At 38.8% G+C, this 72,089-nt stretch overlaps 4 protein-coding genes across 5 annotated transcripts; 3 read left to right on the forward strand and 1 right to left on the reverse strand.

Annotated features, from left to right (window-relative positions):
• Positions 1-34,101: 34,101 nt before the first annotated feature.
• On the reverse strand, positions 34,102-35,379 carry LOC127122029 (subtilisin-like protease SBT3). The gene has a single exon (XM_051052442.1). The coding sequence runs from the start codon at positions 35,377-35,379 to the stop codon at positions 34,102-34,104; it is 1,278 nt and encodes a 425-aa protein (XP_050908399.1).
• Positions 35,380-36,416: 1,037 nt separating this feature from the next.
• Positions 36,417-37,979, forward strand: LOC127122030 (uncharacterized). The gene has a single exon (XM_051052444.1). It carries the CDS (start codon positions 36,417-36,419, stop codon positions 37,977-37,979), a length of 1,563 nt encoding a protein of 520 aa, XP_050908401.1.
• Positions 37,980-39,728: 1,749 nt separating this feature from the next.
• LOC127122031 (uncharacterized) lies at positions 39,729-40,402 on the forward strand. Its single transcript, XM_051052445.1, has 3 exons — positions 39,729-39,990; positions 40,068-40,283; positions 40,370-40,402. The coding sequence occupies exons 1-3, from the start codon at positions 39,730-39,732 to the stop codon at positions 40,400-40,402; spliced, it is 510 nt and encodes a 169-aa protein (XP_050908402.1). The 5' UTR covers position 39,729.
• Positions 40,403-40,409: 7 nt separating this feature from the next.
• On the forward strand, positions 40,410-42,812 carry LOC127121140 (uncharacterized). 2 transcript variants are annotated; one of them, XM_051051726.1, is made up of 4 exons: positions 40,410-40,624; positions 40,717-41,118; positions 42,423-42,518; positions 42,609-42,812. In XM_051051726.1, exons 1-4 carry the CDS (start codon positions 40,463-40,465, stop codon positions 42,762-42,764), a joined length of 816 nt encoding a protein of 271 aa, XP_050907683.1. In that variant the 5' UTR covers positions 40,410-40,462; the 3' UTR covers positions 42,765-42,812. The 2 variants fall into 2 exon arrangements, 1 of the variants encoding a protein (XP_050907683.1); XR_007803328.1 differs by lacking the exons at positions 40,410-40,624; positions 40,717-41,118 and adding exons at positions 41,536-41,655; positions 41,756-42,023.
• The last annotated feature ends 29,277 nt before the right edge of the window (positions 42,813-72,089 follow it).

Here is a 72,089-nt window from a genome sequence, read left to right on the forward strand (position 1 = left end):
AGTATACCTTGAAGATGCTTGTTGAAGAAGTTACACAAGATACCCAGATGAATTAGGGTTTCCAAGGCAAACAATCTCCAAACTCTTGATGATTACTTTGATCAAACTAACATGTGAAGCTCATGGGGATTCATACATGATGTCTAGAGCCATAGTAGACCACTTCTTGGTTTAGCCCCTTGCATTGAGGGTCTTAAACCCTAGATATGAGCTTGATGAATCAAAGGTGAGCATGTGCACTACCTACAAAAGAGTTAGACAAATACAAAGACATATTTTTGGTATTTTGGTTAGTAAATGATAAAGATACAAAGTATGATAAAATCAAATAGTGCTTGGTGATCTCTCCTAATACAAACCCAATGAATGAGAGGTAAGGAGGATGTCAAGTTGTGATCCCAATGCCAATGCATATGATGAGAGACCATGAGGGATCTTAGGGTCAACATTGGGGTCTTACAGAAGTGTTTGAAAATCAATTGCCAAGGATATAAATAGAAGTGCATTGTGATCAGAACTCCATCAATACCTTGCCCAAGCTTTTCTAGACCAATCCAAACCCTCCATTCCATAGAATTTTTGAAGATTAATTTTGAAATCGAGCTCTAACTTCATCTTCTGTTTGGAAGTTCAAACTCCAAAAATTCATTCCCCTTTTCATCTCAATTGGTTTCTACAAGCAAGAGGAAGAGGAATCAAGCAAATCCAGATCAAGATAAAGTGAATTTGAAGCAACTCGAAGGTGATTTTTCTGAAACTTCATCTCTTCGATTCTCTCTTAATTCTTCACCATTCTTTGTGATTTTTGGTTGGCTGAAGTCCTACCAATGTAGGCACCAAGATTGAGTTGCTTTGAGGTCAAATCGAAGTAACTCACATCATGAACCTCAACTTTCAAATTCATGTATCTTTCAATATACTTGGAATTGGAAGAAATGGAGGTCAGATTCGTGCTCCTAAGCACCTTTTCTTCAAATTAGTGTATTCATTTTCCTTTTTTCATGAAGTTTTGATTGGACCATTCCGGTGGTCCTCACCAGAGAAGATGAACGAAGCTAGGGCTTCGGTGGTATGTTGGCAAGGTTCCAACCATCTGATCTTGGTCCAACGTTCTAATCTTGGCCATTGGTTTTGATTACCACGCGTGTGATGCTTTGACTCAAGTCCACCAAGGATAGCACATGTGTGGCCATCAGATCTGCCACCTCAATTAACAAGGGAGATCTGATGGCCCATGTTTTTTTTGTATTTTCTGATTTTTTATTTAATCCATTTATTTTTATTAATTCATATTAATTTCATTTTTAATCCAACAAATATGGGACTTTCACCAGAAACCTTTAAATATTTTTCTCTTTCATTTTCTAAATTAAAATGATTTTTTGGATTAATTTTGGTGTTTGTCATGAATTAATTGTTTTGTGCATATTTTTAATTGTTTAAAAATACTTCTGACTTTTCAAAAATCATGAAATTTTTTGTCTAAGGTCCTTTGACCTTCATTGACCTAGGTTTTGGCCAATTTAAATTGAAATTTACTTCATTTTTAATTTGATTTTTAACTGATTAATTGTGTAAAAAATATGTTTAGCTATTGCCTTGGTCTTGTGATGTTTGATTATTTGTTTGGGATTTGGTCAAGGTTGATTGGACTTTTGTTGGATTCAAATCATTGGATTTAGGAGATTGATGAAATGTATATTTCATCTCCCAAAATGAATGGATGATTTTGTTTTGATAAAATTCCTCCCATGACCAATTTGTGTTTCTCTTATCTCCCCTCCACTTTCATATTCATCCCCTTTCTTGCCCATTCCTTTCATTGACCAATAAAGTCTCAATATCCTAAGGTTAATTGGTTCATCAATGACTTTGTGTTAGATGAACCAATACAAGTATGGATGAGATAAGTCCACCCCTTTTGATCTTTTCTTTTAGTGTGTGGTATGTTTTAGGAGTTTGGTTCATTATAATGAAGCTCTAACATGAATTAACACCTAATTTTTTATTGCCCGGCCCCAGATAGTTGTGACTTCTACATAAGTCCAATTATGATTGCTTAACATAGAGCTAAATTTTGACCCTAAAGGCATAGCATTCTAGTAAGTGGGATTGTAAGTCTCCCCTCTTTCATGGTATTGTATGGAAACTTGGCCTTTTTTCCTTCCTATGGAAGATGTCTTGGTTCAAGGATCCATGCTTGTGAATAGAGGGTTGAGTGTTCTCCAAAGAATGACTTAATCCATAAAAAAAAAAGCAAAACCAACTAACATCTAATTAACTTTGACTAACACTAAATATTATTAACATTGATTTACTTTCAAGTCATTTACTTTATGCAATTTAATTTCAAATCATTTACCATTCATTGCCATTTTTATTTCATTAAACTTGTTTATGTTTATGCCATTTTCACTTTGCTCATTTGAGCCATATATTGTGATTGTATATATTTGGTTTTGTATTTTGTTTGTGTTTGTGGTATTAGGACCTTAAAATCATTAATAAACAATAAAAACCTTAAAAAATGTTTGTGTGGACTGTTGAGCTTGATTTGAACTTTTGGACTTAGGATTAGCAAACATTCCATATGCAAAAGGACTTGGCCAATACCAACATTTTGAGACCAGGTTATTGTGAATTGAGCCTTCATCTGATGCAAGTATTGGGATCTAGTTGAATTTATCTGCTACATTGTCTTGCTGCCAACTGTTATTTCGAACTTGTGTCCGATGCTTTCCTGTTAGTTGATCAAGGAGTATTTAATCTGATACATGAGAGGACAAAAGAAGATTGCTAGCTATGGATTTGCTTTCTTGGATGTGGCCATCTTTATTTGGTTCCTTGATCTTCATATTGCTAATTGCTTGTGGATAATTTCTTGATTCGAATTCCAAAGAGAAAGTGGATTTTCTATATGACATTCTTGTCTATTGGATTGCATCCCATTGGTAAGATATTTTCAAACCTTAACTTTTAAATTTGTGCTTAGGGTAGCCTCTTCATCTTCTCCCACTTCTTAAATTTTAAAATCTCTCCCCCTTTTCAAAAACTTTCTTTGCTTGTGATTTCAAACTTAGACATTTTTCAAATTAGAAACTTTGGCCTTATGCCAATGAATTTTCAAACTTTTTCTTAAATAAAATTTGTAAATAAATCTAATCATATTGACTTAAAATTTCAAAAGACAAAAAGAACTAACACTCATTCAAACTTTTAGGCCCTTGTGTGCCTCTTCTCACTTAAATTTTGTTAAAATAAATTCACTCATTTTGAAATTGTTACCATGAACTACGAGGTTTTGATCCCTCATTTTTATGTTGGCACGTAGGCACAAGATCGAAGGTCTTGTCAAACACAAAAATATAATTAATAAATTTTTTCCTCATCCCCACACTCTGTTTTTCTCAAACATCATTTTATACCAAATACACATACACACATAAAAAAGGGCTCCCTAGGAGTACCTAGGACACTTTGGGTGCTAACACCTTCCCTCTGTGTAACCAACCCCCTTACCTGTAATCTCTGGCATTTTATTAGTTTTGATTTGAAAACTTCTTATCTTTGGGTTTTGTTCGTACTTTTCCCTTTTCCTTTGGAAATAATAAAAGCGTGGTGGCGACTCTGGTTTTATTGATGTTAAACTTATCCATAGTTTGATGGTCATGAATTTACCGCTACAGAAATTAAGTGGCGACTCTGCTGGGGAGTAGTCCTTAGTGGGTTTAGCCTACTTTTTATGTGTATATATTTGTATATTTGATGTTTGTATATTTGTTTGTGTGATATAATTTGCTTGTTGTGCTTGGTGATCTTTGATTGGTGAGATAAGTTCTAACCCGAACTCGATTGCAATTAAGATATGAAGATGGTATAGTCATGTTCGACTTGTGTGGAGTAGTTCTTAACAAGTTGGTTTGAGATCCATCTACTAATGGAGACCCTTTTGGAGTTACTGATGTCACACAAGTTATTTGTGGATAGGCATTACTTTCTCTGATTTAGGGTCCGAGAAGCTGAGGACCGTAGAACATTTAACCCAACTTGGCCTATTTAGGACGTAGTGTAGAGACTGTTCAGGTGTAGACTTGATAACAGTTGTTACGCGATACTACACTCAAACGAGTTTCTCTGGAGAATATTATGGGTTGATGAGTCAGTCGTCCTAACATGTAATATCTGATAGATAGGATTAAGACTATGGGAACTTTTTATAACATGATCTACAGGTTGATATCCTTAGTACACTCCTTTGGGATGGTTCTTAACCCGACTCCATGCTCGTGACCCACAATAAACCCTTTGATTCTGGGTTGATCCGATCAAGTCTTGTCAATATCAATGGAACTTAGGTGTTGATAAGGTGAAAACCATAATCCAACAAAATGGATGATTAATCTTGACAATGACCTGATCCATCCCTCGACCTTTGTTTGTGCTTGCCTTGTGTGTGATCCCTTATTTGTGATTGTTGAATTCATGCATACATGCGCATCATGACATTCATCAAAGAAAGTAAATTTCAAGGAACTAAGGTCTTATTTGCAAATCTCTTCAGACCATGGATTGTAGACGAAGGAACAATAAGAAGTACAGTTTCAGATGTCCTGATTTGAAGGAGCTAAGGAAGTTATCATCTTTTGTATTAGATCCCTTGGACTTCAAACAACGTCATGGGAAGTTATTATCTATGTTATCTATTGATATAGTTGAAGGACTTCTGAGTGTGCTGGTTTAGTTCTATGATCCTCTCTACCGTTGCTTCACTTTTCCTGATTATCAGATTATGCCTACGTTAGAAGAGTATGCTCATCTCTTGGGAATACCCGTTTCTAACAAAGTGTCATTTAGTGGATTAGAAGAGATTCCTAGATCTCACATCATAGCTGAAGCTCTTCACTTGAAGAAGTATGAGATTGAGACTCATTGGGTGAAGAAAGGAGGAATGTTTGGGTTAACTTCTGAGTTCCTCATTGGAAAAGCTATTGTCTTTGCTCAAGCTGGTAGTATGGATGCTTTTGAAGCAATCTTTGGTTTGCTCGTCTATGGTTTGACTTTGTTCGCTAACATTGACGGTTTTGTTGATGTTAACGCCATTACAATCTTCTTGATTGGGAATCTTGTTCCTACTTTGTTGGGTGATGTGTATTTCTCTGTGCATCTAAGGAATTCTAAAGGTGATGGAACTATTGTGTGTTGCGTTCCTCTTTTGTACAAGTGGTTTATTTTGTACTTGCCTCATACGCATGCTTTTCAGGAGAACAAGCAATGTCTACGGTGGTCTTAGAGACTTATGTCCTTCATTAATGATGATATTGTTTAGTATGATTCTGCATCGAGTGTATGGATGTTATTGATAGTTGTGGTGAGTTCTCTAATGTGCCTCTCATTGGTACACAAGGAGGAATCAACTACAACCCTGCTTTGGCTCGTCGCCAACTTAGGTTCCTGTTGAGAGATAAACCTAATAACACTCAGTTAGCAGGTCCTTTTTATTAAGAGGGTGAAGATCCCCAACATCTGAAGCAAAAGATGGTTCACGCTTGCCATAATATGCATAGGAAAGGAAGATCCGAGCTTGGTCCGCGCAACTGTGTAGCTTTGGAACCTTACATTATTTGGGTGAAGAAGAGAGCTTTGGAGTTGAAGATTCCATATGCTTGTGAAAGACCTATGTCTTTGGTTGTGGCTGAGCCATCAACTCTCCTTAACCAAGATGTAGAGGAGTTGGAAGACGTACTCGCCAAGATGAAGCAAGAGAGAGATACGTGAGAAGAACGGTTCCATCCTTTGAGCCGAAAGCATGAGGAGTTGCAGCTTGAATTGAAAGACAAGGATGCATTTATTGAACTTCTCGAAGACCGAGCAGTGATGAGACAGAGAGAGCCAGAGGATTCATCTTCCCCTAGTATGCCTCAGCCTTCCAGTGCTTGGAAGAAGATTATTGATCAGCTTGTCCTTGAGAAAGCTCAGATGAAAACATCTTTTGAGTCCGAGATTCGATGCATCCGAAGGAATTACGTGCCCGCGGCTAGATCATCTGATACCGTTGCTAGGGGATCCTTAGGATGATTAGTTCCTTTTCTCTTGTATTTGTATTTTGATGTCTGAAATTGTACTCAGTGTAATCCTTCGAAACTTTATGAGTAAAAAGAGTTTTTTATGGTGAATCAAATTGTTACTATTGTAATTATTTAATGTTTTCAAATAGAATTTCACATGTTCCTTGAAATTAAAAACAAATAAAACATTGCATCTCATGCATCATTTGCACAATAGGTTTTTTTCTGCCAAATGTCTTATCGGTTATTCTTCTGTGCTTCGGCCAAGCTGACTCACCAATACAACACTCGTGCCAATCAACCCAAGATCATGGAACATTAGGAGCAAGAGAATAGAGAGATGGAGGATGAGATTGCACGGTTGACTGCCATGGTGGAGTTTGTTCTTGCCGTGCAGAGCCAGTCTTCACCAACTCCTGCAACCCTTCCCTAGAGGACTGATATTTATGAGGTTTCTACCTTAAATTTTCACATTGTTACCAGCCAATCCGGTCCTTTCGCCAGCTGGATTCCCTTGGGGAATGCCACCGAACTTCATGCCTAAAGGGTATGCACTCACCTTTGCTTCTATGCCGGCATCTAGCCCGGTCATGTCTGTGCCATCTCCAGTTGTTCATACTTTTCCTTGTGTTGAGGAAACTATCAACCATTCTGAATCATCTGAGGGCCCAGATGTATATGAAAAGATGGTCGAGATGAAGGATCAGTTCCTTGAGCTGCGAAAGGAGTTGAAAACGCTGAGAGGAAAAGACTTGTTTGGTAAAAGTGCTGTTGAACTCTGCCTAGTGCCGAATGTGAAGATCCCGTTGAAGTTAAAAGTCCTTGACTTTGAAAAGTATAAGGGAAATACTTATCCACTAAGCCACCTTGTTATGTACGCCAAAAATATGTCAACTCAAACTGATAATGATCAGCTGCTGATTCACTACTTCCAAGACAACTTGACTGGTGCTGCTCTAAGATGGTATATGGGGTTGGACAATGCAAGTGCCCGTAGTTTCAATGATTTGGGTGAAGCTTTTGTTAAGCAGTACAAATACAATGTTGATATGGCGCCTGATAGAGACCAATTGGGGTCTATGTCTCAGAAGGATAAGGAGACATTCAAAGAGTATGCTCAGAGGTGGAAGGAACTTGCTGCTCAAATTAATCCTCCATTAGAAGATAAAGAGATGAAGAAGATTTTCCTGAAGACCTGGAGTTCGTTTTATTACGAACGTATAATTTCCAGTGCCCCCAGTGATTTTACCGAAATGGTAAACATTGGGATGAGGTTAGAAAAGGGAGTCCGTGAAGGACATCTGTCCAAGGAAGAGGTGTCATCTAGTAAGAAGTATGGTTGTGGTTTCTCCAAAAGGAAGGAGGGGGAAACCAATTCAGTATCTATTGGGAGGTAGAGAAGGCCTCATGTCAAAAGAAGTTCTCAACCTCGTCAGCATCAATATCAAGTTTCATCAGTGATTCCTGTATTTTCCAACAATTCCAACAATCAATCTGTTCCGACCCAGGAACAACAACACCAACAGCAACCACAACAAAGAACCAACTACAACAACAACAACAATCAACAACAATGTTTCGAGAGGAAGAACGTCTCTTTTGACCCTATTCCTATGACATATTCAGAATTATATCCATCTTTGGTTCTCAAGAACCTTGTTCAACCCAAAAATCCTCCACAAATTCCCAAACCACTTCCATGGTGGTACAAGCCTGAACTCTGTTGTGCCTTTCACCATGGAGTCCCTGTCCACGATATTGAGAACTGCTACTCGTTGAAGTATGAAGTACAAAAGCTTGTGAAGAGTGGGATGGTGTCCTTTGAGGACCGTGCAACGAATGTAAAAGTTAATTCGTCGCCTGCTCATGGTAATGCTTCAGTCAACATGGTGGATGGCTATCCAGGGAATTTCTGAGTGTTTGATGTACGAAGTATCCGTAGGTCGTTGGTGGAAATGCATAGGACCTAGTGTACAATCAGTGAATGTGAGCACGACCATGATGGTTGTGCCATTTGTAGCGTGAACCCCCGTGGGTGTATGATTGTCAAGAGAGATATCCAGAGGTTGATGGATGAGAATGTAATCCAGATTCAACAGTCAAGGGATATAGATGATGTTAACATAATTGTTCTAGTGTTTAAGACCCCTGAGCGGGTAGTAATTCAATTTGATAGTAGTAGGAACAACATTGTCAATAGATCGGTATCGCCATTGGTTATATGGTTAGCGGGCCCTGTCACGTATGCATCCGATAAAACTGTGCCTTATCAGTATAATGCCACAATGGTGGAAAATGGTCAAGAGATTTCATTACCTGTAGCTGATTATGTGGTGAATATAGTTGATATTGCAAAGGTGACTCGTAGTGGTTGTGTCTTTGCTCCGGTCTTTCCGAGGGAAATAGAGGATGTTTCAGCTAGTAAGAAAGTGGATGTGCCTATGGTGAATCCAGTTAGTGCTCCAGTATTTCATTATGGTGAATCCAACAAGCTGAAGCCTAATGATGATGATGAGGTATTACGATTAATTAAGAGGAGTGAGTTTAATGTGGTGGAACAGTTGCTCCAAAGCCCGTCAGAGATTTCAGTGTTATCTCTGTTAATGACTTCTGAAGCACATAGAGAAGCATTGCAGAAGGTACTAGATAAAGCCTACATTGAGCACGGTGTTACTGTAGATCAATTTGACCACATTGTTTCTAACATCACTTCTTGCAATAATCTGAGCTTTTGTGATGAAGAGCTTCCCGAGGAAGGCAGAAATCACAATCTAGAACTCCATATTTCGATGAACTACGAAGAGGATGCACTGTCCAATGTGTTGGTTGATACGGGTTCTTCTTTGAACGTACTTTCGAAATCAACTATGTCTAGACTCTCTTATCAAGGCGCCCCCTATGAGGTACAATGGTGTGATCATTAAAGCGTTTGATGGTTCTCGCAAAACCGTCATTGGTGAAGTGGACCTGTCAGTTAAGATAGGTCCGAGTGATTTCCAGATTACTTTTTAAGTAATGGATATCCACCCGTCCTATAGTTGTTTATTTGAAAGGCCATGGGTCCATGAAGCAGGAGATGTGACATCTACTCTACACAAAAAGCTTTAATTTGTGAAGAACGACAAGGTTGTCGTTGTTGGTGGAGAGAAGGCATTATTGGTGAGCCACCTATCATCCCTTTCCTATGTTGAAGCTGATGAGGAGGTTGGAACTTCATTCCAAGCCTTGTCTATTGCTGAAGTGAAGAAAATTAGGGCAGCCATGTCCTCTTTCAAGGATGCTTAGAAAGCTATTGAGACTGACAGAACTGATCAGTGGGGTCACATGGTAGAAATTACTGAAAACAAGAATAGGGCTGGATTGGGGTTTCAACTAGGGTCGTTCAACGTCAAAGCTAAAGATGTGCAACTAAGTTTCCGAAGTGGAGGGTTCATTCATGGTAATGATCAACACTCAGATTCTATGATTGAGGATGATGAAGACGAAGCTTGCGCCAACTTTGTGACGCATGGCCAGACTTGCAACAATTGGGGTGCTGTTGATGTTCCTGTTATTGTTCACCAATCTAAGTAATTTGTTGTTCGTTTTTTTAAAGAAAAATCCTTCTCCTATGCCTAAGGGAGAAATGAACATTGTTAGGCATTTCAATTATCATAAATAAAATGCAATCTTATTCATCCACCTCTATGATGTTTTATTTTGACTTTTTGCTTTTCTGGAAATGGTAATCACAAAAAAACATAAATAAATAAATAATAATTATCCATATGCATAATATTTGGACACAATTCACTTCTCTAAAATAAAATATCAAATCATTATGCAGGTTGGTTCTTAAACCCATTGAATACAATGATCCTACTCCCTCTCCAAACTTTGATTTCCCTGTGTTTGAGGCCGAGGAAGAGACTGATGAAGTATATGATGAATTATGTCATTTACTTGAGCATGAAGAGAAGAGCCATTCAGCCATTTGAAGAGCAGATTGAATTAGTCAACTTGGGTTCTGAAGATGATGTGAAGGAAGTCAAGATTGGGTCTCAACTGTGTCCAGAGGCTAAGAAGGGGTTGATTGATCTTCTTCGAGGGTATTCAAATGTGTTTGCTTGGTCCTATCAAGACATGCCTGATTTAGATTCTGAGATTGGGGAGCATAGATTATCGTTGAATCCAGAATGCCCGTCGATCAAACAAAAGTTGAGAAGAACTCATCCTGATATGGCAGTGAAGATCAAAGAAGAAGTACAGAAGCAGATTGATGATGGTTTTCTTGTTACCGCTGAGTATCCGCAGTGGGTGGCGAATATTGTGCTTGTTCCTAAGAAGGATAGAAAAGTCCGCATGTGTGTTGATTACAGAGATTTGAATAAAGCTAGTCCAAAAGATGATTTTCCTCTGCCACATATTGATATGTTGGTAGACAATACAACTAAATTCAAAGTATTTTCGTTTATGGACGGATTTTCCGGTTATAATCAAATCAAGATGGCACCCGAAGATATGGAGAAGATCACATTCATTACACCCTAGGGAACATTTTGTTATAAAGTGATGCCTTCCGGTTTAAAGAATGTTGCTGAAACATACCAGAAATCTATGACCACTCTTTTTCATGATATGATGAATAAAGAGATTGAATTCTATGTTGATGACATGATTGCTAAATCGAGTGATGAAGAAGAACACGTTGAGCATTTGTTGAAGTTATTCCAGTGTTAGAGGAAGTACAAACTCCCACTACGCCAAATAAGGGAAAAGAGGGCGCTTTTTTTGGCCTATAACAGCGCTTCAAAGCGCCCTCTAATCTGGCGCTGGCATAGGTAAAGACAGCGCTTTTTTTCCTAGTGAAAGCGCTGTCTAAAGTGGCTCTTTAAGCCCTTTAAGGGCCACTTTAGAGGGCGCTTTTTCAAAAAAGCGCCCTCTAAAGTGGAAACATTTAAGGGTTTAGAGGGCGCTTTTACTGGAAAGCGCCCTCTAAACCCTTAAAAGTTTCCACTTTAGAGGGCGCTTTCCAGTAAAAGCGCCCTCTAAACCCTTAAATGTTTCCACTTTAGAGGGCGCTTTTTAAAAAAAGCGCCCTCTAAAGTGGGTGGTTATTTAAATTTTTTTTTTTAAAAAGCGCTATATTTATTTATTTATTTTAGACAACCTGTATATTGAAGCAGTACACCCAAAACTATATAATTTGAAGCCCTTTTTCACACATTGCATTCAACAAGCCTTATATACAACAATCCATACATATACAACAATCCACTGATATATAATCGTTTAACTTCTAAAGATTCTATATACAACCAATTCATAACTTAAAAAGAAATAAAACTAAGTAGCAAAAGCATCTCTGAGATGTATGTTTTTTTTGCTAGCAGCAGTCTTCTTAGCAACAACCTCTTTTTGTTCAATATCAATAGCATGAACCTAAAATATCATAAAATTAGTTAGGTGATGTATAAGATCAAGAATTAACATTTTCTATGCATAAATATCATATAATTGTGTTTATACCTTTTTTTTTATGCAACTGACTCGATTTGCTGCGTAATCCCCTTATATTTTTGGTCTCTTATCTTTTGAAGATAGAATTGATATTTGTTTAGATGGACATGTTCCATTGTCGTAGAGGGATACTTTCAAATATCCAGCATCATCATCTACGCGAATGAGGCTTGACGACAATGGAACATCTCCATCTAAACAAATATCAATTGATACTTTTGAGTATCCCTTGCCCCTTGCACGAATGATTGACTTGATAATAGCCATTTTACCTGTAATAAAGAAAACAATTAAAATCAGATGACAAATGTAAAAACAATTAAAATCATAAAAGTCATTTTATCTGTAATAAAGAGCACAATTAAAATCATTTGACCTGTACCTTTTTCACTAAGTTCTCTTTCTTTTCTTGGTTGGAATATGTTCTACATGTCTCTTAACAACACGGACGGTTGGATTGATCCAAATACCCTCATTATGATCATTTCTAATATATGAATCATTTGATATAATATTCTCATCTTGATCATTTCTGGTAAACGATTCAATCTCAACATCAATATCACCTTGATCTCCAGTGTTTTCATCAATTACTTTGTTGGAAAAAAGAACTATAGACCATTTCTTACTTTTCGGATCATTGACATAGAACACTTGTCTAGCTTGAGAGGCTAGAATAAAAGACTCATCTTTGTATCCCACCCTATTAAGATCCACTTGCAAAAATCCTGACTCATCCATTCGAATGCCGTTATTATTTTCAACCCACTTGCAACCAAATATAGGAATCTGAAACTTATCATAATCAAACACCCAAATGCGCTCGATAACACCAAAATACGACAGATTTGCAAATTTGGGGTTTAAGTCCTTCACACTTGATATGTGCATTGCTTCAGCTACCACGGTGACACCACTATTCTACATAGTACTTTTATCATCTTGTTCTTTGGTATAAAATGTGTATCCATTAATCGCGTATGCGCTATAAGAAAAAACATGGAAACTTGGACCATATGCTAAGCATCTCAACCTTTCTGTTATTGAAGCGGGATCTGAATAATACTTTGAATAAATATGATCCTTAAACCAAGGTATAAAACATCGATTGTGCTCTCGTACTATCCAATTTTCATTTCTATTGGGATTTAAACCTCGGAGAACATCCTTGTGAATTTAAACATACGGCTCAACCTCGTTCTCATTGTGCAGAACATACAAATGCACTTGATCCCGTTCGACCCTTGATACTGCCACGATTTTATTTCCAATTAGATTTTTTCCTTCTTTCTTTTCGACAAGCTGAGACTTGGGGAGTCCGATTGACTGAACATTAGACAAATATTCAGTACAAAACTCAATCGCTTATTCAACAATGTATCTTTCAACCATACAACCTTCTGGTCGACTTCGGTTCTTCACGTACCCTTTTAATATTTTCATATAACGTTCAACAGGGTACATCCATCTCATATAAGCTGGTCCACACAATTGTGTCTCTTTCATAAGATGAACAACTAGATGTACCATTATGTCAAAAAATGATGGAGGAAAAAACATTTCAAGCTCACACAAAGTAATTACGATTTCTTTTTGCAACATTGGTAAGATCGCAGGATTGATCACCTTACTGCAAATTGACTTGAAGAAAGAACACAACTTAGTTATAGAGCTTCTTACTTTTTCTGGAAGAATAGAACGTATACCTATTGGGAGAAAATGTTCCATTATAACATGGCAATCATGGGTCTTTAAACTCTTTAACTTGAGGTCTTTCATAGACACAAGTCTTCTAATATCTGAAGAGTACCCTTCTGGAACTTTAACTTCACTTAGAAACTTACACAATGTTTTTTCTCCTTTCTAGATAGAGTACAAGCAGCAGGCGGTAGATATGTTCGTTTTCCTTTCTTCAAGGGTCCTAATTCAGTTCTTATTCCCATCGCTATCAAGTCCTTTCTTGACTTAAGGCCATCCTTAGACTTTCTTTGTATATTGAGTAACGTGCCAATAACACTTTCAAATACATTTTTTTCAATATGCATAACATCAAGAAAATGTCTCACATACAAGGACTTCCAATACGGCAACTCATAAAAAACTGACCTCTTCTTCCACCCACTTTTGACAAGTGTGTGGGCAAAAGGCTTGCCAAACTGAGTATCCAAATCTTTCACCTTTTCAAAAATTTGATCACCCGTCAATATAGGTGGAGCTCTTCCTTGTCCTGTCTCTCCATTGAACGCCTTTCTCCATCCATGGTAGTGATGATTTGAATTTAAGAATCTCCGATGACCGAGAAAGACATTCTTCTGACCAAACTCCAAGCGCTTCCAATCTGTTTTATCTTCACAAATAGGACACGCACATTGACCTTTTATGCTATACCCTGATAGATTTCCGTATGCTGGAAAATCATTAATTGTGCCAAACAACATCGCCCTCAAGTTGAAACTTTCTTTCCTATATCCATCATAAACCTCCACACCGGTCTCCCACAAAATCTCTAAATCTTCGATTAAGGGCTTCAAGTACACGTCTATGTCATTCCTTGGTTGTTTAGGTCCAGAAATCAACATAGACAACATCATGTACTTACGCTTCATACATAGCCATGGAGGTAGGTTATAAATCATAATAATCACAGGCCATGTACTGTGTGAGATACTCTGGATACCGTGTGGGTTCATTCCATCAGTAGATAATGCCAAGCGAAGGTTTCTTGATTCTTTTCCAAATTCAGGATAATCATTATCAATTTTCAACCACTGTGGTGAATCTGCCGGATGTCGATACTTTCCATCTATAATTCTTTCATCTGCATGCCAGGTCAAGTGTCTTGAATCGGTTTCACTATGAAACATGCGTCTAAATCTCGGAATAACAGGAAAATACCACAAGACTTTTGCTGGAGACAACTTGTTCTTAAATCGCGAGACACCGCATTTAGGACACTCATTTAACGATGCATACTCATTTCGAAACAAAACGCAATCGTTTGGACATGCATGTATCTTATCATAGCTCATGCCAATAGAGCACAACATCTTTTTGGTCTCATATGTTTGATTGGGAAGAACATTATCCTCAGGAAGCATATCTTTCAAAAGGGCTAATAACTCTATGAAACTTTTATCCGACCATCCATTGCCCGCCTTTAAGTTGTACAACTTTAATACCGCAGACAATCTTGTGAATTTAGTGCAACCATCATACAAAGGTTTCTCTGCATCACTTACCAACCTCTCAAACATTTCGGGACAATCCTTAAGATCTCCTTCAAGTGCTTCTGCAATCTCTTCAACTCGATCACAATCGTATGTATCTGCGCCACTATAGTTTGAGGCATAGGTTGTACTATCACCCGGTTCAACATTCTCGTTACTTTTCTCACCATGCAAATTCCAACATGTATAACTTCGATCAATTCCATGCCTCATTAGATGCGATGTCAACTGAACTGCGTCAACCCATTTCCCATAACAACAACCCAAGCAAGGACATATCATTCTACTGGGGTCTTCGGCGTGCGCAACGGCAAACTTAACGAATTCTGATACCCCATTCTCGTACTCTCTCGATAATCGATTGGAAGACATCCATGTATTATCCATTACTAATTAGAATAAATAAAAAACAATTTCAGAAGAGTTCAAACACATTCGGACCTAGGTTTCTAATGATACTGGTGTTGACACAAAATCAAATGTTCATAGGTCGTATAACCCTAACTACTGGGTAATGTAGTCCCATTGCATGCGCTAAAACAAAGCTAAAACAAAGCAATAGTAAACGCGCAGCTAAAACAAAGCAATAGTAAAACAATAACATAAAACTGAAATTGCGCAAAGCTAAAACAAAGCAATAGTAAAAGTAATAATGTATGCATCGTGTACCTTTGATTGGTAGAAGGAGGAAACACGCAGTAATAATGTAGATCTAACAGAGGTGGAAGGAAAACGCCTTAGAACCCTAACGTGAAAAAGAACGAAAATAACAGAGAGTGAAATAACAAAACGCGCAGTATGTTATAATTTTAATGTTTACTAAAGGGGACCTTAGAGGGCGCTTGTGGAAAAAAAGCGCCCTCTAAAGGGGGCCTAAGAGGGCGCTTATGGAAGCGCTCTCTAAGGCTTTCCAGAAGCGCTTTATAAGCTGGAAATGCACATGGACTTATAACAGCGCTTTATTAAAAGCGCCCTCTAAGGTATCTGCTCCTTATTTTTTCGCTTCACCTTAGAGGGCGCTTTATTAAAAAAGCGCCCTCTAAAGGGGGCCTAAGAGGGCGCTTATGGAAGCGCTCTCTAAGGCTTTCCAGAAGCGCTTTATAAGCTGGAAATGCACATGGACTTATAACAGCGCTTTATTAAAACGCCCTCTAAGGGTAACCTTAGAGGGCGCTTTCTAAAAAGCGCCATGTATTGTTGTCCCTCTATCTCCTCCTTATTTTTTTGCTTCACCTTAGAGGACGCTTTATTACAAAAGCGCCCTCTAAAGTGCGCTGTCTTTTGCTCCTTATTTTTTCGCTTCACTTTAGAGAGCGCTTTTGTAATAAAGCGCCCTCTAAGATGCGCTGTCTATTCCAGTTTTTGGCGTAGTGTCCGCTTGAATCCTAATAAATGCACTTTTGATGTTTGTTCTGGAAAGTTGTTGGGCTTTATTATCAGTGAGAAGGGTATTGAAGTTGATCCTGCCAAGGTCAAAGCAATATAAGAAATGCATGCGCCCAAAACAGAGAAGCAAGTCAGAGGTTTTCTCGGCCGCTTGAATTATATCTCGAGATTCATATCGCATATGACTGCTACATGTGCGCCTATATTCAAGCTTCTTTGGAAATATCAGTCTTGTGATTGGACTGAAGATTGCCAGAAAGCTTTTGACAGTATTAAAGAGTATCTGCTTGAGCCTCTGATTCTGTCTCCACCTGTTGATGGAAGACCGATGGTCATGTATTTGACTATGCTTGATAAGAGTATAGGTTGTGTTCTTGGTCAGCAAGATGAATCTGGAAATAAAGAATATGCAATCTACTACCTTAGTAAGAAGTTCACCGACTGTGAGACTCAGTATTCTATGCTTGAAAAGACTTGATGCGCATTGGCTTGGGCTGCTAAACGTCTGCGCCAGTATATGTTGAATCATACCACTTAGTTGAAATCTAAAATGGATCTAATCAATTACACTTTTTAGAAGCCTGCTTTAATTAGGAGGATTGCCCGTTGGCAGATGTTGTTATCAGAGTATGATATTGAATACCGATCTCAAAAAGCTATCAAAGATAGTGTCTTGGCTGACCATTTGGCTTACCAGCCAATTGAAGATTATCAGCCAGTGCAATACGATTTCCCCGATGAAGAAATCTTGTACCTGAAAATGAAAGATTATGATGAACCATTGCTTGAAGAAGGGCCCGAACCTGGTTCCCGTTGGGGCATGGTATTTGATAGAGCCGTTAATCAGTAATGTAATAGCATTGGGGAGGTGATTACTACTCCTCAAGGCACTCATTTTCCATTTACAGCTAGATTGACTTTCAAGTGTACAAACAACATGGCTGAGTATGAAGCTTGCATTATGGGGCTTGAAGAAGCCATTGATCTCAGAATCAAACATTTGGACATTTATGGAGATTCAGCTTTGGTCGTGAATCAGATCAAAGGAAAATGGGAGACAAATCAACCTGGTTTGAAACCATATAGAGACTATGCGAGGAGAATTTCAACTTTCTTTACAAAGGTTGAGTTTCATCATATCCCTCGAGATGAAAACCGGATGGAAGATGCTCTTGCAACATTGGCTTTAATGATTGTAGTGAACATTTGGAACGAAGTTCCCAATTTGACGGTGATGCGTATTAATAGACCGACTCATGTGTTTGCTGTTGAAGAGGTCAAAGATGATAAGCTGTGGTATTTTGATATCAAGAGTTTCCTACAGAGTCAGATTTACCCGTCAGGGGCATCTTTGAAAGATAAGAAGACTTTGAGGAGATTAGCTGGCAACTTCTACCTGAATGATGATGTACTTTACAAGAGAAACTTCGATATGATTCTTCTTAGATGTGTGGATAGACACGAAGCCGTGGAGATGAAGGTTCCTTTGGTACTCATTCCAATGGACATGCTATGGCTAAGAAGAGGTTGAGAGAAGGTTATTATTGGCTGACAATGGAACCTGACTGTTGCAAGTTTGTAAAGAAATGTCACAAGTGTCAAATCTATGTAGATAAAAATTCATGTTCCTCTGACATTGTTGAATGTCATTTACTCTCTGTGACCTTTCTCCATGTGGGGAATTGATATGATTGGCATGATTGAGCCTAAAGCTTCAAACAGACATCATTTCATTCTGGTGGCTATTGACTACTTTACAAAGTGGGTTGAAGCGACATTGTATGTAAATATAACTAAGCAAGTTATTGTGAGGTTTATCAAGAATCATATTATATGCCGTTATGGTGTGCCAAGTAAGATCATTATTGATAATGGATCGAACTTGAATAATAATATGGTGGAAGCTCTTTGCAAAGACTTCAAGATTGCACACCATAATTCTTCTCCCTACAGACCTAAGATGAATGGGGTTCTTGAAGCTGCAAATAAGAACATCAAGAAGATCATTCAGAAGATGGTTGTGACCTATAAATATTGGCATGAGATGCTCCCATTTGCTTTACATGGGTATCGTACATCCTGTAACACCCCAAAATTTGCCCTCCTCATTCATGCATTCATTTAGCATTTCATATTGCTTTTCATCATGTCAATCAGAATTAGATCCAAAAAAAAAAAAAAAAAAACGAAAATAAAATAAAATTATTAATTAATTAATTATTTAATTAATTAAATAAATAATTAAATAAATAAAATATAATAAAAAATTTTGGACTTGGGTCTCTCTCATTTGAGCCCACAAAACCATGAAATTCAGTCTATAAATACCAAGGCTTCACTTGAGAGAACACATAGAGAAGAGGAGAAGAAAGAAGAGAAGCAAAATACTCTGAGGTTTCCCTGGAACAAAACCCTGAGAAAAAAGATAGTGAGAGAAGACCTAACGGAGTTCAGAGCAGCCTCCAAACCCCGAAGGGAACTCAGCTACGCAGAATCGCCTCTGCCTCACATAAACCCTGAATATTATTTTGTAAACCTCACGGGTGCAACTCAATTTCAATCAAGCTCTCCAATCAGGTTTGCCTTTATTCCCATTACCTTTTTCTTTGAAGTTGAATACTCTGAATGTATGAGGTATGATGGATGAATTTCATTAGGTTTTTCGCCCATGGGTTTAATATGTATATGAATGTATAAACAATGCCTTGAATGTTTAACCGTTTAATTTTTGAGTGTATGCCACAGGGTTTGAGGTTTCTGAAACCATACTGTTATTCATGAAAAAAATGCTTATGGTGTTTCACTAACCCTTTTCTTGAATTTTTGTGAGGGCTCACATGACTTTTGCAGGGATAACTTGCGTGGTTTCCCACTTTATTTGTGGGATAACCCCTGGAGGTTCATTCCGATTACCTGTACTGACTCACTTTTCTTTGATGGCATTAGCTTGGAAGGATCTCAGGGTTTCCCATTCCTCTAATTGCTGTTACTTCGGATCCTTATCCGCGTGGTACTTTTACATTTTTCCCGCATTTTACTGCTTTCCTAGCTGGAAGACCTCGATAGGAGGCAACGTTTGAGCCCCTTGGTGGCATTTTACTTTGAGATACATGTTTTGTGTTTTGTATTCATATCCCTGCAGGTAGCGTGGTTCCTTCGTCAAGGACTGCCTTTTTGCCCTCGAGCATCCCAAACCCTAAAACCCAAAGCAACACGTTAACTCCTTCTACTACAGGTGAGTAAGTCTCCAAAGGTCGAGCATCCGGTAGATTGCGTAGTGACGTCGTTCGTCCAAAACCCAATCCATAACCCCGTAGTTAGCCGAACTACGTTTTGCTCTGATTCTCAGGCCAGATGAGATACGTAGGCATAAGACGCGATGTCTTAGCGAGCACACATCCCCCCAACCCATAAGTCAGCCGGGCTACGAAGACTCTAATTCTCATATTCAGATGAGATACGTATGCAGTGGATGCGACATCCGCGCGAGTCATTTTCATTTAACCCTTCTTTTTTTTTGGCAAACAGCACAAGATAAACCCACACCCTTTAGACAAGAACTACAAAAGTGGATCCCGTAGAGTACTACGGATGCATAGGGGTGTTAATACCTTCCCTTCGCATAACCGACTCCCGAACCCAAGATTTGGTTGCGAGACCCCGTCTTGTCCTTTCCTTTTTTCAGGTTTACTTCGAGCGTTTCCTTTCCCTCCTTTGGGATGAATAACGCACGGTGGCGACTCTTTTGTCTTTTTCTTTCGCCGGTTGTTTTTTCGCGCACTGTATTTTTCAGGTTGCGACAGCTGGCGACTCTGCTGGGGACTGAAAGAAGTTGACCTCTTGCTGGTCCATCTTCCCTAAGCGAGTCCCTCCTAGATTTTGTAGTTTGTTTGTTTATTGGGTGTTCATGCTTTTGTGCAGTTATTTATTTACCTGCTTTACCTTATTGCATTGTGTACATATCATTGTTGTATCTGTTGGCTGGCTATGGCTGCTTGGTGATCTTTGTGAGATGAGTTCTATACCCGAACTCGAGTGCACTTAAGATAGGAGAATGGCATAGTCCTGTCAACTTGTGTGGAGTATTCCTTAGCGAGTTGACTTGCAAGCCCATTCACTTGGTGGAGGTCATGTTGAGATCAATAATGTCACACAAGTAAGTTGTGGTTAGACATTACTTGTTCCAATATAGACCTAAGAAGCCAAGGACCTTAGTTTACCAAACCCATCTTGGCCTATTCGTAGGACGTAGTGCGAAAGTCGTTCAAGTGTGAGATTTGATACGATTGTTACGCGATACTACACTCATAAGAGTCTCTCTTGAGAATATTGTTGGAATACGAGTAGTCGTTCCTCTGATAATATCCGAAAGATGGGATTATGACTATGGGAACCTTTTGTAGAACATGTTTGGCAGGTTTAAACCTTAGTACACTCCTTTTGGGTGGTTCTTAACCTAAACTCCATGCTCGTGACTTGCAACAAACCCTTGATTCATGGTTAATCCGATCAGGTATCCTTAATATCAATGAAACTCGGGTGTTGATAAGGTGTAAACCATAATCCACCAAAATGGGTGGTTGATATTAAGGATAACATTATCCATCCCATGACCTTTGTTTGGTGTGCTCTTAATTTCTCTCCAGACAGTGCTACCTGACAAATGTTCAAGCGGATCCATCAATTCTGATTGACATGCCTTTGCATTGCATAACATCATCTGCATATTTGCATCCAACATCTCATGCTTATTCATTTGCAGGGTATTCCCTTTCAAAACGGGGGTGCCTTAAAACTGAACAAGCAGTGCATCACATACCATGCATATTAACCCTTGTCTGTTTTGCAGGTGTCACCGCAGTGTCTAATGTTTGTTCCCTGTATCAGGCAGTTATTGGTCCCAAGCAAGTTCACAGATACCCGACAAAGGAAAACCGTCCACGACTAGCGATGTACCAAGTACAGAAAGAGCTGGCTGATATGCGTGAAAGGATGGACCAGTTCATGACATTGATGACTGGTATGGCAGAAGGCCAGGCGAAGCTGAAGGAATTGGTTGAGCAACCGAGGCCCGATCCAGAGGTGGAAATACCAAGTGCTGAGGGGAACCCTGGTAACCCTGGGAACGCTGATAACCCTGTGAACACTGGAAACACAGGTAACGCAAATGTTGATGGAAACCTGGGTAATGTTGGCAACACGGGGAATGTTGGAAATGGTATTGGCGGAAGGTACAATGTGAATCAAGGAATTCAGATTAACGGGCACCCCGTTACTGGAGATTATCAGTGTGATCAATTTTCTTTGCACGACGAGGCCCTCGAGACCACTCGCCGTATGGATGAGCTTGCTGAGAAGCTCAAATCTTTGGAGTCTCAAAATTCCCTAGGCTTTGATGTCACAAATCTTGGTCTGGTTCAGGGACTAAGGATTCCTCACAAGTTCAAACCCCCTACTTTTGAGAAATACAACGGGGCTTCTTGCCCACGCACTCATCTCCAATCTTATCTGGGAAGGTTGGGAGCTCACACGGAAGATGAAAAGCTGTGGATGTACTATTTTGAAGACAGTCTAACTGGAGCTTCTCGTGAATGGTATTCTCATTTGTCTCGTGCTACCATCAAGAGCTAGAAAGACTTGGCAGAGGCTTTTGTCAAGCAATATCAATACAACTTGGACATGGCTCCAAATCGGACCTTGTTGCAAGGTATGTCTCAGACTGCCAAGGAGACCTTTAGAGAGTATGCTCAGCGTTGGAGACAGATTGCTGCGTCTGTCCAACCCCCTATGTCTGAAAGGGAGATGGCGGACATGTTCATGAACACTCTTCAAGGCAATTATATTGAGAGATTGGCTGCTTGCCCGTCAATCAGCTTTGTAGAGATAGTAATTGCTGGAGAAAGAATCGAGAGTCTGTTGAAGATGGGCCGAATTCAAGACCATAGTGCTTCCAAGAAACCGTTTGCTGGTAACGGTCAGCGAAGAAAAGAAGGCGAGACAAGCGTTGTGTATGCCGGCAAAGGCAGGGGTAGAGGACGCCCTAATTATTATCAAGATCAAGTGGCCGCAGTCACCATTCCAACACCTGTTCCTCAACCGCAATATCATCCGCAACAACAACCCAGGTACAACAATCAACAACAAGGAGGTAATCCGGGTCAGCAGAGACACTATCAACAACGTCCAAGGCAGACGGAACAGGTCATCGAGCCAATCCCAATGCCTTATTCAGTATTACTTCCCAAGCTGATTGACATGAATCTGGTTACATTGAGAACTCTGGCCCCACCAATCGATCCCAATAATTTGCCTAGAGGTTATGATGTCAACGCCAGATGTGCTTTTCACTCCAACGCACCTGGCCATACTATAGATAATTGCAAGGCTCTCCAATTAAAGGTACAAGATTTGAGAGATGCCCAGGCTATCAATTTTGCTCCGGTGCCTAATGTTATCCAGAACCCGATGTCGGCTCACGGCGGGCAGGGGATTAATGTTGTCGAAGTGGTTGAAGCTGGTAATGCCCAAGGCTGGGGCAAATTTGTGGAGCCAGTCATCAAAGAAGACAAGTTTGGATTGGGGTATGCTCCGGGATCTCAGAAGAATGAAGCCGGTACTTTCTCCAGCGGGGGTTTGGTTTCTCCCCACATCGTCAATGCTGCAGATGAAGACAAGGCTGACAGCGACTGTGACTTAGATAGCTGGATTCGCCCGTGTGTCCCGGGAGAAAAGCTCGATAATTGGTCGTCTGAAAAAACCGTCCGGGTTATTCTGCTGAAAGAGTGATTTTTATTGTTTTCCTTTTATTACATGCATAATAAAGTCTTACACTTTGCCCAAGGTGTAATGACTCATTTGTAGGGCCATCCATTTAGTTACGTTTCGCAATTATTTTTATCATCAATAAAGGACGGATTTTGCAAACAATTTTGTGTTCTCTTTCTTTCAGTTTTTTTACTTTTTACAAAAAAAATGGCAATGTTTCTTTTTTCGTTTTTCCTTTCTTTCAAAAAAAATCTCTCATTCTAAGGTAAAGCATGATCCTCCATCATGCAGAGCCGACCACTCGGATCTCACTGCTAACAACACTGCTATGGCCAAGTATGACTTCGACAATCCTATCTATCAAGCCGAAGAAGGGGCTGAGGAAGATTGTGAATTGCCTGAAGGGTTAGCCAGATTGTTGAAACAGGAGGACCGAGCTATTACACCTTATCAGGAGGTGGTTGAGACCATCAACATCGGTACCGAAGACGACAAGAAAGAGATCAAGATCGGGGCCAGTCTACAGGCTGAGAGGAAAGACCGTTGATCATGTACTTGACTGTGTTAGAAAGGTCAATGGGTTGTGTGCTCGGTCAGCATGACGAGTCAGGTCGAAAAGAGCATGCAATATACTACCTTAGCAAAAGTTTACCGACTGTGAACAAAGATACTCATTGCTCGAGAAAACTTGCTGCGCTTTGGCATGGGCTGCTCGCCGACTAAGACAGTATATGTTGACTCACAAGACTCTATTGATATCAAAAATGGATCCAGTCAAGTATATTTTTGAAAAGCCATCACTTACCGGAAAGGTTACTAGGTGACAAATGATACTGACAGAGTATGACATCCAATACACTTCACAAAAAGCCATCAAGGGAAGTGTCTTGTCAGACTATCTTGCAGAGCAACCGATTGATGATTACCAACCTATGAGGTTTGACTTTCCTGATGAGGACATCATGTTTCTCAAATCGAAAGATTGAGAGGAACCACTCCCGGAGGAGGGGCCTGACCCTGAATCCAAATGGGTTATGATGTTTGATGGGGCGGTCCACGTCAATGGTCGCGGAGTTGGTATAGTGTTGATCACACCGGAAGGGGGTTCATATGCCATTTGGTGCCAGAATAACTTTTCCCTGCACCAACAATGAAGCCGAATACGAAGCTTGTATCCTAAGACTTGAGGAAGCCGTCAATATACAAATTAAAACCCTGGATGTATACGGGGATTCAGCTTTGGTCATCAATCAAACCAACGGGAAATGGTGCTATGCTGGAACTACGTACCCAAAATTGACGTATCTCAGTCAGAGACGAATGAAGAAAGCATTTGGTCAGAAAGTGCGCCCTCGGGGGTATCAAATCGTTGAATTGGTACTCAAAAGATTTCTTCCTCCCAACACAGATCACAGGGGCAAATGGACACCGAACTATGAGGGCCCGTACGTGGTTAAAAGGATTTTCTTTGGCGGAGCTTTGATGCTAACAACCATGGATGGCGAAGGATTCCCGCCCCCTGTCAACTCAGACGCAGTTAAAAAAATACTTCGTATAAAATAGACCCGCTGGACGATAAAAAGAATAGTCCAGACAAAAAAAGGGCATCCCGACGAACCAAAAAAAAAAGAATAAAGAGGTTCGGGCAAAAATTAGGGATATAAAAAAAGAGTACACCCGGTGAGTCGAAAACCCAAAAGGGCGGCTCAGGCAAAAATGGGTATCCCGGTGGATTGAAAACCCGAAAAAGGGGGCGATCCAGACAAAAGTTAGGGAATAAGCGAATGACTATGATCTGAGTTCATCAGTGTTATATCACCGTTTCATTCAATCCGGCAATCTTCGAAGGTTAAAGATCGACTAATCATCCACTTCAGAAAGCAAGATGAGCAGAGCGTCTTGAGGACATACGAGTCATAGCAGAGTCGAAACTCAGTGGGACCCCGTTGCCACATTGCCATTAGGATAGTTCTCTTTTTTTTATAGCGATCACCTCTTTTCAGGGATCAGCTTCCTGATACCCTCGCCTATTCCTGGCACAAATTTTCTCCCCAGTAAGAGTCAAATAATTCAATTAAAGAGCCTCTTTATTTTTCATTTATCAGTTTGTTTGCAAAAATGTCCGAATTTTTGATAAAACATATTGCATATGAACATAATGGTGGCTTTTGCAGATGATTTGCACACGAAAACATTTAAAATTGCTTTGAATGTGCTTAATCCCGGACGGTGAATTCAAACCGAGTAATTCCCCCGAGGCATACGTGTATTTTTGGTTGCAGGTCACAGGAACCGGATGCCAAGTCATGAATCCTCATCCCTAAGCAGTTGACAAAGTCTCTCCTCAGCAGAGCATGTTCCCCAACAGAGTTGACAGTATCCAGACTGTCTAGCCCCAGTAGAGTTGACAGTATCCAGATTGTCTATCCCAGGTAGAGTTGACAGTATCTAGACTATATATCCCCAGCGGAGTTGACAGCGTCAGACTGTATCTTCCTAGCAACAGCGGAGTGGTTGCATAACCAACAGATGAGAGGGTGGCGTTCCCAGTGTTCATCTCATTCCCCAGCAGATTATTTTTAACAGATTTGTTAATCCCCAGCTTGAGGGTGATTAGCAAGTTCATATCCCCAGCAAAGGTCGTTTCCTACGACATTTCCCCAGGAAGTGTTTTCCCCACAGACTCTCCTCACAGAGCCTCGCCGAACAAAGTTTCCATAGTTGATACTCCCCCCGCAAGGTCAACTTTTCAAGCAGCCAATTTATTTTTGGTGGCTCATTGGTCCCGGCAGACGGATCATTCCCCACAGAGCATTCAAGGATTGATACAGCGATCTGTTCCCTACCGGAGTTTGCTTCCCCAAGCAGATTTCTTTTTACACCATGCATAACATTTGCATTTGCATGCATATCATATCAAGCATACACATAAGCTGATAAACAGGTTCTTACAAGCAGACTGAAGAATTACTTTACAACCAAGGTCATGAGATCCAGCCAGAGGATCAAGCGTGAGTGATCCAGCCTGAGGGTCATTTTGAAGATTCAGCCTGAGAATCGTTTTCCAGTGATCCATCCTGAGGGTCATTTTGAAGATTCAGCCTGAGAATCGTTTTCCCGTGATCCAGCATGAGGGTCACTTTTTGAAGATTCAACCTGAGAATCGTTTTCCCGTGATCCAGCATGAGGGTCATTTTTGAAGATTCAGCCTGAGAATCGTTTTCCCAAGGGTCAGCCTGAGGCTCAATTTGAAGATTCCCCAGTGAAGTCACCTACAAGCTTTATTTCCCCAGCAAGCCTAAGTCTAATTGAGCAGTCGTTACAGCATGTTCTAGCCCGAAGAATATGTACGAAGCCCAAAAGTGGAATATTCTCGAAGCTGCATATCTAATATGAAGGTCGGGTTTAGATTTCAAAAGAAGGTCAACCAGCGCATGCCTCAGATGCGGGATCCTAATGACGGGAATTTATCATCAAAACAATCCAGATCTAGCCAGAAGATTGAAGTAGATTCAGCCAGAGAATCGAAACAAAGGAGATCTAGCCAGAAGATCGAAGAAGATCTAGCCAGAAGATCGAAGTCAGGTCGAGCCCGAAGACCGGAAATAGATTCAGCCAGAGAATCGAAACAATTCAGATCTAGCCAGAAGATCGAAATAGATTCAGCCAGAGAATCGAAACGAAGGAGATCTAGCCAGAAGATCAAAATCGTATCCAGCCCGAGGATCAAAATTAATATCCAACCAGAGGACTAAATTGAGTATAGGTTCAGCCAGAGGATCGAAACTCCAGATTAAGCCAGAGGATCGGAAGAAAAATAAATAGCGCAGTGTATTTCCGCGTTTTTGTGGTGTTCTCGGAGCGTAAATTTTCGGTCTGTCTTTGGTATTCAATCACAGCTCACCCCGTTTGTCTGATAAACTGTTCGCTTTCATCCTACTCGGGTTAGCTGATGATTGAATAGGGGCAGCTGTAACACCCCAAAATTTGCCCTCCTCATTCATGCATTCATTTAGCATTTCATATTGCATTTCATCATGTCAATCAGAATTAGATCCAAAAAAAAAAAAAAACGAAAAAAAAAAAAAGAAAAAAATAAATAAATTTATTAATTAATTAATTATTTAATTAATTAAATAAATAATTAAATAAATAAAATATAATAAAAAATTTTGGACTTGGGTCTCTCTCATTTGAGCCCACAAAACCATGAAATTTAGTCTATAAATACCAAGGCTTCACTTGAGAGAACACACAGAGAAGAGGAGAAGAAGGAAGAGAAGCAAAATACTCTGAGGTTTCCTTGGAACAAAACCCTGAGGAAAAAGATAGTGAGAGAAGACCTAACGGAGTTCAGAGCAGCCTCCAAACCCCGAAGGGAACTCAGCTACGCAGAATCGCCTCTGCCTCACATAAACCCTGAAGATTATTTTGTAAACCTCACGGGTGCAACTCAATTTCAATCGAGCTCTCCAATCAGGTTTGCCTTTATTCCCATTACCTTTTGCTTTGAAGTTGAATACTCTGAATGTATGAGGTATGATGGATGAATTTCATTAGGTTTTTCGCCCATGGGTTTAATATGTATATGAATGTATAAACAATGCCTTGAATGTTTAACCGTTTAATTTTTGAGTCTATGCCACAGGGTTTGAGGTTTCTAAAACCATACTGTTATTCATGAAAAAAATGCTTATGGTGTTTCACTAACCCTTTTGTTGAATTTTTGTGAGGGCTCACATGACTTTTGCAGGGATAACTTGCGTGGTTTCCCACTTTATTTGTGGGATAACCCCTGGAGGTTCATTCCGATTACCTGTACTGACTCACATTTCTTTGATGGCATTAGCTTGGAAGGATCTCAGGGTTTCCCATTCCTCTAATTGCTGTTACTTCGGATCTTTATCCGCGTGGTACTTTTACATTTTTCCCGCATTTTACTGCTTTCCTAGCTGGAAGACCTCGATAGGAGGCAACGTTTGAGCCCCTTGGTGGCATTTTACTTTGAGATACATGTTTTGTGTTTTGTATTCATATCCCTGCAGGTAGCGCGGTTCCTTCGTCAAGGACTGCCTTTTTGCCCTCGAGCATCCCAAACCCTAAAACCCAAAGCAACACGTTAACTCCTTCTACTACAGGCGAGTAAGTCTCCAAAGGTCGAGCATCCGGTAGATTGCGTAGTGACGTCGTTCGTCCAAAACCCAATCCATAACCCCGTAGTTAGCCGAACTACGTTTTGCTCTGATTCTCAGGCCAGATGAGATACGTAGGCATAAGACACGATGTCTTAGCGAGCACACATCCCCCTAACCCATAAGTCAGCCGAGCTACGAAGACTCTGATTCTCATATTCAGATGAGATACGTATGCAGTGGATGCGACATCCGCGCGAGTCATTTTCATTTAACCCTTTTTTTTGGCAAACAGCACAAGATAAACCCACACCCTTTAGACAAGAACTACAAAAGTGGATCCCGTAGAGTACTACGGATGCATAGAGGTGCTAATACCTTCCCTTCGCATAACCGACTCCCGAACCCAAGATTTGGTTGCGAGACCCCGTCTTGTCCTTTCCTTTTTTCAGGTTTACTTCGAGCGTTTCCTTTCCCTCCTTTGGGATGAATAACGCACGGTGGCGACTCTTCTGTCTTATTCTTTCGCCGGTTGTTTTTTCGCGCACTGTATTTTTCAGGTTGCGACACATCCGTCCGCACTTCAACAGGGCAACCCCTTTCTCTCTTGTTTATGGCATGGAAGATGTGCTCACCGTGGAGGTTGAGATCCCATCATTGAGTGTCTTGATGGAAGCCAAGTTGACAGAAGTTGAATGGTGTCAGACCAGATATGATCAATTAAACTTAATTGAAGAGATTAACTGCCATGTGTCGTGGTCAGTTGTATCAACAAAGAATAAAGAAGGCATTTGATAAGAAGGTCAGGCCTCGTGTGTTCAGAGAAGGTGACCTCGTGCTCAAGAAGATTCTATCTTTCAAGCCTGATTCCAGGGGCAAGTGAACTCCTAATTATGAAGGCCCATATGTTGTTAAGAGAGCCTTTCCAGGCGGTGCTTTGATTCTTACAACTATGGATGGTGAAGAGTTCACTCGTCCTATGAATGCCGATGCAGTCAAGAAATACTTCGCCTAAAAAGAAAAGAACATCTCGCTAAGTTGAAAACCCAAAAGAGTGGCTTAGGCAAAAATGAGCGTCTCGGTGGATTGAAAACCCGAAAAGGCTATCCAGGAAAAAGTTAGAGACAGAAAACAAAAAATTCATCCCTGGGGAAATCTATGCAAAAAATAGGAATTATGGAAAGTAACTACATTTGGTTGATCCTTCAAGCATGGTGTAAGACCCCAATTTTGACCATAAGATCCCTCATGCTATTCTCATCATATGCATTAACATTGGGATCACACATTGGCATCCACCTTACCCCTCATTAATTGGGTTTGCATTGGGAGAGATCACCAAGCACATTTGATTGTATCGTACTTCATTTTTTCTTTGTTTACTAACCAAAATACCAAAAATATGTCAATGTATAGTTTGTTTCTTTTGTAGGTAGTGCACATGCTCACCCATGCTCCATCAAGCTCATATCTAGGGTTTAAGACCCTCATTCAAAGGAGCTCAATCAAGAAATGGTTTACTATGGCTCTAAGTATCATATATGGATCCTCATGATCTTTACATGTTATTTTGATCAATAAATCATCAAGTGTTTGGAGTTGGTTTGCCTTGGAAACCCTAATTCATCTGGGTATCTTATGTGACTTCTTCAACAAGTTTCTTCACCACTTGGTCAAATATTTCAAGGGATACTTCACATTTCATCATCTTATGCATATATGATCCTCCATAAGTCCCAAAACTCAATATAATGTCAAGCTAGCAAGTTGGTTCATGGTGGTTGGCCAGAGGAATTCAACTGGTCAAAACTGGGGTTCCCTAGACCCTATCTCCTACAATTTTTGTCATATGAAAATGATTACAAGAGAAACGTTACTCTAAATTACATTCCAAACAACTTTCATGTTGAGGTAAAGAGCTATTTTTGCTTGTAAGGTCATTTTTTATGGTGAAAGATTATAGGTCATTTTGTCTAAACCCTAATTTGGAGGTCAACTTCCCAAGACCATAACTTGCTCAATATTTATGAGATGAAATTCATTCAAATTCCATGATCAATTTCAAGATGTCTAATTAAACTTTTATGTTTGTAGAAAGTGCAAATTCAACTTTCAAATACATGTGATAAAGGGAAACATTATAGGTCATTTTGGGCTAATACCATTGACCAAGTGATTTTCCTCAACTTCTAAAATGCATAACTCCTTCATTATAAATCCAAATTAGGTCAAATTTATGACCAAATTGAAGGGATTTGGAATATATACAACTTTTATGGAGGAACGTTTCTCATTTGAAGTCCATAGAAAAAGTTACTCAAGGTAGAAGAAGTGAACATATGACTTGATACTTAGAATTTTTTTTGATATGTTTGATTTTCCAAACTTCCACATCAAAATTCATCATGATCCAAGCTTCAAATGAAAACATTTTCAACATGAAATTTGTTCCTATTGATCTAAACTTTCAAAAAAGTCCAAATTCATCTCATTTGGATAAAGTAGGAATGACTTGCACATGGCTTAAAGTTGAAGGACCATTTGGAAGATTTGAAGTTCCACTTTTCATACACGATTGCATGGACCTTCCAGATGATTTCAGCATTGCTTACACATAATTTTGTACCTAAGTTCATCATTTGATGGGGGCAATCACACTCCCACGCAAGCATGCAAGTAAGATTTCCAACTTTAGCCAAAAATGGAAGGGTGCAATTATCAATCTCCTTGGCTATAAATAGAAGTCCTCTTGCTCAGAATTGAGGACCCTATCGTGCAACCTTTGAATCAGCAACCATAAAGCCTCACATTTAAAGGATAAGCTTGAATATTTTCTTTGAAAGTCGAGTTTGAATCTCTCACTGTTTTTGAGATTGAAACTCCAAGTTCCACTCAATTCTCCATTTCCACTCCATTAATCCATTAATCCCTTCCACTCAATTCTCCATTTCCACTCCATTAATCCATTAATCCCTTCTCTTTAATCCATTTCCACTCCATTAAGCATCTGAAGCAAGGCCAAGCATAATTGAGAGCAAGATCGTGCCAATCTGAAGCTACATTGAAGGTGTTTTTTCAGAATTTTTCATCTCTTTTATTCTCACTCAATTCTCCATTATTCTTGTTGATTTTTGGTTGTCTGAAGTCCTGCCAATGTAGGCAACAAGATTGAGTTGCTTAGAGGTCAAATCGAAGCAACTCAGATCATGATCCTCAAGTTTCAACTCCCTGTATCTTTCTATATACTTGGAGTTAGACACAATTGAGGCCAGATTCGAGCTCTTGAGAATTTTTTCTTTAAATTCATGTCCTCGTTTTTTTATAATTTCTGATTTTTATTTTTATTTCCCTATTTTCAATAATTCATATTAATTTTAATATTGATCCAAAATATATGGGACTTTCACCAAAAAAATTCAAATATTTTTTCTCTTTCATTTTCTAAATTAAAATTATTTTTTGGATCAATATTAATATTTTTTATGATTTAATTGTTTTTGTGCATATCTTTAATTGTTTAAAAATAGTTTTAAGTTTCCAAAAATAATGAAATTTTTCCTCCATTGTCCTTTGACCTTGTTTGACCTATGATAAATCTCTTGGCCACTTATTTGGTGTTTTGAAAAGCACTAGTACAAAAAGAATAATATAATTTGTAAATTTACACCCGTTTTACAAAAAACGGGTGTAAAAAGCAAATGCGGTGGCAGTTTTGTAAATAAAGTCTTATTTTGAATTTTAGTACGTAACAATAGACACCCTATTTTTAAATAACGGGTATAAATTCAAATATTATTTATTATCAACTCTATATTACACCTGATTATCAACTCCATCATTTACTATTTATTATAAATTATTTATTATTTATTTTAAATATTTTTTTATAAACAAATTATTATTATTTTTTATTAAATCAATTATATAAATTAAATATAGAATTAATATTTAAAAAACAATTATATTAATTATTATTAGTATTTAATATTTAAAAAAGAATTATATTAACAATTATTAGTATTTAATAGATTTAATATTCTATTTACACTTCCTATTAATTAATTATTATTAATATTAATTAAATACTATTTAAAATAAAAACAAAAAAAAAGTATGCCTGCACCTACTCGTCACTTGAAGTGACGAGCCATTGAAGTAAAAAAATTTCGTCTTAAACAATAACTTTTATTATTCTTATTTGTTTAATCTTAAATTTTCTTAAAAAAATAATAAATTTTAATATTAATATATAACAATAGACACCCTATATTTAAAAATAGGGTGTATAATTATAACAATATAAATGACTAAATTTATATTAAACCCGTTATATTAAAATAGAGTGTAAATTTTGGAATATTAATATAACAATAGACACCCTATATTTAAAAATAGGGTGTATAATTATAACAATATAAATGACTAAATTTATATTAAACCCGTTATATTAAAATAGGGTGTAAATTTAGGAATCCCTAAGTACAATTTATCATTACCGCCTAAAATATAACCCTGACTTCTCATGTTCCAAATTTTCTTTTCATTTCACATTTTAGAAACTTTTCATCATCGATGAAGTGCAAGAAATAGTGAAAAAGGAACAAAGAACGTGATTGCTCGGAAATCTTCACAACCCACAACGGCTTCATCATTCTTCTTTACCGTTTTCTATACTCTCTTTTACGCTGCTTTGGATATTAAAGTTGATTCATTCGTTGTTGTTCTTACTTTTCTTTGCTGGGTTTCTTCTAGTTTCATCGTTAATTCCATCAGTTTCGAACTCGCTTGGAAGGTACTTTATTCATTTATTCGTTTGTTTTCATTCATCTACTCATCAAAATTATTTTAACCATTGTGCTGGACGATCTTTACTCATCAAAATTATTTTAACCATTGTGCTGGACGATCTTTACGAAAGCTACTAGCAGCTGCTCGACGACTCATCGAAGAAGGTTTTTTCATCTCCATAGAAACATAACGCAACATCAACAACGGGTTATTGATTTGCAAGTTTGAGACAATCAGGTAAATCTTTTTCCCACTGCCTCTATAATATTTGAACACATGGTTGATTTTGAATGTTGTGTTAATTGTTTTGTGTATTGGTTGTGTTGATTGTTTTGTGCATTGGATCTGTTTGGAATTAACATTGAAACAGTTTTTGTATATTTTCGTATGGTTCTATTATTCTGATCTCTTTCACAGATTGTGTAGATTGTGTAATGCTGAAACAGTTTGAGTATGTTTCAGCTTCTTGTTTGATTTTCATTTAAAATTGTAGTATCAATGTTATGATTGAACGTTTAGGGCATTTTCCGCGAGTTCCCAAGCCCAACGACAATTCCAAGATGGGATTTTCATTGGAATTTGCTGGCATGCTTAACAGAGCCTGCCTGTTCTTTTATATTAGGATTGTTGGATTTGTCGCAAGCCTGCTTAACAGAGCATGCCTGTTCTTTATGTTCATGAGTCTGCATATGGTAAGCTATTTGGTAAGCTATTTGGTCTATATTCAATCTTGAAATCGTACCCCAGAAATTTCTGTAACCACGTCTGTTGTTCAGAAGTTTGCAGTGATTGATCCATCAGGATTTTCATACTTCTTTGATCTGTTCTAGTAATAAACTTGTTTCCCAACAAGTTGTGTTTGAACTTGGCTAGTGCTTCTGTAATTGCCAATAGCTCTCTGATGTAGGCTGAATGTTTCTACATTCTAGGTGCTAATATTTTTGAAAAATAGGTTATAGGGTGTCCATTCTGAACCAACACTTCCCCCACTCAAATGCCCGATGCATCAGTCTCCAATATATGGTTATAAGAATTTTGGCAATGCCAACACGGGCTGCAATGGAATGGCATCAGTCTCCATTGCAAAACTTTCTCAATTATGCAGACACTATTATAGGTAACTATATTTTGTGGAGATGGATTTAAATAGCTTAAAGGATTAGCCAACTGAACAATTCTGAACTGTTTCTTGGTAGGTTTTACACTCGCAGCCATAGTATTGCTCAGTTGTAGTTGACATCAACTAAAATGTACACCTCCAACTACTTCTGCAGAAGCTACCTTAGAAAATTGACTAGCAACATGAGATCCATTCTTTTCTTCACAAACTACAATCTTGTTCTTAAATGCGACTAGTTCTTGAAAATTGTCACACGTATCCGTGAAAACAACTGGGATATTGGTAGCAGAGAAATTTCCTCGATAAGAAGAAAGGCCTGTGAGTGAAACTCCATTTCCAAGTGTAAGATTTCCATGGAATTCGCGATCCGAAGTACCGGCAGCAACGTTTATCACCCAAGGTGCTTCACTGTGTACAGTTTTATAGGAAGATCCAGCATTACCTGCTGAAGTAGCCACAAAAACACCTTTTTCCATAGCTGCAAATGTGGTTATTGCAACTGGATCTTCATATAAAGCTAAATTGTCAAAGCCTAGTGACATCGAAAGAACGTCGACACCGTCTGATAATGCGGCATCCACTGCTGCTATTATATCAGATGAAAGTGCAATTGGCTCTTTTTCATCCCCCCATATAGCCTTGTACATGGCTACTCTAGACAATGAGGCTATTCCTCTTGCAGTTCCATTTGCATAACCAAAGAAAGATACACCATCAACTTTGCTTCCAGCTGCCGTTGTTGAAGTATGCGTTCCATGACCGTCCACAACGTCACGCGTGGTGTTTGTATTTGGTGAAGGAATGTCGGGATATTCCGCCAAGAAGCCTTTGTTGAAGTATCTAGCACCAATGAGTTTCTTGTTGCACAAAGATGAATGATCGGAGTTATCAAATTGACATAATTTCCCTTTCCATTTGGAAGGTATTTCTGTCATTCCATCATCTTTGAAACTTTCACTTTCTGGCCAAACACCACTGTCAATTAAACCAACAATGAAATCTTTGCCATACTCAGAAGCTGGCCATGCTCCTTTGTAAGGATTAAGGCCAAGGAATTGAGGTGTATGTGTTGTGTCAGGTTTCGAGTGTAAATCAGGTATAGAAGAAACATAACCAGGAGAGTTTTTAAGAGATTCATGATCTTGAGGTGATAGATTAGCACTAAAACCATTCATAACATTATTATATGTATAGATCATTTTAGAAGAAGCAGAACTAAGATTATTGTTGGTAGTAGTAACTTGAGAAAGAAGGGAATGATACCAACTATGTTGATCTGAGAATACTTTAGGCATAGCTGATAAATCCATGTGAATGATGAAATTATCAGACTGAGCCAATGTGATAAAATGAAGGATTGTTGAGAACAACAAATAGAGACAAATATTGGAAGCCATGATTCAAATGTTTTGTGAATGTGGATGACTAGTTATCAAAACAATACATATATATATATATATATATATATATATATATATATATATATATATATATATATATATTACATGAGCACAGAAAAGTGAAGTCACTTTGTTGTATATGATCCAATATAAAACTTTATTTATCTTTTATTTAAATTTACTTAATTATTCTATCACCTATTATTAATAAAAAGTAATTAAAAAATTAAAATTTATTGTATTGTATAAAAGTGGTCTAATCATTTTTTTAAAAGTTTGTATTACATTAAGAAAAATATCCGAAACATAATGAGTTATAAATACTCCCTATTAATTATATTTAAAATGATAAGTGTGTTTGAGTGACTATTATTTATATCTAAAATAGGAGAAAGTATTTATTTAAATAATTACAGGATTGAGTTGACTTTTATAATTATTCCTTAATAAAGAAAAGTTATGATTATTTTTAATATTAATAATGAAAATTATTTACAATTAAAGCATAGATATTGAACTAAAATTTTAAGGTAAGGAAAAATTTATCTACGGTAAAACCCTTTAAAGCATAGATATTGAACTAAACCGTATACTTGTCACTTTTTCGCCCTCAATCTTTAACTTGAAGCTTAATTTCATGTTCTTCTCCTTGAATACCAACTTATTTTCATGTTCTTCTCCTTAAACCAGATATTTTCTTCTGCTTCATTGCAGCAGCCTAGAAGTCTAACAAGGTCACCATGTTGAAACTTATAAATGACCTCCACTTCATTTAAAAATTCTTTCAGTTTGGAAATTAGAACCAAGTGTTTGTTATAATTCAGCGTTGTTCGCTAGTTTTGCTTCTGAGTTTGTAAAATTAGTTTGCTAACTGTGTTTTTAGTTGTCAATTTAGTTGTCACTAACTTAACACATTTATGATCAAAATTATGGTTTCCTCACAAGACTAGTTGTATTATTTATAAGAAACACTAGTTGTATTATACTTGTAAGTGCATCTTTTAACTACAATTCTTTTTGTTCTTTACATAGTTATGGATCGTAGTTGGATGCAAAAAAATCGCCTATCCGAGGAGTATAAGAAAGGAGTGTTAGAGTTTTTGAAATTTGCTGAAACTAATCTTCCTGAAAGTAATGGAAGATTTCACTGTCCTTGTGCTAAGTGTGTAAATATTGCACCTTTAGAGGCTCACATCGTATGGGAACACTTAGGAGTTAACGGGATTTGTCAAAATTATACAAAGTGGATATGGCATGGTGAATTGTCTGACGCGCCAAAGGCCTCTCCTAAAGAAGAGTTTGATGTAGAGATGGGTGATCGTCTAGAAGATATGATCCGTGATATTGGACAAGACTCTTTTCAACGGGCAAATATACATGATACTCTTTGCAATGACAGTAAAATCCCTTTGTATCCAAATTGTAAAAACTTCACACGACTGTCGGCTGTGCTAAGATTGTTCAATTTGAAGGCGATTAATAGTTGGACAGATAAAAGCTTCACACAATTGTTAGAGTTGTTGAAGGAAATGTTACCGGAAGAAAACATGTTGCCGAACCGGGCCTATGAGGCAAAAAAGATATTATGTCCAATGGGTATAGAATATAAGAAAATACACGCATGCCCTAATGACTGCATATTGTATTGGAGAGATAATGAAGAGAAAGAAAAATGTCCCAAGTGCATGACATCACGCTATAAGAAGAAGAGTGATGATGAAGGTTGTGATGTGACCACAAAGGGTCCTCCAGCAAAGGTGTTATGGTACCTTCCAATTATTCCAAGGTTTAAGCGATTGTTTGGTAATTTAAATGATGCGAAGAATATTAGATGGCATGCAGAAGAAAGGAAGTGTGATGGAAAAATTCGGCATCCAGCCGACTCTTTGCAATGGAAGAAGGTTGATACTTTATTTCCAGACTTTGGCATTGAACCAAGAAACCTTAGGCTTGGACTTTCTACTGATGGAATGAATCCATATGGTAGTTTAAGTAGTAACCATAGTTCATGGTCCGTTCTCTTGATTATCTATAATTTATCTCCTTGGTTGTGCATGAAGAGGAAACATGTTATGTTATCTATGATGATTTCTGGACCAAAACAACCAGGAAATGACATAGATGTTTATCTAAGCCCGTTGATTGATGACTTAAGAAAGTTGTGGGATGAAGGAATTGATGTATTTGATAGTTTTTCAAATGAAACTTTCAAATTGCGGGCTATGTTATTTTGCACCATCAATGACTTTCCAGCTTATGGTAACTTGTCTGGTTATAAAGTTAAGGGGCATAAAGCATGCCCTATATGTGAAAAAGATACATGCTACCATCAATTAGAGAAAGGAAAAAAGACTGTTTACCTTGGACACCGAAGATTTCTTAATCATAATCACCCATATCGAAGATTGAAAAAGGCTTTTAATGGATATCAGGAGTATAAAGTTGCCCCAAAGGTCTTAACTGGAGAAGAAGTCTATCATCGGGTGAGGAACATAAGTGTTAGTTTTGGAAAAAAACAAAAAAGATTACAAGTAATAATATATGGAAGAAGAGTTCAGTGTTCTTTGACCTTCCATATTGGTCCAGTCTTGATGTAAGACATTGTATTGATGTAATGCATGTGGAAAAAAATGTGTGTGATAGTGTAATCGGAACACTTCTTAATATTCAAGGTAAGACCAAAGATGGTTTAAATTCTCGTTTAGATATGGTTAAGATGAAAATAAGAGAGGAGTTAGCTCCTCAACCAAGAGGTAACAAAACCTATTTGCCACCGGCGTGTCATACATTGTCAAAAGAAGAGAAAAGAAAATTTTGCCAGTGTCTACAAGGTGTGAAAGTGCCAAATGGATACTCCTCAAATGTCAAAAGTCTCGTGTCAATACAAGATCTCAAACTAATTGGTTTAAAATCTCACGATTGCCACATTTTGATGCAACAACTACTACCTGTGGCTATTCGTGGCATCTTGCCAAAAAATGTCCGACATGCCATAACTAGATTGTGCTTATTCTTTAATGATATTTGTAACAAAGTGATTGACCCTGATAAATTGGACGAGATGGAAAACGAGTCAATTATTATCTTGTGTCAGTTGGAGATGTTTTTTCCTCCTTCATTTTTTGACATCATGGTTCACTTGATTGTTCATCTAGTTAGAGAGATTAGATTGTGTGGTCCTGTTTATTTAAGGTGGATGTATCCTTTTGAACGATACATGAAGATATTGAAAGGCTATGTGAAGAATTATTATCGTCCTGAAGCATCTATTGTTGAAAGGTACATCACAGAAGAAGCCATTGAATTTTGTACAGACTATTTGTCAGATGCAAAACCTGTAGGACTACCCAAGTCTCGTCATGATGGAAGATGTGACGGTAAGGGTACACGTCTAAAGGTTAAGCATATGGGCGAAGGGGAAGTTTTTCAAGCACATTTGTATATATTGAATAACACTGACGAGGTTCATCCATACTTGAGTACACATCAAACCATTGTCAAAGCTAAAAACCCTCGTATGACTGAAAAATGGGTGTTGAAAGAGCATAACAGAACATTCTCAAAATGGTTTAAAACCAAGATTATGAATGATGATAATGCTTCTGATACATTAAAGTTTCTAGCATACGAGCCTAGCTTTAATGTTTTATGTTGGAGTGGGTACGATATAAATAAGTTTTCTTTTTGTACAAAATCACAGGATGACAAGAGTACCATGCAAAATAGTGGGGTAATGATAACAGCTTCTTCAATGCACTTTTCTAGTTCAAAGGATAAAAACCCTGTCTTGGCATCCACAGCTTACTTTGGCGTTATAGAAGAGATATGGGAGCTCAATTATGTTAAGTTTAAAGTTCCTATTTTTAAATGTAAATGGGTTAATAGTAACAATGGTGTGCAAACTGATGAATTAGGATTTACATTGGTGGACCTTGATAAGGTAGGATATAAGGATGAACCTTTTATCATGGCAGCTCAAGCAGTACAAGTATTTTATGTAAAGGATCCCTCGAACACTAGGTGGTCTGTTGTCCTCCAAAGAAGAAACATGAATTATAGTGATGAAAATGAAGATTCAACTCTAGACATTGATCACAATACTTCTTTTTCAACACAAAGGCCTTATTTTAATGATGAAAATGAAGTTGATGATGTTTATGCCATTCGTTATGATCATCAAGAAGGGATTTTGGAGGATAATAACAAATAACCAAGAAAAATTCTTATAGGTTAACACATGATAAGTTTTTACTAATAACTATATTTTAGTTAATAAATTGTTATTATGTTTATTATTCATTTTAATTTTAGTTTTGACTAATATTGTTTTCTCTCTAAACAGGAATTATGGATAAACCATCTAGCTCTTCACCAAAAAAAAAGAAGACTAGAGGTGTCACAGCATTGCTACGTTTCATTGCCAAACTTCCTGATGGTGAAAAATACCAAATTGATTTTGATCCTGATACCTTCCAACCCATTGGTCAGTATGCTGCAAAGTTTAAAAGTTATTTGTCATTCATTGCACGTAGCAAGGTTAGTATAAATGAAAAGCAATGGAAAAAGATAAGCGATAAGTTGAAGGACGTGATATGGGACGATATCACGGTATGCATTTTTAATTAATTATTTTAAAGTTATTATCTATAATTGCTTCAATTACTAACACTCCTTATGTTTTGAAGTGTAAGTTCACTTGCCCCACTGATAAAGAATTTAGGAAGCATTGGTTTGTTTATATGGGGGAACGATTGAAGCAATTTAAGACATTGCTCTCAAATGTCTATATATTTGGGAAAGGAGATAAGCATGGAAATACAACTCCATTTGAAAAGTATAAATTTATCAAAGAAGAAGATTGGGATTTGTTTGTCCAGAATCGACAAAAAGAAGATTTTCAAGTTAGTTAAATTTGTAGATTTATTTTTATGTTATCTAAATTGATTTGGTTTTTGACGTTTAGTTTAATGTGATTTATTTGTAATAGGAGAAAAGGCTAAAAGGAAAGACACATGCATAAAAGAATATCCACCCTCATATTTTGTCTCGTGGTGGTTATGAAAAACTTAGGGCCACCGTAATGGAAGAGAGGAGGAAAAAAGTGATTGAAGAGGCCAAAGGTGATGAAAGTTTGATGGTTGACCCTCCCGAACTAAAGCGATATGAGGCATGGTTGATGGCTCGACAGAAGCCATCGGGAAATTTTACATCTGAGGCAACAAACTTAGTAGCATCTAAGATTGTAAGTAATAAAAGATTTATTGATAAATTTAAATTTCATTCATAACTTAGTAATCATTTTACATCATTTTTATATGTATCTAAATGTTTTAGGGAGAGTTAGTGGAAAAAAATACACAAGGTACTATTGTCTTTGAAGGGCGTGACGATATCTTGACTGTTGCCCTTGGAATAAATGAACACCCTGGTCGGATCCGCACTGCTCCTAGGGGTGTGGGCTTTAAGAAATTCTATGGAAAAAGTTCACGCTCCACCTTAGGAGGTGTCTCTCAAGATGACCTTCTAGCCCACCTTCAAGCCTTGGAGCAAAAAATGAATATAGATTTCCAACATAAATTACAAAAACATCTCCAACAACAAAGAACAGAGCTCCAACAACAAATGCAAAACGAGATGCAAGAGGAGAGAGCTCAAATCCAACAAGGAATGAAACTCCTACAACAGATGCAATTGGAGCTCCGCTCCGAGAGGCCTAAAGAGATGTTTATAAAAGAGGTATGCGTAACTGGATACAATTAATCTACTAAAAATTAGAAAAAAATTAAGAATCTGTGGGTACGAGCACTAACGGAAGTTGCTCAAAGGTTATGACTACTGAAGATTTAACTAAAAAAATGGATGCTTCTGAAGATTACCTCAAAAAGATTAACAATCTCAAGGAAAATTCATTCTCTCTAGATTTGGATCATGAAACAAGTGAACTCTCAGTTTTTATTGATAGGGTGGATCTTAATGAATTAACTTCCGGTATTAAATGGCTATCCACATCTATCTTGTCTTTATGGTGCACGTAAGTATCATATTCTATTGTTAGTTATTTTTTTTATGTATCAAATATAATTAATATTTGTTTCAAAAATTTAGATATCTACATCGCATGTGTATCTCCAAGAATTTCAACAAACTATTTAGGTTTCTCGATCCAAATAGGATACTAGTTCACACAAAACCGGCCGAAGTTATTCAAACATACATACAAAATAAGTTGGATGGAGAGCCAAAAAAATGTTATTTAGGACCATTGCTAAATAGGTAAGTACATGTTTCCTTCAAGGTTTTATCGTTTTTCATATGTTATTTTGTAATATTTAAATTTTATTGATTCTAACACTTTTTTTTTGTAAATTTACAGCAATCACTGGCAATTGTTTGTCATTTGTCCTGAAGATAATATTATTTTTTGGTTTTGTTCATTAAACAGATCTCCTAAGAAAAATATTAAGGTCATATTGGAGGGGTAAGAAGCCTAAATAGAGAGATATCATTTATACTAAATTTTTGTACACATAGTCTTTATATTTATAACTTACTTCGTTGACAACTCTTTTATCAGAGCTCTAGAAGGTTATCATTTATTAAGAGGTATTAAGAAGAAGAAGCCTAATTGGAAGAATATTATGGTAAGATTTGTTTTACTATATTGTCGTTTCTTGGAATACTGGTGTGTTGGCTTGATTTTTTAGTTCTTGAAAGATACCATTTATAAAGAGGTATTAAATGCCCATATATCTTGATTATTTATATTATTATAAATGAGATAAAGAAAAAGAAAATTCCGATTTTATAATTGCAAGTGATATATTTGTAAGTTATCATTATAAACATGTAGTATATTTATTACTGAATTGCACTTATGGTGATAAAATTATAGTTGTACATGCTCTGAACCAACTAAAATTGTATGTGCTTCTATGTCGAGTGAAGAAAGTTAGTGTTGGTACAAATTTTGTGAAAAAGGAAAAAAGTTTGTGATGTTGTTGTTTTTGGTGGCTTTAATGTAACTAGGAGTTTATATGCAGGGGCATCAACAAGATAACGGATGGGCATGTGGATATTATGTCATGAAAAATATGTTTGACATTATTGATGCTTGTATTGTTGAAAGATTCAATGAGGTATTTTATATTACATATATTTAATAAAAAACATGTAAATTATTGTTTTAACATGTAGTTGTTTAATTTATTATATGTTTGAACTTGCAGATATTCACAGACACCTCATCATATGAAAAAGAGTCAATTGATCACATCCGACAACTTTGGGCTCAATTCTTTTTGCAAAAGGTTGAAGAGCAAGAGAACCAGGAAAAGAAAGATTTAATGACAAAACAGAAGCGATTAAAAAAAACTTATATATAGATATATTTTTGTTCCATGAATGATTTATTGGTACAAGTTACATGAACAAAGTGGTTGAATTTTTTTCTTACATGAATACAATTTTTGTTGATGTATGACTTGGTGCAAGATTCTAAAGATTAGAGAAATGTTTGTTTTGGTTATTTTTGTTTTTTATTGAATATCCAGGAATATATAAAAATATTTGGTTTAATGAAATTTCAAATAAAATATTTTTAAAAAAATTGAGATATTTTACACCCTTCATACACAAAATAGGGTGTAAATGTGTTAAAATTAAATGTAATTATAAGATATTTTACATTTGATATATCAAAAATAGGGTGTAAATATTTGTCATTTTACACCCGTTTGAATTATAATAGGGTGTAAATTCGTTTAACTTCAATGTATGTAGGTGACAATTTACACCCGTTTTATATTAAATAGGGTGTAAATGTCCTAAAATTCAATGTATATATCTACCAATTACACCTTTTTTTATCTAAAACAGGGTGTAATAGGTGACAATTTACACCCGTTTTATATTAAATAGGGTGTAAATGTCTTAAAATTTAATGTATATATCTACCAATTACACCCTTTTTTTAAATCTAAAATAGGGTGTAATATATTCTCTTTTTACACCCGTTTTAAAACGGGTGTAAATTCTTCATACATATCTCACCCTTTGAATTTACACCCTATCATAACGGGTGTAATATGTATAAAAAACGGGTGTAAAATCTTCTTTCTGCACTAGTGAAGGTTTTAGGATTTTGATCAACCATAATTTAATTTAATGCATTTTTAATTGTTTTTTTTATTGTTTGATTGTGAATAAATTGTGTTGAGCTATTTCTATTGACTTGTTGAGTTTGACTATGTTGGTTGGGCCTTGGTCAAGGTTGATTTGACTTTGTTTGATTAAAATCATTGGATTTAGGGGATTGATGAAATATACATTTCATCTCCCAAAACAAATGAATGATTTTAATTTGATAAAAGTCCTCCCATGACAAATTTGTGTTTGTCTTATTTCCCTCCCCTCTTCATCTTCAATCCCCTTATATCCCATCTATTTCATTGACCTATGATATCTCTATGTCCTAAGGCTAGTCAGTTCATAAACCAATACAAGTATGGATGAGATTAGGTTCATCATTTTTCCATTTTCTTTTAAGTGTAGTATGTTTTAGGAGTATGGTTCATTATACCATATCTCTAACATGCATTAACACTAAAAATTCTATTGCCCGACCTCAGATAGTTGTGACTTCTACATAAGTCCAATTACGATTGCTTAACATAGCGGTAAATTTTGACCAAAAAGCATAACATTCTAGTAAGTGAGATTGTAAGTCTCCCCCATTTCATGGTATTGTGTGTAAACTTGGCCGTTTTTCCTTCCTTTGGAAGATGTCTTGGTTCAAGGATCCATGCTTGTGAATAGAGGATTGAGTGTTCTCCAAAGAATGACTTAAACAATTGAAAAGCAAAAACAATACTAACTTCTAATCAACTAACATTTAACTAACTTTTAATTTCAAGCCATTTACTTTTATGCACTTTAAAATTCAAGTCTTTTATCATTTTCCATTATTCATACCATTTTACTTCTTTATCTTAATGCGATTTTCACTTTGCTCATTTGAGCCATATATTGTGATTACATATACTTGTTTGTGTATTTTGTTTGTACTTGTGGTCTTTTGACCTTAATGTACATAATAACAACAAAAAGCTCTAAAAAAGATTTGTGTGGACTGTTGGATTTGATCTGAGACTTGGACTTAGAATTAGGCAACATTCCCTATACAAAAGAACTTGGCCAATGACAACTTTTCTGAAACCAAGTGCTTGTGAATTGAATTTCCATCGGATGTATGTGTTGAGATCCATTTAAGTTCATCTTCTACATGGTCTTGATGAATTTTTTACTTTGAACCTATGTCTAATGCCTTATTTTGAGCCATTCAAGGAGTATGTCATCTGATGCATGGGAGATTATGAAGAAGACTACAAAGTTTCTCGCTTGGATGTGGCTATCTTTATTTGATGCCTTACTCTTAATCTTGCTATGTGTGTATTGTTATTTCTTTATTCTAAAGTCCAAGGGAAAAATGGGTTTCTATATGACAATCTTGTCTATTGGATTGCATCCTATTGGTCAGATCTTTTCAACTCTTAACTTTTAAATTGTTGCTTATGATTAGTCTCTTCATCTCCTCCCATTTCTTAAATTTCAAATCTCTCCCCCCTTTCAAAATCTTATTTGCTTGTGATTTTTAAACTTAGACTCTTTATTGCAAACTAAAAACTTTGGCCTTATGCAATTGCATTTTCAACTCTTTTCTTAAATCAACTTGTAAATGAACCTAACCATATTGACTTAAAATTTCAAAAGACAAAAAGAACTAACACCCACTCAAACTCTTTTAGGCCTTTGGTTCCTCTTTTAAACTTAAAATTTTGTTAAAAGCAACTCACTCACTTTAAAATTGTTACCACGAACTACGAGGTTTTGATCCCTCATTTTTATGTTGGTACGTAGGCACAAGTCCGAAGGTCTTGTCAAACACAAAAATATAATTAATGAATTCTTTTCTCATCCCCACACTCTATTTATTGCAAACATCTTTTCATACCAAAACATATGTACACACAAAAAAGGCTCCCTACGAGTACCTAGGACACTTTGGGTGCTAACACCTTCCCCCTGTGTAACTAACCCCCTTACCTGTAATCTCTAGCATTTTATTAGTTTTAATTTGAAAACTTCTTATCTTTGGGTTTTGTTAAATTTACCCATAGCTAAATGGTCATCAATTTACCGCTACAGAAATTAAGTGGAGACTCTGCTGGGGAGTAGTCCTTAGTAGATTTAGCCTACTTTTTTGTGTGTATATAATTGTGTATTTGATGTTTGTATATTTGTTTGTATGATGTAATCTACTTGTTGTGCTTGGTGATCTCTGAGTGGTGAGATAAGTTCTAGCCCTAACTTGAGTGCACTTAAGATAGGAGGATGGTATAGTCATGCTCGACTTGTGTGGAGTAGTCCTTAACAAGTTGGCTTGAGACCCATCTACTCAGTGGAGACCATTTTGGAGCTATTGATGTCACACAAGTTATTTGTGGTAGGCATTACTTTATCTGATTTGGGGTCCAAGAAGCTGAGGACCGTAGAACATTTAACCCAACTTGGCCTATTTAGGATGTAGTGCGGAGATTGTTCAAGTGTAGACTTGATAACAGTTGTTACGTGATACTACACTCAAACAAGTTTCTCTTGAGGATATTATGGGTTGATGAGTCAGTCATCGTAACCTGTAATATCCGATAGATGGAATTAAGACTCTGGGAACTTTTTAGAACATGATCTACAGGTTTTATTGTTAGTACACTCCTTTGGGATGATTCTTAACACGACTCCATGCTCGTGACTCACAATAAACCCTTGATTCTTGGTTGATCCAATCAAGTCTTATCAATATCAATGGAACTTGGGTGTTGATAAGGTGAAAATCATAATCCATCAAAATGGATGATTGATCTTGACAATGACTTGATTCATCCCTTGACCTTTGTTTGTTTTCCTGTGTGTGATCCTTTACTTGTGATTGTTTCATTCACGCATTCATGTGCATCATGACATTCATCACACGAAAAATGACTTCAAGGAACTGAGGTTTTATTTGAAAATATTTTCAGATCATGGATTGTGGACGAAGGAACACTAAGAAGTACAGTTTTAGATATCCGAATTTGAAAGAGCTAATGAAGTTATCATCTTTTGTATTAGATCCCTTGGACTTCAAGCAACGTCATGGGAAGCTTCTATCTATTTTGCCTGCTGATGTAGTTGAAGGACTCTTGAGTGTGTTGGTTCAGTTTTATGACCCTCTCCGTCGTTGCTTCACTTTTCCCGATTATCAGCTCGTGCCTACGTTGGAGGAATATGCCCATCTCTTGGGAATACCTGTTTCTGACAAGGTGCCTTTTAGTGGATTGGAGGAGATTCCCAGATCTCATATTATAACAGAAGCTCTTCATCTGAAGAAGTATGAGATTGAGGATCATTGGGTATAGAAAGGAGGAATGTTTGGATTGACTTCTGAGTTCCTTATTAGGGAAGCTACTTCCTTTGCTCAAGCCGGTAGTATGGATGCTTTTGAAGCTATCTTTGTGTTGTTCATCTATGGGTTGGCTTTGTTCCCTAACATTGGTGGTTTTGTTGATGTTAACGTCATTAGAATCTTCTTGATTGAAAATCTTATGCCTATTTTGTTGGGTTATATGTATTTCTCTTTGCATCTAAGGAATTCTAAAGGTGGTGGAACTATTGTATGTTGTGTTCCTCTTCTGTACAAGTGGTTTATTTCGCATTTGCCTCAGACGGCTGCTTTTGGGGAGAACAAACAATGTCTAAGGTGGTATCAGAGACTTATGTCTCTCACTAATGATGATATTGTTTAGTATGATTCTTCATTGGGTAGCTTGGAGATTATTGATTTTTGTGGTGAATTCTCTAATGTGCCTCTCATTGGTACACAAGGAGGAATTAATTACAATCCTGCTTTGGCTCGTCGTCAAATTGGGTTCCCCTTGAGAGACAAACCTAATAACACTCAGTTAGAAGGGCTTTTCTATCAAGAGGGTAATGATCCTCAACTTTTGAAGCAGAAGATAGTGCATGCTTGACATAATGTACATAGGAAAGGAAGATCCGAGCTTGGTCCGTGCAACTGTGTAGCTTTGGAAGCTTACACTTCTTGGATGAAGAAAAGAGCTTTAGAATTGAGAATTTTGTATGCTTGTGAAAGACCTATGCCTATGGTTGTGGTTGAGCTATTAGCTCTCCCTAACCAAGATGTAGAGGAGTTGGAAGACGCACTCGCCAAGATGAAGTAAGAGAATGATATGTGGGAAGAGCACTTTCATGCTTTGAGCCGAAAGCATGAGGAGTTGCAGCTTGAGTCTAAGGACAAAGAAATGAAGAGACAGAGAGAACCATAGGGTCCATATTCTTCTAGTATGCCTCAGCCTTCCGTTGCTTGGAAGAAGATTGCAGATCAACTTGTCCTCGAGAAGCATCCGATGAAGACTTCTTTTAAGTCCAAGATTCGACGCATCCGAAGGAAGTACACGCCTGCAGCCAGATCATCTGACACTGTTGTTAGGGGATCCTTAGGATGATTAGTTTCCCTTTCTCTTGTATTTTGTATTTTTGGTTTCTGAAATTGTACTAAGTGTAATCCTTCCAAATTATATAAATAAAAGATCATCTTACAATTGTTATTATTATATATTTGCAAATAAAATAGTATGTTCCTTGAAAATAAAAACAATCAAAGCATCGCATTTCATGCATCATTTGCATAACAGGTTTTTCTTCCGCTAGATGTCTTATTGGTTATTCTTCTGTGCTTCAGCCAAGTTGATTCATCGATACAATACTTATGCCAATCATCCGAGAATCATGGAACACTTGGAACAAGAAAACAAAGAGTTGAAGGATGAGATCACCCACTTTACTGCCATGATGGAGTCTGTTTTAGCTTCTTAGAGTTAGTCGTCTCCAATGCCTGCAACTCCTCTTCCTCAGAGGACTGTCATTTCAGAGATTGCTACTTCAACCTTGCCTGCCACTCAGTTTGCGTATGCTATGCCTTCCGGATTCCTGTGGGGAATACCACCGAACTTTGTGCCCGAAGGATTTGCGCCTACTTTTGCTTCCATGCAGACATCTATCCTGGTCATGTCTATTCCACCTCTAGTTGTTCACACTCTGCCTCGTATTGAGGATACCGTCTACCATTCCGAGCCGTCTGAGGGCCCTGATGTTTATGAAAACATGGACGAGATGAAAGACCAATTCCTTGAGCTGCGAAAGGAGTGGAAGACCTTGAGGGGAAAAGATTTGTTTGGTAAGAGTGCTTTGGAGCTTTGCTTAGTGCCCAACGTCAAGATCCCGATGAAGTTCAAAGTCCATGACTTTGAAAAGTATAATGGAAACACCTGTCCACTTAGCCATCTTTTCATGAATGCTAGGAAAACATCGACACAAACTGATAATGATCAATTACTGATTCATTACTTTCAAGATAGTCTGACTGGTGTAGCGGTAAATTCATGACCGTTAAACTATGGATAAACTTAAAATCAATTAAACCAGAGTCGCCACCGCGCTTTTATTGTTTCTAAGGCAAAAGGGAAGAGTAAGAACAAAACCCAAAGATATAAGTTTTCAAATCAAAACTAATAAAATTCAAAGTAACAACTTCATCAAGACCATGTAGCAGATGAACTCAAAAGGGGTCTCAATACTTGCATCAGATGAAAGTTTTCTTCACAGGCACTTGGTTTCAGAAAAGTTGGCATTGACCAAGTCCTTTTGCATAGGGAATGTTACCTAATTCTAAGTCCAATGTCTCAAATCAAATCCAACAGTCCACACAAATCTTTTTTAGAGTTTTTGTTGTTATTATGCACATTAAGGTCAAAAGACCACAAACACAAACAAGTATATACAATCACAATATACTCACAAGATATGGCTCAAGTGAGCAAAGTGAAAATGACATTAAAGTAAACAAGTTAAATGGTATGAATAATGGTAAATGATAAATACTTGAATTTAAAGTGCCAAAAGGTAAATGACTTGAAATTAAAAGTTAGTCAAATGTTAGTTGATTAGAAGTTAGTATTGCTTTTGCTTTTCAATTGTTTAAGTCATTCTTTAGAGAACACTTAACCCTCTATTCACAAGTGTGGATCCTTGAACCAATACATCTTCCAAAGGAAGGAAAAAAGGCCAAGTTTCCATACAATACCATGAAAGGGGGGAGACTTACAATCTCACCTACTAGAATGCTATGCCTTTTAGGTCAAAATTTAGCGCTATGTTAAGCAATCGTAATTGGACTTATGTAGAAGTCGCAACTATTTGAGGTCGGGAAATAGAAATTTTAGTGTTAATGCATGTTAGAGATATGGTATTATCAACCATACTCCTAAAACATACCACACTTAAAAGAAAAGGGCAAAAGGGTGGACCTAATCTCATCCATACTTATGTTGATTTTGCAATCAACTAGCCTTAGGATATAGAGATATCATATGTCAATAAAATTGATAGGGATAGAATATGATTAAGATGAAGAGGGAGGGGAAATGAAATCAACACAAATTGGTCATGGGAGGACTTTTACCAAATTAAAATAATTCATTCATTTTGGGAGATGAAATATACATTTCATCAATCCCTTAAATCCAATGATTTTAATTAAACAAAGTCAAATCAACCTTGACTAAGGCCCAATACCAAAAGTCAAACTTAGCAAGTCAATAAAAAGAGCTCAACACAATTTATTTGCAATTAAACAATTAAAAAATGCATTAAATTAAATTATAGTTGGTCAAAATCCTAAAACCTCTTCAAAATGCCAAATAAATGGCCAAGAGATTTATCATAGGTCAAATAAGGTCAAAGGACCTTGGAGAATTTTTTTTTATAATTTGTGGAGACTTAAAAGTATTTTTAAATAATTAAAAATATGCATAAAAACAATTAAATCATGAAAAATATTAATATTGATCCAAAAAATAATTTTAATTCAGAAAATGAAAGAGAAAAATATTTGAATTTTTTTGGTGAAAGTCCTATATTTTTTTGATCAATATTAAAATTAATATGAATTAAATAAAATAAGTCAATTAAAATGAAAACCAGAAAATGCAAAAAAAGGTGGACCACTTGATCTCCCTCATTAATTGATGTGGCAGATCATGTGGATCAGAGCGCGCGTTCCATGATGTTCCCTAGTCAATGTGCCATGCGTGTGGTAATTAATTTGGACGCTCGAGATTAAAACAGAATAGAAGGATCCTGTGGTTTGGAAACATGCCAACACATCGCCAAAGCCAGAGCTCCGGTCTTCTACTCTGGTGGACCTCACCGAACTGGTCCACACTCAACTATTACCAAAATGAAAAAGGAGGACATGAATTTAAAATAAAAATGCTCGGGAGCTCAAATTTGGCTTCAATTTCACCTAACTCCAAGTATATTGAAAGATACAAGGAGTTGAAATTTGAGGATCATGATCTGAGTTGCTTTTATTTAACCTCAAAGCAACTCAATCTTGTTGGCTACATCGGTAGGACTTCAGACAAACAAAAATCAACAAGAAGAATAATGGAGAATTGAGTGAGAATCGAAGAAATGAAAAATTCAGAAATTCACCTTCACTGTAGGTTCAGATGGACACAATCTTGCTCTCAATTGGGCTTGGCCTTGCTCTGGATGCTTGATGGAGTGGAAATGGATCAATAAAGAAGCAAGACTCTTGGAGTTTTGAATCTCAAAGCAGTGGGAGATTCAAACTCGATTTTCAATGAAAATCCTCAAGGTTATCCTTTGAATATGGAGGTTTAGGGTTGTAGCTTCGAAGCTACCCACATGGGTACTTAATTCTGAGCATAGACACTTCTATTTATAGCCAAAGCCTTTGATATTTGCACACTTCTTTCAAACTTTCAAAAATAGAAAAATGCCTTGCATGGATATATGGGCGTGTGATAGGCCCGTGTAATGATGCATTCAGGTCTAAAATCATGTGCAAGAAATGTTAAAGTCATGTTAACAAGCCATGCATTCGTGTGTGGGAAGTGGAAGTTCAAATATGCCAAATGGTCATCCAACTTTAAGCCACGTGCAAGTCACACATACTTTGTCCAAATGGGATGAATTTGGACTTTTTGGAAAGGCTAGATCAAGAGGAACAACTTTATTATAGGACACTTTTCCATTTGAAGCTTGGATCATGATGAATTTTGAGCTGAAAATTTGGAAAATCAAAGATATCAAAAACATTTCTAAGTACCAAGCCATATGTTCACTTCTTCCACCTTGAGTAACTTTTCTATGGGCTTCAAATGAGAAATGTTCCTTCATCAAAGTTGTAGCTCTCTCAAAGTAATTCAATTTGGTCACAAATTTGACCTAATTTGGATTTAGAATGAAGGAGTTATGCATTTTAGAAGTTGAGGAAAATCACTTGTTCAATGGTAATGGCCCAAATTGACCTATAATGTTTCCTCATATCACATGCATTTATAAGTTGAACTTTCTCTTCCTCCAAACATAAAAGTTAAAGTAGACATATTGAATTAGATCATGAAACTTTAATAGCTTTCATCTCATAAAAATTGAGCAAGTTATGGTCTTGGGAAGTTGACCTCCAAATTAGGGTTTACACAAAATGACCTATAATCTTTCACCCTAAAAAATGACATTCAAAGCAAAAATAGCTCTTTACATAAACATGAAAATTGTTTGTAATGTCATTTAGAGTAATGTTTCTCTTGGAATCATTTTCATATGACAAAATTTGTAGGAGATGGGGACTATGGAACTCTAGTTTTGATCAGTTGAATTCCTCTGGTCAACCACCATGAACCAACTTGCTAGCTTGATATCCTCTTGACTTTTAGGACTCATGGAGGATCATATATGCATAAGATGATGAAATTTAAAGTGTAACTTGAAATAATTGATAAATTGGTGAAGAAACTTGTTGAAGAAGTCACATAAGATACCCAGATGAATTAGGGTTTCCAAGGCAAACCAACTCCAAAATATCAATGATTTCTTGATCAAAATAACATGTGGAGATCATGGGGATTAATATATGATACTTAGATCCATATCAAACCACTTCTTGATTGAGCTCCTTGTAATGAGGGTCTTAAACCCTAGATGTGAGCTTGATAGAGCATAGGTGAGCATGTGCACTACCTACAAAAGAGTTAAACTATATAATGACATATTTTTGGTATTTGGGTTAGTAAAACAAAGATAAATGAAGCATGATACAATCAAATGTGCTTGGTGATCTCTCCCAATGCAAACCCAATGAATGAGGGGTAAGGAGGATGCTAGGGTGTGATCCAATGCTAATGCATATGATGAGAATATCATGAGGGATCTTAGGGTCAAATTTGGGGTCTTACAGCTACCCCTATTTGAGAAAGTTTTAGATGAGGAGACGAAGGTTAAAATTTTTGTATCGACTCAACAGAACGGGCTTTAATAACAACATATAGAAACAAATTTTGGTCCCTAAGAGACCTCGTGATGTATATGATGTGAATGTAAAATAATCTTTGTGGGGGGGGGGGGGGGAATGTTGCCACAAAGGAAAATAATCCGGAGAGACTAAAAGTCCACAGGAGCATAATGCATTCCATAAGGAAAACTCACTGGGGAGACAGAGACTCTGGGGATAAAAGAGTTATGCGTAGGCCAGGCTACGACTTAAAATTGCTGGGGGACTCGAGGGCTTCCATCAAAATAAATCAGTGGTAGGATTCAGCCGGGGAAAGAAAAAAACATTTGCCGGGGAAACGAGTAAATCAAAACAAAACTAAAATACTCGACCTAAGAAGGAAAAGGTGATTCCCTGGGGGGAAAACATACTCAAACTCAAATGGGGAAGAAATGATCTTCAACACAGGAGGAACAAAAGTATATTATCCATTACCGGTTACCGGGTAAGGGTATAAAAAATTCTGGCAGGGAGGGCATCTGTTACCGGTTAGGGTACACATATCAAGGATGACTCACTGAGGGCAACCAGGAGATGCATTCGTTACCGGTTACTGGGTAAAAAGGAACTGCTGGAGAAAAGCCAAATTGGATTTAAATCTATCGGTTACTGGGCAAAAGACCACAAAGAAAGAGAATATCAGTCACTGATTAAAGTGAATATATTAAGGATAGACTCAAAGGGGAAGAATATTCGTCATCGATTAGGATGAACATATCAAGGATATACTTACCTAGGGACATTAGGAAGGATACCCGTCATCGGTTAAGATGAACGTATCGAGGATAAACTGCATGAAAAAGTAGGAATTACATCTATGGGTACTGGATAAAACACCAAAAAGAGAATATTCGTCATCGGTTAGGATGAACATATCAAGGATATTCTCTAAGGGGTGAAATAGGAATTACATCTATCAATTACTGGATAGAATACCAAAAAGAGAATATCCGTCATCGATTAGGATGAACATATCAAGGATAAACTCTGCAAAAGAGAAAGCATGATTTATAACTACCGGTTAGTGGGCAAAAGACCACAAAGAGAAGGAAACCCGTCATCGGCTAGGATGAGCATATCAAAGATTAACTCTCTGGGGAGCAAAATAGGGATTACCACTACCTTTTACTGGGTAGAATACTTAAACGAGAATATCTGTCATCGGTTAAGATGAACATATCAAGGATAAACTCAAAGCAGGGGAAGAAAATATCTGTCACCGGTTAGGATGAACATATCAAGGATAAACTTCCTTGGGAAACGTGAAAAATGAATTTGCTGGGGAGAAAAGGGTTACTTTTGTCGGGTATCGGGAAAAAGGTAAAAATCTACAACAATTGAGAAGAATATTACCAGTTACTAGGTTATAGACTCTCAAGGGGACCAAAAGCATCTATCTAGGTAAGATCTAGAAAGAAACGGTCAATCAAAGACTCAATCCCATGAGGATATAATTGAAGGGGAGTGGTTCCATCCAGATAATCAACTAGGGAGGAAACTAAAATAACAATCATCAACGAGGAAGTAACTCAGTGGGGAATGAGAAAGGTTAAATTCTTTCAGCTTAGGGGGCTGACAATCTACAATTGAAAGAGGACAGACAAACCAAATTTGCGTGGGGGGGAAAAGTATACCACCATAGCAGAGGATCAGAAAAATAATGAATCACAAAGTGTACTAGTAATGCAATAATGAAATGAATGTATATGTATATGTATATGTATGTATGATGATTATGTTGATAATACGATCACAAGGGATACAAATGTCATTGGTCTGAATCATCGATACAATTCTCCTCCAATCCACAAAGGGAGGAAACAACTGCTGGAGAGAACAAGGTGCACAGGAATGCACAAGAATCAGCCACCTCAAAGGCTCAACCCATGCTGAGGAGAAAGAGGAGAGGATCTGCTGAGGAAACTGCAACATCAACTCTGTGGGGAATTTTAGGTCAACACCATATCAAATGGGAGACAACCCTGCAGGGGACAACTACAACACTGCTCAAAATCAGGGATAACAAAGGTTAGGGACAACTCTGATGGAGACTTACGGGGAAGCAAAACTTTGCCGAACTGTGCGAACTGCCGCTAGGATGCGCCTACAACTCACGGGAGGCAAATACAAACTTAGATGGGGAAACTAACCAAACTCGGCTGGTGAAATGTTGTGGGAATGCTGCTGGGGATGAAATAAGGATCATACCAACTGCTTGGGGAAAAACAACAATGCTTCGCATTTAGGGCTTACCGCTTTTCAAACCGCTGTTGATATTCCTTTAATTGCTTTTTAAAAGTTACTGCTTTTATTATTTAAGGAAACATGTTTTTTATTTTAAAACTTTAACTTCAAAATGATCACAATAAAATTTAATTCTAATTGGCTAAATAAATAAGAGTGGAAACAATTGGATAAAAAGCTCAACTTTATTTAATAGAATGGTAGTCTGTAAATAACAAGACTCCATAGATATTTACAAAAGTTGAAAAATGGTAATTTACATGGAAAAGGGCTACATTGAATACAATGATCACTAATTCTTTTACCGCCTTCAATATCCACTGTACTCTTAGCTTTGGTTGAAAAATGAATCAAAACCAAACATTATGCTCAAGAACGTCTTCAAGACTGAAGCTCAACAGGATGCAGTTACTTGCCATAATCCCTAATTTTTGCATAAATTTCCCCAAGGTGAGGTAATCAATTTATCGGGATAATTTTCTATTTTATGTCTCTAACTTTTGCCTGGATCCCCCTTTCGGGTTTCAATCCACCGAGACGCTCATTTTTTCCTTAGCCGCCCTTTTGGGTTTTCAACTTAGCGAGTTGTTCTTTTCTTTTTTAGGCAAAGTATTTCTTGACTGCATCTGCGTTCACAGAACGTGTGAACTCTTCACCATCCATAGTTGTAAGAATCAAAATACCGCCTGAAAAGGCTCTCTTAACAACATATGGGCCTTCATAATTAGGAGTCCATTTTCCCCTAGCATCTGGTTTGAAAGATAAAATCTTCTTGACCACAAGGTCACCTTCTCTAAACACACAAGGTCTGACCTTCTTATCAAATGCCTTCTTCATTCTCTGCTGATATAACTGACCATGACACATGGCAGTCAACCTTTCCTCTTCAATCAAATTCAGCTGGTCAAACCTGGTCTGACACCATTCAACGTCAGTCAACTTGGCTTCCATCAGCACACGCAATGATGGGATCTCAACCTCTACAGGGAGCACGAATTCCATGCTATAAACGAGTGAGAAAGGGGTTGCCCCTTGTAGCACCTCAAATTTGCACCTATCATTGTACATACATTCTCATAGTAGGTCATAACATAACATGGTCCACTGCATAGCATTGCATTGTCCCTTTGCCTCAAGTGCAAGCCAGTCAGAAGAATTAGGTCAAACTGATCAGGAGATCAGTCAACCAAGCAAGCAAGTGTGTTTCTCATTGAGCAAAGGCCCTAGGGATGGTCCAACATGTTCACATGACTTGGGGATCCATTTGAAGTGTTTTGGTCAAGGATTGGATGTTCAGAAGTCATCAGTCAATGCACAGTTTGCCAGAAACCCTAAAAAGTCAAACTTGGTCAACTGTGTCTGATTTTATGGTTTTGATGGTTGGATTTGGTTTGAGAGAGCTCATTCATGTCCAAATAGGCCTCATATATCATGTCAAAAACCATCATGGAAGAATTTGAAGCCAGATCAGAAATTTCCAAAAATAGAAACTGGACCTGTAATTGAAACCTGCCAAAAATGGAAAGTCTTGATCCTCAAACTTACATCATGATACAAGCTTCAAATGAATTTTTGCCCAACATGAAAGTTGAAGATCTTGTTCTGCCATTTCCAAAAAGTCCAAGAACACTCAATTCCCATGTATGGTTGGCAAGTTATGATCAAATCATTTTCAAACATTCTTGAACTTCAAAAGGCCATATCTCTCAAACCATTTGGCCAATTTGGGTGGGGTTTTTTCCTACAAGTCACATTTGATCCCCTCTTTCCAAATATGCAACCATCATTCACCAAAACATCATAGATCAAAATGGTATTTTTGAAGTTACATGAATTAATTTCAAGTGAGGTTGAAATTTGACTTTTTAAAATAACCATTTTTAATCATTTTGGCCAATTGAGAATGATTAGAAATCATATTTTGGACATGTTCAAGGCCCATTTTCGCAGCTACAGCTCATGCACCATGCCACTTGAGTGAAGTTAGCAAAAGGACACTTTTTACCAACTCCAATTCCACTTTTTCATTAACCTTGATTAGTACCATTAAACAACATATATATTCATCATTTTCTCTCTGAAAGAAACCCTAGCAGCCACCAGTATCATATAGAAAACTCACTTTCTCTCATTTCACCATTTGATTCATTTTGCATTTTTCTACCAAAAAACTCAAAGGAGCAAGGTTCTTGGTCATTCGCCTCATCACTCATCACCATTTTGAGCACATTGCAAGCTTTATTCCATAGCTGTAACAGCATTTTCGAGTTCTGTTTCACCAAGCACACTCCCATGGCAGATTTGGTTTGAGGTCGTTTCAAGGGTTGCTGAGCCAAAACTCTTCATCCATTCACCTCCTGGAGCCTTCTTGCACATCTGTTTCGAGCATCCATGAGCTAAGAACACCTGAATCGCCACTGCCTTGCAGATTTAGTAAGATTTCGACTCTCTCTATTTCCAAAATCATGATGTGCTTTAGATAGACCTTGTTATGCTGGTTACAATGAGCTTTGATTCATTAAAAATGGTTGCATATTGAGAGAAATACATGGATTTAAAGTTTCACACTCAAATATGTTTTTGCTTGGTTCTTGGTTGTTAGCTTGATTTAGTGAATATGAATGTTGGATTATGGATGTGCGTGCTTAGATGAGCATTTTGATATATTGGTTTTTGGTTTTGGTGCAATTTTCGTGTTGTTGGAAATTTTTGTGATGAACAATATGAATACCGAGTGTGTTTGCTGCACATAATTCTGGGAATTTGTTTTAAACATACTGGGCATATTCTTTCTACTGTAGCGGTGCCGTTTAGATCTGTAGGGTTTTGTATCGTACGCTATGCATGATGTTTGTTAGAAAGGTGCATTGTAATTGGCTGGGCAAAGTGGGCCATGCATACGTTTGGCCGTGGGTCCCGCTGGAGTCCTATTGACCAGGACGAAAAAACCACATAGGGGAACGCTGAAGCCTTATGCTCAGCAAATGCATTTCGTTTTCTTTTTCTTTTTTTTAATAATAATTATTAAGTAATTATTTTCCTTTTGTTTCCATTTTTTTGTTCCAATTTATTTACAATTTTCAAAATTCATAAATAATTAAAGGATGATCCAATTAAGATAGGAATTTTTGCATTGTCTTCATCATGATCTCTATTATTTTGTCATATTTTTTCCAGGATTTTTGTGATGAATGGATTTTATTTGGCATATTGGTTTGTAACATGTATCCATATTTTGCACATTCCACCAAATCATTTGTGAAATAGTCATGCTTTATCCTTTGACCTTGAAACTTTTCGTGCAAACACTAGACACATCCATGGTGATTTTGGTATAAGGTTCATGAATTTATCTTATCTGGATTGTGAGTTGTGATTTTCTGAAGTAGGGTGTGACAATTTGTGTCACACCATTGATGTGCAACTTGTTGATTTTTATAGCCATGCCTATTGACCTCAAAATGGATTGATTTTTTGCATGATTGTGCTTGAGTATGTCTAGTTTGTATGTGATTTTTTGTGGATTTGTTTATGGCATTTTCCATTTGATTGAGATTTTTGTCCTCTGTTTGGTCTTATGTTGACTTTTTGTGACATTTGTGCCCATTTGTTTTGTGAAATGCTCATACTTTATTAGATGGACATGAAATTTTACATGAGATTACTAGACATCTTAATCTTTGACATGGTTTTAGTCCCATTCATTTATCATATGCCATCTCTGATTTATGAATATTTCAAGTTGATGCATGATTGGTTGACTTCTTTGGGCATGTTCAAAATTACCTTGCCTTTCTGATTTTCATTGACTATCTTCTACTTGTCCAAATGAGATGAAATTTGACATGCATACCATGCTATGGGTTGTAATTGACCATGATTTATTTGGTGATTTTTGGAAATGTTTGAGATTGGTTTTGATTCAAGTCTTGCTGTTGACTTCTATGGGCTTCTAAATGCCATGCTTTGACCTAATCTGTTCATGAAATGATGATGATGATTGATATGAAGGTGAAACCTATTGGGTTTGTTTCTTGATTGTTTGAACATGATTATGGACACTTACCACTTGCTGTTTTGGCTTTCTCATTCTCTTTTGACCCTAGGCTTGCCCTAGTGGTCCTGTTACTCACCTTTGAGCTCATGTTTTCAGGTTGACCAACAAATGACCAATGAGACCAATTCTTTTTGATTGAGCTTGCTTGAATATAATTGATTAACTTGTTTGTTTTGTAGGTGGCTTGGCTCACATGCCTTGAGCCTTGTGCCTTGCACATCCATTTGCTTATGATTAACTGTTGATGTCTGTTTCCTTTTGCTTTGCTTTGAAGTTGCATACTAATGTCTGCTTGACTATTTCAGGTGCTTTTAGTTGCTCAGTTCCTTGTGAACTTTTTCTTTGCTTTGCTTATTAAGCAATTTGCATTGAGGTATACTTCTAATCTTCATGTAGTCTGGAAGACCTGGCCTGTTACTTGGCCAGGCAACTGTCTGAAGTCCTCCTTAAGAGGCAATGTTTGTGACTGTTTACATTTGTCCTTGTATAGAGTCAAAGACCTCCTAAGTGAAGAGGCAATTGGCAGGACACAAGGGATATGCAATCTATCCCCTGCTATTCTGTGTGTCATCTGCTTTGCTCACACCACTGTGTTGATGCATTGCAGATACAAACCCAAGATCTTGTACAGTTGTACAGTTGAGTCAGTTTCAAATGTGTAGAAGGGTTCCCACCTTCTGAACCCACACATTCTTGTCTTAAGCTCTCCCAGGCCAGGGATAAGAGCTGTGAAGTCCTATCTTCACTCACCCTTCATCTGCTTCACCCTAGCCCCTCAATGGCAAGGTTAAGAGCTAACATTACCCTGTTCCAGAGGTTTGTTTGTTGAGGTTGACATGACCCCTCGACTAAAACCTAACCTTGTTTGAGCCCATTGCTTGCATATAGTGTGTGCTACTTGCGCTTGTGTGTTTGCTTTAGCTTGCTTCCTGTGCAAGTTAGGTGTGGCTTGCTTCCTGTGCAAGTCATGTTTAGGATAGGCTTGCTTCCTGTGCAAGTTAGCTAGAAACCTTAACTTAGGGATGATTTGCATGATAACATCTAGGCTCGAGTCGTAGTCTCCCTAGTTGTGTCTCCCTCTGTTATCTGGTTAGGCTAGTCCTTTGTCCCTCTGTAGGGGAACTACGTCGCCCTGATCCTCATACCAGATGAGGTACGTAGGCAGGAGATGAGCTGATCTCTCCGGGCGCCTGTGTCTTTGTTTTGTCTTGTTGTGTGCTTGGAAGCTGATGTAAGTCCATCGAGTGGCATTCGGGTTCCAGTGTGGGTTTGTTGGTTCGGATGCTGATGTAAATCCAGTGATTGGCGTTCAGGCTCCACGTTTGCCTCTTTGTGTGTGTTTTGGTTCGGATGCTGATGTAAGTCCAATGATTGGCATTCAGGCTCCACGTTTGCCTTTGCCTGTGTTTGTTTGTGTGCGTGTTAGCCGAGCTACGAATGCTCTGATTCTTCTCTCGTCCGAGGAGATACGTATGCATAGGATGCAATATCCTAGCGAGCATGTGTCGTTTCCCCAGTCCGAACTACTTTGACTCTGATGTCTATGCCTGATAGACTAAGTAGGCCCAGGATGCGATATTCTGCCGAGTCAGTCTTGTCTGTTTTCTTGTGTCTCTTTCAGCCAGTGTGTGTGTGTTTGAGCAGTGTTTTAGCAACCATTTTCCTTTCTATTGTGCGTGGATCCCGTCGAGTACGACGGATGCGTAGGGGTGCTAATACCTTCCCTTCGCATAACCGACTCCCGATCCCATTCTCTTTGGTCGCGAGACCATGTCTTTTCCCAGGTTTACTCTGAGCGTTTCCTTTCCCTCTTTTGGGATAAATAACGCACGATGGCGGCTCTGTTGTTCTTGTTTTCCCGCCGGTTTTTCGCGTAATGCGACAGCTGGCGACTCTGCTGGGGATAATAGAGAAGTTGACCTGTGCTGGTCCGTCTTCCCTAAGCGAGTCTCTCCTAGCGCTCTCTAGGTTAGGGTTTTGGTTGCTGTTTGTTGTTGTATTTATTGCACTCATTTGTATATATGTGCATTTATCGTTTGCATTTATTGTTTGCATTAATGTTTGCATTCATTCATTGTTTACCTGGCTGGCTGGTTGTCTGTTTCTCTCTGTTGGGGTGGGAGTTACATGAGGTAAAAGGCCCAATACCCAGGCCATGAGTGAAATCTAGGATACTTAGGAATAGAGTGATTCATGGGAAGCGGGTGGTATTGCGCCACTTAGCGGAACATTGATATCACGAGCAGTTCAGACCCTGGTGGGATATTATCGTTACATACTTCGGGTGTGTATATGATGATATTCTGCGAAAGGTTATTTATGATGCGTTTCTCTCGACCTTACCCTGGCCTAGATGACACCCGTGAATGGGGAGGGAATGATCATTATTACAGGTACAATTGGTGACTTGTTGGTGACTTGTTGGTGACTTGTGATCCTGTTGGTTTAGAATTTTGGGGTCTCAGATGACTTTGGGTTTCAGATGAATTTGTGGTTCCGAGTTCAAGCCGAAGCTTTGATCCTGTGTTCTGAGAGACACAGCCAACCAGTCTTGTCTGCATCATTTGCATCATAACATGTTTATTTTCAAAAAATACGCAATAAAAAAAAAGGAAAAAAAAGGGAAAAAAGAAAAAAAAAACTAATCCCTGCATGCATATCATTTCTCAGGTACATTCCAGAGCTTGTTCACTAATAGAGATGGCAACAGTCCCAGGGTTGAAGCGGAAGACTTGTTCCTACAGCTTTCACCGTGAACCTTTGACGTCTCTGATTGAGTTGAGTAACCTTATGACCAGTGGTAACCAGAAGGGGTTTGTTGACCAGTATGGAGATATTCTGACACTGTTGAAGATGGTAGTCGATCCGGTGCCGTTGCAGACTCTTCTACAGTTCTACGACCCAGAGCTTCATTGTTTCACCTTTCAAGATTATCAGTTGGCGCCTACTCTTGAGGAGTACTCCATTCTGCTGAGTGTCCCGGTCCGGTATCAGGTTCCTTTCTTGGATGTGCCCAAGGAGGTTGATTTCGGAGTTGTTGCCAGAGCTCTCCATTTGGGTATCAAGGAAGTCAGTGATAGTTGGAAGTCCAGTGGGGATGTTGTAGGATTGCCTTTGAAGTTTATGTTGAGGGTAGCTAGAGAAGAAGCAGAGAAGGGAAGTTGGGAAGCCTTTCATGCTCAGTTGGCCGTCATGATCTATGGGATCGTCCTGTTTCCGAGTATGCCCAATTTTGTTGACTATGCTGCAGTCAGTATTTTCATTGGAGGAAATCCAGTTCCTACTCTGTTGGCTGACACTTACTATGCTATTCACAGTAGGCATGGTAAGGGTGGGGCTATCAGGTGTTGTCTCCCGCTTTTGCTCAGATGGTTCTTGTCTCTCCTGCCAGTCAGTGGACCTTTTATGGATGCTCAGAGCACGCATAAGTGGACTCAGAGGGTTATGTCTCTTACTTCCTATGATATCAGATGGCAATCTTACCGGATGGATGTGCGTAACGTCGTTATGAGCTGTGGAGGATTCCGTAATGTGCCACTCATAGGGACTAGGGGTTGCATCAACTACAACCCGGTTCTTTCTCTCCGCCAGTTGGGGTTTGTGATGAAGGGAAGACCACTTGAGGCTGAGGTAGCAGAAAGTGTGTATTTTGAGAAGCGGAGTGACCCGGATAGATTGGAGCAGATAGGAAGAGCTTGGAAGTCTATTGGTATGAAGGATGGATCTGTCTTAGGGAAGAAGTTTGCCGTTGCTATGCCCGATTACACTGATTGGGTCAAGGAGAGAGTAGAAACTTTGTTGTTACCCTACGATAGGATGGAGCCGTTGCAGGAGCAACCACCTTTGATCCTTGCTGAGAGTGTGCCTGCGGAGCACTGCAAGCAAGCCCTGATGGAGAATCGCCGTTTGAGAGGAAAGGAGCAAGATACCCAGATGGAGCTGTACAAGGCCAAAGCTGATAGGTTGAACTTGGCTCATCAACTCAGAGGAGTGCGAGAAGAAGATGCTAGCAGACTGAGAAGCAAGAAGAGATCCTACGAGGAGATGGAGAGCATGTTAGATGCAGAACACCGGGAGTGCTTGAGGTTGCAGAGAGTTGAGGCCAGCTATCAGAAGAAGATCAGAGACTTGGAGAAGCAACTCAGAGATAAAGACATCCAGTTGAAGAAGGAAGTAGACTTGAGACAGGCATCAGAGAACCACCTTGGAGGAGAAGTGGTAGAGCTTAGACGACAACTGAAGGAGAAGATCACTCTTTTGCCAGAATGTTCAGAATGTGACCTGTTGATAGACCAGTGTCAGTACTTGAAGACTCTCATTCCGGGAGGCCGTTTGTCTTAGCTTGTATCTTTGATATGTATGTTGAGAATCACCTCCAGGCTTGTTGGATGGGATTCATTGTTGTACTCCGATTGTTTGGATTTTCTTTGTCGACTTTGTTGTATGATCCTGTTACTCATATAGATGAGGTTGTTGGTTTCACCTTGTACTCATCACTCTTGTGTATGTTGTTTCTGTGCTTCTATGTTGTTCTTGCTGCAGGTTGCCATCTTTTGAGGATGACTCAGGCTCTTTGAATGCCTGAGGAATGAACATATCATGTGCATCATACGCATCATTAGCACCATACTCATATCATTTTGCATAACAGGTGTTCTTGGTCGTGACTTCTCACTCTTGGTTCCTGTTCAGGCAGGATAGCTGATCAACGTCCGCACCGCTACTCAACAAGACTGAATCAACAGAGAGGTATGGATCAAGTTCAAGCTGAGTTGGCTGAGATGAAGGCTAACATGGCCCAGTTTATGAATATGATGCAAGGGGTTGCACAAGGTCAAGAAGAACTTCGAGCCATGGTTCAGAGACAAGAGGCTGCAATTCCACCGGTCAACCATGCTCCGCCAGAGGGAGGCCCGGTCAATGATAATAATGTTGCTGCTGCTGTACCCATCAACAACTATGCTGTAGGTGATGAGTTGGGGGGTATTCGAATCAACGGTCAACCTATTGCTCCAGATGCCGCTAATGCCAGAGCAGTCCGTGCCCCGGCCCGTAATCCTGCTCCGATTGTTGACAGACAAGAGGATATGTTCACTCTGCTCAGTGAAGACGAAGACGTTCTGGGAAGGGTTGATGAGAGGGATCGTAAAGTTGATGCCCTTGCTGAGAAAATTAGAGCTATGGAATGTCAGAATTCTCTCGGTTTTGATGTTACCAATATGGGGTTGGTGGAAGGTTTGAGAATCCCTTACAAGTTCAAAGCACCGTCCTTCGATAAATACAACGGTACTTCTTGCCCTCGCACCCATGTGCAGGCTTATTATCGAAAAATCTCTGCGTATACAGATGATGAAAAGATGTGGATGTATTTTTTCCAAGATAGTCTATCTGGGGCTTCTTTAGACTGGTACATGGAATTAAAGAGAGATTCGATCCGATGCTGGAGGGATCTGGGTGAGGCCTTCTTGAGGCAATATAAACATAACATGGACATGGCGCCTAGCCGGACTCAGCTGCAGAGTCTATGTCAGAAATCCGGAGAGAGCTTCAAGGAGTACGCCCAGAGGTGGCGTGAACTGGCTGCTAGAGTTCAACCTCCTATGCTGGAGAGGGAGTTGACAGATATGTTTATCGGTACTCTTCAGGGTGTGTTTATGGACCGGATGGGGAGCTGCCCATTCGGTAGTTTTTCTGATGTTGTCATTTGTGGAGAGAGGACTGAGAGCTTGATTAAAACTGGGAAGATCCAAGATGCTGGTTCCTCTTCTTCTAAGAAGCCGTTTGCTGGGGCACCTCGTCGAAGAGAGGGTGAAACTAATGCTGTTCAATACCGCAGAGATCAGAACAGAAGTCAACGCTGTCAGGTTGCTGCAGTGACCATTCCGGCACCTCAACCTCGTCAACAACAACAACAAAGAGTTCAACAACCGCAACAACAACAACAACAGCAACGTCCATATCAGCCCAGACAAAGGATGCCTGATCGACGTTTTGATTCTCTACCCATGTCGTACGCCGAACTGCTGCCCGAACTACTCAGGTTGGGGATGGTTGAGTTGCGTACAATGGCTCCGCCTACAGTATTGCCTCCTGGGTACGACGCCAACGTCCGTTGTGACTTTCACTCTGGGGCACCAGGGCATCATACTGAGAAGTGTCGGGCTCTCCAGCACAAGGTCCAAGATTTGATCGATGCCAAGGCGATCAACTTCGCTCCAGTGCCTAACGTCGTAAACAACCCTATGCCTCAGCATGGTGGGCATAGAGTGAACAATATTGAGGGGAAAGAAGCTGAAGATCTGGTTGTTAATGTTGATGATGTTCAGACTTCTCTGCTAGTTGTGAAGGGCCGTCTGCTGAATGGGGGTGTCTACTCGGGCTGTGATGAGGATTGTTTGGGCTGTGCAGAATCTGAGAATGGTTGCGACCAGTTAAGGGCCGGTATCCAGGGTATGATGGATGAGGGTTGTTTGCAATTCAGTAGGGCTGTAAAAGATCGTGGAACAGTGTCAACTATCACCATTTACTTTAAACCGTCTGAAGGACGTGGACAAAGGGTCGTTAGTGCACCTGCAACAAATGGTACCCCAGTTACCATTTCCGTGCCTGTAACCATCAGTGCTCCAACTACTATCGTTGCGTCTGGAAGAAGGGCTGTTGAGAATAGTAGAGCCGTGCCGTGGAAGTATGATAATGCTTACCGCAGTAACAGAAGGGCTGAAAGTCAGACGAGACCAGTGAATCAAACTCCAGTGACAATTGGTTTACCGAATAGAGTTCCTGCAACTGTTGGTCCGGCTGTGGACAATGTAGGGGGTCCAGGAGGTTTTACCAGAAGCGGTCGTCTGTTCGCACCGCAGCCTTTGAGGGACAATAATGCTGAGGCTCTCGCCAAAGCAAAGGGTAAGCAAGCTGTGGTTGAGGAAGAGCCTGTCCAGAAGGAAGCGCCCGAGGGCTCATTTGAGAAAGACGTGGAGGAGTTTATGAAAATAATCAAGAAGAGTGACTACAAGATTGTAGATCAGTTGAACCAAACTCCGTCCAAGATTTCTATACTTTCACTGTTGTTGTGCTCTGAGGCACACCGTAATGCCTTGCTGAAGATGTTGAATCTGGCTTACGTGCCTCAGGAGATTTCTGTCAATCAACTGGAGGGTGTGATGGCCAATGTGAGCACCAGGCATGGTGTAGGATTCACCAACCTGGACTTACCGCCTGAAGGGCGAAACCATAACAAAGCCTTGCACATCACCATGGAGTGCAAGGGGGCAGTGTTGTCTCACGTATTGGTAGACACCGGGTCGTCGCTGAATGTGTTGCCTAAGCAGATTCTGAAGAAGATTGATGTGGAAGGGTTTGTGCTTACTCCCAGTGACCTGATCGTTCGTGCTTTCGACGGATCCAAACGTTCTGTGTGTGGGGAAGTTACCTTGCCTGTGAAGATAGGTCCTGAGGTATTCGATATCATCTTCTATGTTATGGACATCCAGCCCGCCTATAGTTGTTTATTGGGGCGTCCATGGATTCATGCAGCAGGGGCAGTCTCGTCGACTCTCCATCAAAAGCTCAAGTATGTCTGGAACGGTCAGATTGTGACCGTGTGCGGTGAAGAAGAGATTCTGGTGAGTCATCTATCCTCGTTCAAATATGTTGAGGTGGATGGCGAGATCCACGAAACCTTATGCCAGGCGTTTGAGACTGTGGCTCTTGAGAAGTGGCGTACGCTGAGCAGAGGAAGCCTAGGTGCTTCAATTACTTCTTACAAGCAGGCTAAGGAGGTTGTTGATTCTGGCAAAGATGAAGGCTGGGGCAAGATGGTGGATTTGCCTGTCAAAGAAGACAAATTTGGCGTTGGTTATGAGCCTCTCCAAGCAGAGCAGAATGGTCAAGCGGGTCCGAGTACCTTTACCAGCGCTGGGCTGATGAATCATGGCGACGTCTCTGCAACCGGTAGTGAAGACTGTGACAGTGATTGTGATTTGGACAACTGGGTTCGCCCGTGTGCACCAGGGGAGTCTATCAACAACTGGACGGTTGAAGAAGTGGTTCAAGTTACTCTTCTGACAGAGTAATTTTCTGTTGTTTTTTTCATTTTTGCATGAAAATCCTACGATCTGCCCAAGGCGTAGTGATTCATTGTAGGGCCTCATCATGTTTTAATGATTATCATTAATGAAGGACATTTTTGCAATCAAACTTTGTGATCCCTGTCTTTCTATTTTTTGTTTTCATCTTTTTTCAAAAACAATAAAAATGGCAATGTTTTTGTTTTTTGTGACTTTATTGAACTCTTTTTTCTAAAACAAAGCATTAAACATGCAGAAGCGATCTTATGGCATTCACTATGAACAGTTCTGTTATGGCTCAGTATGATTTCGACAATCCCATCTACCAAGCTGAAGAGGAGAGTGAGGAAGACTGTGAACTTCCTGCAGAATTGGTCAGATTGCTGAAGCAGGAGGAAAGGGTCATCCAACCTCATCAGGAGGAGTTGGAGGTTGTTAATTTGGGTACTGAGGACGCCAAAAGAGAAATCAAGATTGGGGCTGCTTTAGAGGACTCTGTCAAGAGGAGGCTGATTGAGATGCTGAGAGAATATGTGGAGATATTCGCCTGGTCATATCAAGATATGCCTGGTTTGGATACAGACATTGTGGTGCATCGATTACCTCTTAGAGAAGGATGTCCTTCGGTCAAGCAGAAGCTTCGTAGAACGAGTCCTGATATGGCAACTAAGATCAAGGAAGAGGTTCAGAAGCAGTGGGATGCAGGTTTTTTGGCTGTTACGAGTTATCCCCCATGGGTGGCCAACATCGTTCCTGTGCCGAAGAAGGATGGTAAAGTCAGAATGTGTGTCGATTACCGGGATTTGAATAGAGCGAGTCCGAAAGATGATTTCCCATTACCTCACATTGATGTATTGGTTGATAATACGGCTCAATCCTCGGTATTCTCTTTCATGGATGGTTTCTCTGGATATAATCAGATCAAGATGGCGCCAGAGGACATGGAAAAGACGACATTCATTACACCTTGGGGCACGTTCTGCTATAAGGTGATGCCATTTGGGCTAAAGAATGCTGGTGCTACCTATCAGAGGGCAATGACGACTCTTTTTCATGACATGATGCACAAAGAAATTGAAGTGTACGTAGATGATATGATTGCGAAGTCGCAGACAGAAGAGGAGCACTTGGTTAATTTGCAGAAGCTGTTTGATCGGTTGAGAAAGTTCAAGCTGAGGTTGAATCCGAACAAGTGTACGTTTGGGGTGAGATCAGGGAAGCTTTTAGGCTTCATTGTCAGTGAGAAAGGGATTGAGGTTGATCCAGCGAAAGTCAAAGCTATTCAAGAGATGCCTGAACCGAAAACGGAGAAGCAAGTCCGTGGGTTTTTAGGGAGGTTGAACTACATTGCAAGGTTCATATCTCACCTAACTGCCACATGTGAACCAATTTTCAAACTGCTCAGAAAGAATCAGGCGATCAAGTGGAATGATGATTGTCAGAAGGCTTTTGACAAGATTAAAGAGTATTTACAGAAACCTCCAATCCTTATACCTCCAGTTCCAGGGAGACCTCTGATAATGTACCTGTCAGTGACTGAGAACTCGATGGGGTGTGTATTGGGACAGCATGACGAGTCTGGTCGAAAAGAGCATGCCATATACTACCTTAGCAAAAAGTTTACCGACTGTGAAACAAGATATTCACTGCTCGAGAAAACTTGCTGTGCTTTGGCCTGGGCTGCTCGCCGACTGAGGCAGTATATGTTGAACCATACTACCTTGTTGATTTCTAAGATGGATCCAGTGAAGTACATCTTTGAGAAACCGGCTCTCACCGGACGCGTTGCTCGTTGGCAGATGATTCTAACAGAATATGATATTCAGTACACGTCACAAAAGGCCATCAAAGGTAGTATTCTGTCAGACTACCTCGCCGAGCAACCGATTGAAGATTATCAGCCTATGATGTTTGAATTCCCTGATGAAGACATCATGTATCTTAAGATGAAAGATTGCGAAGAGCCTCTTGTTGAGGAAGGACCGGATCCGGATGACAAATGGACACTGATGTTTGATGGGGCTGTGAATATGAACGGTAACGGTGTTGGGGCAGTATTGATCAATCCTAAAGGTGCTCATATACCTTTTTCTGCCAGATTGACGTTTGACGTCACCAACAACGAAGCTGAGTATGAGGCTTGTATCATGGGGATAGAAGAAGCCGTTGATCTGAGGATCAAAACGCTTGACATTTATGGAGATTCCGCTCTAGTGATCAATCAAGTCAACGGAGATTGGAATACGAACCAGCCGCATTTGATTCCGTATAGAGATTACACCAGAAGAATACTGACGTTCTTCAAGAAGGTGAAGTTGTACCATGTCCCCCGGGATGAGAATCAAATGGCTGATGCCTTGGCTACTTTGTCGTCTATGATCAAAGTTCATTGGTGGAATCATGTGCCACATGTTGCGGTGAATCGACTCGAGAGGCCTGCGTATGTGTTTGCAGCCGAGTCTGTTGTGATTGATGAGAAGCCGTGGTATTATGACGTCAAGAACTTCCTCAAGACTCAGGAGTATCCTGAAGGTGCGTCAAAGAATGACAAGAAAACCCTGAGAAGGCTAGCTGGAAGCTTCTATTTGAATCAGGATGATGTGCTGTATAAGAGAAACTTTGACATGGTCTTGCTCAGATGCGTGGACAGACCCGAGGCAGACATGTTAATGTAGGAAGTTCATGAAGGTTCCTTCGGTACTCATGCCGGCGGACATGCAATGGCTAAGAAATTGTTGAGAGCGGGTTATTACTGGATGACTATGGAATCCGATTGTTTCAAGTATGCTCGGAAGTGCCATAAGTGTCAAATTTATGCTGATAAGGTGCATGTACCACCAAGCCCTCTGAATGTCATGAATTCGCCTTGGCCGTTTGCCATGTGGGGCATTGATATGATTGGGAAGATTGAGCCTACTGCTTCGAATGGACATCGCTTCATCTTGGTTGCGATTGACTATTTCACCAAGTGGGTGGAAGCAGCTTCCTATGCTAACGTTACCAAACAAGTGGTTACCCGGTTCATCAAGAAAGAAATCATATGTCGTTATGGAGTTCCTGAGAGAATCATCACTGACAATGGTTCGAATCTCAATAACAAGATGATGAAAGAGCTTTGTAAAGATTTCAAGATTGAACATCACAATTCTTCTCCTTACAGACCGATAGATGAATGGTGTTGTAGAAGCGGCAAACAAGAATATCAAGAAGATTGTGCAGAAGATGGTCGTTACGTACAAGGATTGGCATGAGATGCTGCCTTTCGCTTTGCATGGGTACCGTACCTCAGTACGTACGTCGACCGGGGAAACCCCTTACTCCCTTGTGTATGGTATGGAAGCAGTCCTACCTGTTGAAGTGGAGATTCCTTCTCTGAGAGTTTTATTGGATGTCAAGCTGGACGAAGCCGAGTGGATTCGAACAAGGTTTAACGAGTTGAGCCTTATCGAAGAGAGACGGCTAGCAGCTGTATGCCATGGACAGTTGTATCAGCGAAGGATGAAGCGAGCCTTTGATCAGAAAGTGCGTCCTCGAAGCTATCAGATCGGTGATCTAGTTTTGAAGAGGATCCTCCCTCCCGGTGCAGATAACAGGGGCAAGTGGACTCCTAATTATGAAGGTCCATATGTTGTGAAAAAGGTATTCTCCGGTGGAGCCTTGATGCTTACAACTATGGATGGTGAAGATTTTCCGTCTCCTGTTAACTCAGATGTAGTCGAAAAATACTTCGCATAAAATGACCCGCTGGACAAAAGGAATAAAAGAGTCCAGGCAAAAAATGGGCATCCCGGCGAACCAAAAAACAGAAAAAAAAGGTTAGGGCAAAAATTAGGGATAAAAATGAAAAGAATTTGTACACCCGGTAAGTCGAAAACCCGCAAGGGCGGCTTAGGCAAAAATGGGTATCCCGGTGGATTGAAAACCTGAAAGGGCGATCCAGCCAAAAGAGGGATTAAAGCGAAGACTACAGTCTGAGTTGTCTGTACTTCATCAAGCTTTGTCGTCTGCCATCTCGAAAGATGTGATTCGTCCAGTCATTCTTCTCAGAAAGCAAGGAGTTGGGAGGAAAACTGATGATCTGTGAGTTATAATAGAATTGGGAAATAGTGGATGCCGTGTTCACATTGCCATTAGGATAGATTTTTCCTTTTATGCGCAATTACCTCTTTCTAGGAATTGCTTCCCCATGTATTTGCCTTTTCAGGCGCATTTTCAATCAATAAAAGTCGTTATTCAGATAAATGGCTCTTTTGTTTTTATTTTTACTGTTTTGTTTGCAAAAATGTCCGAATTTTTGATAAGCATTGCATATAAAAACATGAAGGCTAAACAATAGCTTGCAGGATGACAAAACATTTGAAAATCATTTTGAATGTTGAGGACACTTGAGCGTATCTTGTCCATGTATCCCCTGGGGGCATTTTGTGGTGCTGTTTTTCAGGTTGGCATTTGTGAGGACGTTTCCTCAGCAGATATTTTCCCCAAGCAAGTTTGGAAGCTATCAGAGCTATGTTCCCCTGCGGAGACGTCTGTGAATAGTGCCTTCTATTCCCCAACAGATATAAGGATTGCCTATCCCCCAGCAGGCCTGTATTTGCCGATTTCCTCCCCGAGTGAGGCAGGTTCATTGAAATTTATCTCCAGCATTTATCCTATCTGTGGACTGAAGGATATCCCCAGCGGAGTTTACCTTTCCCCAGCAGCAGTGCTATTCTTTAACATGAGTGAGAAGTCGTTGCTCTCCCTGCAGAGTCTCCCCGCAGAGTTGGAGTACCCGATCAGTTTTGGCTCCCCAGCCGGAGTTTTTCATCATTTTTGCATTTTTGCATTTTAGTGATCATTGCATCCTCAAACTGCGTAGCATTCC

The sequence above is a fragment of the Lathyrus oleraceus genome, chromosome 2 (genome assembly GCF_024323335.1).
Source record: "Lathyrus oleraceus cultivar Zhongwan6 chromosome 2, CAAS_Psat_ZW6_1.0, whole genome shotgun sequence".
NCBI lineage: Eukaryota > Viridiplantae > Streptophyta > Magnoliopsida > Fabales > Fabaceae > Lathyrus > Lathyrus oleraceus.

What these genes read in the sequence shown, in the direction of transcription:
- LOC127121140 (XM_051051726.1), top strand. Translation starts at nt 40,463, where the DNA reads ATGGAAGAGAGGAGGAAAAAAGTGATTGAAGAGGCCAAAGGTGATGAA. An exon ending in ACTTAGTAGCATCTAAGATT is followed by an intron (nt 40,625 to 40,716) that starts GTAAGTAATAAA and finishes TAAATGTTTTAG; the next exon opens with GGAGAGTTAGTGGAAAAAAA. An exon ending in TTGTTGAAAGATTCAATGAG is followed by an intron (nt 42,519 to 42,608) that starts GTATTTTATATT and finishes TTGAACTTGCAG; the next exon opens with ATATTCACAGACACCTCATC.
- LOC127122030 (XM_051052444.1), top strand. Translation starts at nt 36,417, where the DNA reads ATGGATCGTAGTTGGATGCAAAAAAATCGCCTATCCGAGGAGTATAAG.
- LOC127122029 (XM_051052442.1), bottom strand. Translation starts at nt 35,379, where the DNA reads ATGGCTTCCAATATTTGTCTCTATTTGTTGTTCTCAACAATCCTTCAT.
- LOC127122031 (XM_051052445.1), top strand. Translation starts at nt 39,730, where the DNA reads ATGGATAAACCATCTAGCTCTTCACCAAAAAAAAAGAAGACTAGAGGT. An exon ending in TGATATGGGACGATATCACG is followed by an intron (nt 39,991 to 40,067) that starts GTATGCATTTTT and finishes TATGTTTTGAAG; the next exon opens with TGTAAGTTCACTTGCCCCAC. An exon ending in GACAAAAAGAAGATTTTCAA is followed by an intron (nt 40,284 to 40,369) that starts GTTAGTTAAATT and finishes TATTTGTAATAG; the next exon opens with GAGAAAAGGCTAAAAGGAAA.